The 72,089-nt window shown below is 32.7% G+C and overlaps 4 protein-coding genes, 1 long non-coding RNA gene and 3 pseudogenes across 7 annotated transcripts; 6 read left to right on the top strand and 2 right to left on the bottom strand.

Moving 5' to 3' along the window:
• Positions 1 to 2,620: 2,620 nt before the first annotated feature.
• LOC102661003 (uncharacterized protein K02A2.6-like) lies at positions 2,621 to 6,024 on the top strand (annotated as a pseudogene).
• A 197-nt stretch (positions 6,025 to 6,221) lies between these two features.
• LOC100791109 (kiwellin) lies at positions 6,222 to 10,662 on the top strand. Its single transcript, XM_026124686.2, has 2 exons — positions 6,222 to 6,240; positions 9,869 to 10,662. The coding sequence occupies exons 1-2, from the start codon at positions 6,222 to 6,224 to the stop codon at positions 10,384 to 10,386; spliced, it is 537 nt and encodes a 178-aa protein (XP_025980471.1). The 3' UTR covers positions 10,387 to 10,662.
• A 17,524-nt stretch (positions 10,663 to 28,186) lies between these two features.
• On the top strand, positions 28,187 to 35,837 carry LOC100790583 (BEL1-like homeodomain protein 4). 3 transcript variants are annotated; one of them, XM_006592646.4, is made up of 5 exons: positions 28,187 to 28,505; positions 29,556 to 31,071; positions 33,691 to 34,103; positions 34,231 to 34,291; positions 35,043 to 35,837. In XM_006592646.4, exons 2-5 carry the CDS (start codon positions 29,674 to 29,676, stop codon positions 35,553 to 35,555), a joined length of 2,385 nt encoding a protein of 794 aa, XP_006592709.1. In that variant the 5' UTR covers positions 28,187 to 28,505; positions 29,556 to 29,673; the 3' UTR covers positions 35,556 to 35,837. The 3 variants fall into 3 exon arrangements, with proteins under 3 accessions (XP_006592709.1, XP_014620473.1, XP_025980490.1); XM_014764987.3 differs by lacking the exon at positions 28,187 to 28,505 and adding an exon at positions 28,516 to 29,328; XM_026124705.2 differs by lacking the exon at positions 28,187 to 28,505 and having other exon boundaries at positions 28,516 to 31,071.
• Positions 35,838 to 39,272: 3,435 nt separating this feature from the next.
• On the top strand, positions 39,273 to 43,242 carry LOC112998569 (uncharacterized). Its single transcript, XM_041007179.1, has 2 exons — positions 39,273 to 40,028; positions 43,140 to 43,242. Exons 1-2 carry the CDS (start codon positions 39,320 to 39,322, stop codon positions 43,157 to 43,159), a joined length of 729 nt encoding a protein of 242 aa, XP_040863113.1. The 5' UTR covers positions 39,273 to 39,319; the 3' UTR covers positions 43,160 to 43,242.
• On the top strand, positions 41,360 to 42,589 carry LOC100790056 (uncharacterized). The gene is made up of 3 exons (XM_026124704.2): positions 41,360 to 41,683; positions 41,774 to 41,875; positions 41,974 to 42,589. Exons 1-3 carry the CDS (start codon positions 41,375 to 41,377, stop codon positions 42,481 to 42,483), a joined length of 921 nt encoding a protein of 306 aa, XP_025980489.1. The 5' UTR covers positions 41,360 to 41,374; the 3' UTR covers positions 42,484 to 42,589.
• A 2,096-nt stretch (positions 43,243 to 45,338) lies between the features above and the next one.
• On the bottom strand, positions 45,339 to 47,138 carry LOC121173129 (uncharacterized). The gene is made up of 2 exons (XR_005887427.1): positions 47,019 to 47,138; positions 45,339 to 46,117 (listed from the first exon to the last, which is right to left on the bottom strand). It is a non-coding gene; the product is annotated as an uncharacterized lncRNA (long non-coding RNA).
• Positions 47,139 to 58,966: 11,828 nt separating this feature from the next.
• LOC100789528 (probable WRKY transcription factor 53) lies at positions 58,967 to 59,705 on the top strand (annotated as a pseudogene).
• A 10,680-nt stretch (positions 59,706 to 70,385) lies between these two features.
• On the bottom strand, positions 70,386 to 71,965 carry LOC100789001 (alpha carbonic anhydrase 7-like; annotated as a pseudogene).
• Positions 71,966 to 72,089: the final 124 nt, after the last annotated feature.

Here is a 72,089-nt window from a genome sequence, read left to right as displayed (position 1 = left end):
AAATGAAAAAAATATAGTTATAAAATTTATTTATTTTCTGTTTTAAATGAAATTGTAATTTTATTTAATAAATATGTATAATGTGTTAGTTTGAGATTATTTTTTGGAAAAAAAAGTATTCTCTATTTATATATAGTTTGCAAAAAGCATTTTAAGTTAAATTAAATGATTTTCTAATAAATAATTATTTTTACTTTCAATCATTTATTTAGAAATTGAAGATTTATCTGTTTATCTACACATTATTTTTAGTTGAATGGAAAATCTATATTTACTGTTTCCAGTTCTTGATTAGTATGCTTATTTTATTTTTTTATTTAGTTTATACGTAAATTTAAAAAGAAGAGCACAATTATAAAAAGTATAAATGAAAAAAATAAAGTTAAAAGAACTTATGTATTTTTTTAATTAAAACTATAGTTTTATTGTTTTGTCTGGTTTGGCCAATAGGTATCCAATGGAGCACAATTTTCATTATTTATCAGTCAAAAAAATCTAAACTCTGATACTATATCAGAATTATATACCATTGTATGTTGTACTATTGGATCACATCAAATACTCTTATGTACAACAAATGAAGTTTACCGAATAAAAAAATTAAATAATTAATAATAAGAAAAATAATCTTATACTAAACTATTATAATTAAAACATATCAAATCATGTATCATATATTTCACTATAATCAATAAGTTACATTAAATAAATTTACCCAGGCATTTTGATCAAGAATGTGCCCTTATATCTCATCATCTTTTTTATGCAAATTAGTTTAATTAAATATATCTCTTCTTCTAGAGTTAAAGATAAAATACAAAAAATATGATGAAACCAGACAAAACAATACTTCGTAGCAATAGACATAAAAAGCAATACCTCCAAAAATTAGGATATATAGATAAAAGCAAACCTTCCAAGGCAACCCCATCTAAACAATAACTACACAACCAAAAGAGTATATCTTATAACATGTTATCTATTAAATGATAACAAATACCCAGGCATCGGCAGGTGTAAACACTAGTGTAGCCCATTCGCATAAGGCAAACTCGTTATACACGGTACGAGAATTTTATATACCCGATAGATAAAGTCGTTGTAAATAACAAAAACAAAATCTTTTGAATATTATGCCACTACATTTTTAGAAGTTATTATCAATTAGATCAATAGTAGAATAAATAAAAATTTATTAAAATATACATTAAGGACAACAATAGAAAAATAATGATGAATTAAATAGAAATTTAAAAGACACACTATAAACTCATATATAAGATTCAAAGGAAGAGTGTTAGAAAGATACTTTTTCTAACATATTTTTCAATTTTTTAATTTGAATAAAAAATTTAAAATTATAAAAAAGATTCATTGAATGAAAAATTAGACTTACATAATTTTTTATTTTTTAATAATTTTTATAAAAATAACAAAAATATATTAGAGAATATGTGTTTAATTAACAAAATTTATTACTACCATTCTATTAGATAAACTTATTTGTTAACTGTTGGAACAATAGTTTATGGCAAACCGAAAAAATTACTGGCTGAGTCACGGACAATGTCGCTTTCTTTAAGACGTTTCGTGGCACTCCCAAAAATTGTGCAAGCAGACTATCAACCACGACGTCCCCAGGATAAAACAGTCCAGATCACTGTATAAGATTCCCACTGCACTGAGGGAACCTTTTCTAGAATTACACCCTCTTGTATGACTTGAAAAGTCACTCTAAAGCCACCCGAAAATATGACTTGAAAAGTCACTCTAACAGCCAACCGAAAAATATGACTTGAAAAGTCACTATTATAGCCAACCGAAAAATATGACTTGAAAAGTCACTATTATAGCCAACCGAAAATATGACTAGAAAAGTCACTCTTATAGCCAACCGAAATTTTTAGAGCGACAGAAAGAAAGAGGGAGAATTTTGCCGGAAATGCATCGGTTGAAATATGAGAGGGAGAAAGAAAAGTTGAGGAAATGCTTCTCAAATGGGGCAAAGAAAAATGAAGAAATGAGATCTATATATATAGGGAGTGAAACACTATTCAAGTGTTTATCCTGAGCGACGTGGGACTTGAAGCATTTTTTTCTTTTCTTTTTTTCAAACTTTCATCCACATTCTCCTTTGTTCTAACAATCCCCCACTTGAAATTTGAAAAGAAGATTTTTGAGGATTTCATAAAATTATGCATAAACAAAGGTGTCATACAACTTGAACCTTTGCATAGTGAGTAAGATTCAGATTTTACTAGAGTGACTCGAAGTCTTGAACTCTATCTCCGACATCAAACCACACACAACCTTTTCATAGGTGTATTCTATAAAGCCCGTGCGTTAAAGGCCATGCACGTCTATCCCGGTATAGTAAACGCTCTAGAAATTTTTGCCCAAAATTTCATATGAAGCGGCCCCCACTTCAACATTCACATAGGTGAGTCTATCAAGAGTACTCCTGTAGCCTAGGTACTCCACTCAACGTAGAGTATAGATCTCATGTTCCATAGGAGTTGTGTCAGTGGGAAAGGCACTAATTGACTTAGGAGCCAACATTAATTTAATGCCACTTTCAATGTGCAGGTGAATAGGGAATTTAAGGATTTCACCCACAAGAATGACACTTCAACTTGCAGATCGCTCTATCACAAGACCCTATGATGTGGTTGAAGATGTGCTAGTCAAAGTTCACCAATTCAGATTCCATGTGGATTTTGTTATAATGGATATTGAGGAGGATTCAGACATTCCATTGATTTTAGGCCACCTATTCATGTTGACAACCAAATGTGTAGTTGACATGGGCAACAGTAACTTAGAGATAAGTGTTGATGATCAGAAAGTTACCTTCAATTTATTTGAAGTAATCAAGCATCCTAATGATCACAAGGCATGTTTCAAGGTGGAAACAGTTGAACAAGAAGTTGATATGGTGGTGCAATACATGGCTCCTCACTCGCCGCTGGAAAAGGCATTGATTAATGTTGTTGATTATCTAATAAAAGAGGAAGAGAAAAATCTAAGGACCTGTTTGGAGGACTTGGACAAATTGAAGACAATTCCTTCGAAGGAATGTGCCTTTGAAGAGTTGAAGAAGGATTCTACAATAGAGAAACCAAAAGTAGATTTAAAGATCTTGCCAGCACACTTAAAGTATGTTTTCCTGGAAAACGATGAGGCAAAGCCAGTAGTAATTAACAACACCTTATCTCCTGATGAAGAGTTTCAACTGGTAGAAGTTCTCAAGAAACATAGGGCTGCTATTGGATGGCATATATCATACCTCAAAGGAATTAGCCCTTCATATTGTATGCACAAGATCATGATGGAAGCAGGGTATAAGCCAGTAAGACAGCCCCAGCAAAGGCTTAATCCATCGATGAAAGAAGAGGCGCGAAAAGAGGTTCTCAAACTATTGGAGGCAAGGCTCATTTACCCAATCTCCGACAATGCTTGGGTAAGTCATGTACAAGTGGTTCCTAAGAAAGGTGGGATGACTATGGTGAGAAATGAGAAGAATGATCTTATTCCAACACGAGCAGTCACGGGTTGGCGAATGTGCATTGATTATCGAAAGTTAAACGATGCCACAAGAAATTACCATTTCCCTCTTCCATTCATGAATCAAATGCTTAAGCGGTTAGCTGAAAAATTATTTTATTGCTTTTTGGATGGTTATTCAGGGTACAATCAGATTGTTGTTGACCCTAATGACCAAGAAAAGACTGTGTTCACTTGTCCATTCGGTGTATTTGCGTATAAAAGGATGCCATTTGGGCTATGTAACGCCTCAACCAAATTTCAGAGGTGTATGATGGCAATATTCACTAATATGGTGGAGAAATGCATCGAGGTGTTTATGGATGATTTTTTAGTGTTTGGATCAAAATTCGATTGTTGTCTAACCAATTTGGAGTTGGTGTTGCAACATTGTGAAGAAACAAACTTGGTGCTAAATTGGGAGAAATGTCATTTTATGGTCCAAGAAGGAATAGTATTGAGACATAAGATTTCTGTCAAAGGCATTGAAGTGGACAAAGCCAAGATTGATGTCATAGAAAAATTGCCTCCACCGGTCAATGTAAAAGGAGTCAGGAGTTTCCTACGACATGCGGGTTTCTATTAATGTTTCATTAAGGACTTCTCAAAAATTGCAAAACCATTGAGTAATGTCCTCAACAAAGATGTTGTGTTTCAATTTGACAAAGAATGCTTGACGACATTTAACACTCTAAAGACCAGATTGGTGTCCGCCCTAGTGATTACAGCGCCCGACTGGAGCAAGGAATTTGAATTGATGTGCAACGCAAACGATTATACAGTCAGTGCAGTTTTGGGGCAACGGAAGGAAAAAGTATTTCACTCCATCTACTACGCAAGCAAGGTCCTGAATGATGCACAGTTAAATTATGCTACCACTGAAAAGGAAATGCTTGCCATTGTGTATGCATTGGAAAAGTTTAGATTGTATTCGATTGGATCAAGGGTGATTGTGTTTACATATCATGCATCCATAAAGTACCTTCTCACAAAAGCAGACTCCAAACCAAGATTGATTAAATGGATTCTTTTGCTTCAAGAGTTTGACCTGGTCATCAAAAATAAAAAGGGGTCAGAGAATTTTGTAGCTGATCACCTATCAAGATTGATTAATGAAGAAGTCATGCACAAGGAACTAGAAATTTGTGATTAGTTCTCGATGAATCACTGCTAGTTGTGGATGAGAGACCATGGTTTGCTGACTTTGCTAACTATAAGGCTGTAGGAATTATACCCAAGGATTTGAATTGGCACCAGAGAAAGAAGTTCTTACATGATGCTCGTTTCTATGTCTAGGATGACCCTCATTTGTTTAAAATTGGAGCTAACAATTTGCTGAGAAGATGTGTGACCAAGGAGAAGTCCATAAGTATATTGTGGCACTGTCATAACTCCCCTTGTGGAGGTCACTATAGTTGTGATAAGACAGCAACAAAAATCTTGCAATCTGGCTTCTTTTAGCCTTTAATTTTCAAAGATGCACACAAGCATGTGTTGCATTGTGACCAATGTCAGAGGATCGGGAGTATATCACGAAGGAATGAAATGCCCCTTCAAAATATCATTGAGGTGGAAGTCTTTGATTGCTGGGGTACTGACTTTGTTGGTCCTCTTCTATCATCTTATGGGAATGAATACATACTGGTGGTTGTAGATTATGTGTCCAAATAGGTAGAGACTATTGCTACTCCGAAGAATGATGCAAAGACTGTTGTTAGGTTCCTGAAGAAGAACATATTTTCTCGCTTTGGGGTGCCAAGAGTCTTGATTAGTGATGGAGGTTCACATTTCTACAATGTTCAACTGCAAAAAGTATTGGGGCACTACAATGTTACACATAAGGTAGCATCGCCTTATCATCCTCAAACAAATGGTCAAGATGAGGTGTCTAATAGAGAATTAAAGAAGATCTTGTAGAAGACTATGGCGTCTACAGGGAAGGACTATGCCATCAAATTAGATGATGCCTTGTGGGCCTACTAGACCGCTTTTAAAACTCCCATAGGACTATTCCCCTTTCAAATGGTCTATGGGAAAACATGTCACTTACTAGTAGAGATGGAACACAAGGCATATTGGGCTCTAAAATTTCTTGATTTTGATGAAGTCCTATCTGGGGAGAAGAGGAATCTACAACTTTTAGAGCTAGAAGAGATGAGGCTCAATGCTTATGAATCCTCCAAGTTGTACAAGCAGAAGTTGAAAGCCTACCATGACAAGAAGCTGTTGAAGAAGAATTTCCAACCAGGCCAAAGAGTTTTTCTCTTTAATTCAAGACTCAAGCTATTTCCAGGTAAATTGAAGTACAAATGGTTTGTACCTTTCACTATCAAGGAGGTGAAGCCCCATGGAGCAATGGAATTGATGGATCCAAATTCAGATACTCCTGAGAGAAGTTGGGTGGTGAATGGTCAAAGATTAAAATTGTATCATGGCAACGTTGAGAGGCTAACCACCATCCTGCACTTACAAGACCCTTAGAGGGTGCTAACTGTCAAGCTAGTGATGTTAAAGAAGCGCTTACTAGGAAGCAACCCAACTTTCTAAACTCTTTCAATCTTTGTTTTTTGTGTGTGTTTTATTATGTTAGTGTAACTTCTTTAAGTAGTTTAATGAATCTAGTGTAATAGAGTTGGGTAGTAATTAATTGTAGAAATTAGTGTTCGTACATTGCATGCATGGAGTCTGGAATTTGGGGTAGGATAAGAATATGTTAAGATCAGTATACCCCATCTCGCTAGGCGCGCAACCACGCACTAAGCGCAGACAATTAATGTGCTAAGCGAGACATATTCTCGCTAAGCGCCCACATACTCCCGCTAAGCATGCAAGACCCCACATAACACCAGATCCCCCATAGCTTAGTGAGACACACCTCGCTAAGCAGCCAAAGTCTCCTTACTCAGCGTGCCAATGCATTGAGTGCAAAAACGTCTCTTTGTGTGAACCTTCACTCTGATTGGGATGAGCACCTCTAGCTCGTTAAGCCTAAAAGCTTCTTTGTGATGGAAATTGCACTGAGCGTGCTCATGTGCTAAGCACCCCCCTCCATTGCACTCATTCCCACTCAATTCATTGAACGCGCCATGATTCGCTTAGCGAAAGTTGCAGACCAATCACACATGCTGATCTCGCTAAGCGTGTCAATTTTGCACTAAGCCCAAAAACCTTTCAGGTAGGGAACTTTTGATAATTGCGTTGAGCAAGTCCGTCGCGCTAAGCGCAAGTATATATCTAAAACAATTTGAATTTTGAATTACCTCTGAGGACCCGCTGAGCGAGTAACTCGTAACTGCAAGCAAAAACATAACTGCCCTAGGGCAGTTACTTTTGTGCTTTGATTTATATTACTGCACCTTTCCATCCTCCTATTCACTTTCATTCTCTGCATTGTCTCTTCTCATTCTCTACACACAGTCCAGGTATGTTTTCTATCATTTTAATTTCTGCACAACCTTAGGGTAGAAGGCAAAATCTTTGAGTTGGTATGCTTGTTTTAAGTTTGTGTTCATATGCTTTGATTGTTGTATCTAGTGCTTTGATTTATTCATTTTGTGTAATTAGTTAGGGCTTGTAGTGTGTTTTGCATGTTTAAAGTTGTAGGAAATTGGCTTGGTTTTAAATTTCTAAGCCTGTATTGTGGCTTAAAGAGTTGAGCCTTTTGAGCCCCACTTTCTGGATTTTTTTATGTACTCGCTTAGCGAGGCTTTTGCGCTGAGCGAGTTCATGATTTTCTTTGAATTTCTAGGTTTTCTAATGAACTCGCTAAGCGCACCTATCGCGCTAAGCGAGTTCATGAAGTTCTTCATTTTCTGCATTTTAGGGATGAACTCACTAAGCCAGTGTCTTTAAAATTATTTTATATCTCAATTCCAACTTAAATACTCTTATATTTAGATTGAAAATAATATGTTGAGTGTTTTGAGTAGAAAAAACACAACCAGCCGCGTGATCAAATTTATTCATTTATTTATTTTTTAAAAATAATATAGTCAACTATTTTTTTTTTTAAAAAAAAAAGTCTCTCAAAATTTAAACTAGATAGAACTAAAGTGGAATTATAAATCTTTTTTCTTAATCAAAAAAATGTATATATATTATACATAATATGAATGAAATGCAAAATAGTTACTAATAAATAAAGAACCCAAATAAATTTAAATAAAAAATACAATAATGCTCAAACTAATACAAATGTTAACTTCAAAACAAACAAAAAAAACTAGTACAGAGGTTTATTACTTGCCTTTGGGACGTAGAGTTGTATATCTCGTTGATTTAGAGGTTGCAGCGACCTTGTATTCCATTTGACATATTGTGGAAGAATATGTAATAAAGATTAATAATTAATTGAAGAAACAAAAAATTTCAAGAAATAAAATACTTTCATTTTTTTTAAATGGTAACTCAATTGATTAAATTTTGTGAGACTTGTTTTAAAAATTTCACTTTAGCTTTATCTAGTTTAAATTTTTTGAAACTTTTTTTTTAAAAAAATAGTTGATTAAATTCTTTTTCTAAAATAAATAAATTTGATCTTGCAGCTGGTTATGTTTTTTCTACTCAAAACTCTCGACATATTATTTCCAATCTAAATATAAGGGTACTTAAATTAGAATTGGGATATGGAATAATCTTAAAGATTAAAATGAGAAATTTAATAGAAATTTCATAAAATTATAAGATATAAGATAAAATTTTTTTAACAGCAAAGATTAAGGTTTGACAAGAAAATTAAAATATATATATATATATATATATATTAAAAGGCAATTTATAAAATATATTGCATAAGTACTAAACGAATAGGAGTACTAAATTATAAATACATAATAATAATAATAATCATTAGTCACAATCTATTATTAACATTTGGATATATTTGTCGTACTTTTTATATTTTTGGGGATTAAATTTTATATTTTCATTTTTGAGCAATGCATCTGTCAGCGGAGTAGAAGAACGAAAAGTCAAAAAATATTATGATAAATATGTCTCTATGCTGGCAATCTATATTGACAATCATTTCAGTGACAAATTTGTTCATCTGTGTCATATAGGCTATTAACGATAACAAATGAAAATTAACGATAGAATATATTTGTCGCACCTTTTATACTTTCAAGAACTAAATTTTATATTTTTATATTTTAGGAACACATTTATAAGCAAATTATACATTGATAAAATTCTTCTTAAAATCACCAAAAGAAGTTTGAGTCCCTAGTTAGGGTTGCAATCTTTTAATATTTTGGGTATAATAGAAAGAGACTTCATCGGTAATATTTAAATTTTTGATAGAATTAAATCAATAAATAAAAATTTAGTGGTAATGTTTACGTTTTGATGGAAAATTTACCTGTGAATAAATTTCGTCATTAATTCATGTATTTTCTCATGAAATTCATTCCGTCGTTAATTTAGACATTCGAAATATGTTCCATAGTCCGTGGGTGATAACTTTTCTTGTAGTCAATCAAATGAGTTATAAGCTTGTAAATTAACAAACTAACGAAATAATTAGTTCCGGATGTCGCTAACGACAACGTAAAACTGAATCCATACTTGGAACAAGACAAATACTAGCGTGCATGACTTAAAAGACTTTATGAAGCCTTGCAGGTGTATCCATACTTGGAACAAGACAAATACTAGCGTACTTGACGTAAAGACTTTATGAAGTCTTGCACGTGTAAGACTTTTCTTTTTGTTTGAATCTAGCGAGAACGAATTTTGCAAAGAGATATTTATTTATTTTAAACACATTACAAATATTTTTCATTTTTTTATTTTTCTTTTTTTATCATATCATAAATTTTGCATAGGGATATTCTTTTTTCTCTCAATCCAGGTGTGATATAGAATTATGGTGTTTATGAAATATTTTTCTTTTCCAAAATGGAGACTATTTTATTTTACGGTTAAGTTATATTTTTTTATCTTTATAAATATAAAAATGTTTAAAATATTTTACTACAAAATGTCTAATATTTTTTGTCCTTATAAATTTAAAACCTGTTATTGTTTGACCCAAAGTAAGATCGAGATATCTAAACTATATTATTTTTTACATCAATTATATATATAATTTTAAAAAAAAAGTTACATTTATATGAATTAGATGTAAAACTAATGTAAAAAAAATTATCATTGGGTTTAAATTGATCTGAAACTAGGTTCGAATAATAAAGTAACATGTTTTAATCTTCAGGAAAAAAAAAAGTATTTAAAATTTTATAAAACAAATTCTGAATTTTATATTTAAGGGAACGAAATACATGGGGTTTTCACCATATTCACAAAACAAAAACTTCTCTATTCTAAGTATTTCCATTGGCCTACACTGCAAGTCTTGTGTTTCTAGCTTTCACTTTCCTTCTCAAGATTGCGTTATGCAACACCCTCAACGACGATGGAAGCTGTCAGAAATCCGGCACCCTGACCTGTGCAACCGGAGAGTACGATCAGTACCAGTGCTCTCCGCCGGTATCTTCCTCGACGGACGCCATCCTGACGCGGAACGATTTCACCGAAGGCGGCGACGGAGGGGACCGGTCGCAGTGCGACGAGCAATTCCACGACAACTCGGAGCTCGTGGTGGCACTCTCCACGGGGTGGTTCGACAACGGGTCACGGTGTTTGAAGTTGATAACAATCACCGCCGGGAACGGGAGGAGCGTGACGGCGAAGGTGGTAGACCAGTGCGACTCCGTCCACGGGTGCGACAAGGAACACGCGGATCAACCTCCGTGCCGTAACAACATCGTGGATGGTTCACAGGCCGTGTGGGACGCGCTGGGGCTTGACTCTGGCGAAGAGCGCGTTACTTGGTCCATGGCTTGACTTGAATCATGCACGTACGCAACAACAACAACAACAACAACAACATGAGTTAATAACTACTAATAATGATTAAGGACAAGCATTAATATAGCATAAGTGTTTGTTTTCTTCTTAATTTAATCGCCCTTTTATTTTGGTTTTTTTGGGATCATGTGGGTTACCGAAAGGATGGAAATATTGCTCACTTGGATGAACATTCCATTCTTTGCTATGATATTTAACAAATAAATTTAAAACTGATCACTGCAATTATGCACTGATATGATATATTTGCTGCCTCTACACATATATGTCGAACACTATTTGCTGATCCTGCTTTCTATATTTCTCTTCTTATTATTGCATCGTTTTCCATTTACGTATCATTTTAACTACTTTCTCTGAAGCCTTATGCACTTATCTTAAGTAATCATTTCCCTTTTACAAATAAATACAAATAAAAATATTGTAAATTATATTTCTTACAATATCTTACAAAATTATATTTGTAGAATTCTTACCAAATTGTATTGGATAATACCTATTTCATTCGGAATTCCATCAATCATTCTTTTATAAAAAAAATAATTGAATTTAACTAATTTTCTTATACTCCTAATTAAAGATATATCATAAAAATATCTATATAATCACGATTATACAACCAATCATTTATCAGCTTTTTTATTAAAAACACTTTTTTCAAATAAATTTATTAAATTCAAATTTTGTAAATATGAATAAACCGGTTTCTAATTACAAATTTGATTAATCGTGAGCAAGGAGTTTAATTTGATTGTTATTAAATAATTTGCATGTAATTTTTTTTTTATTTTCCAGGCTTTATCATTTTATCCTTTTAACTTTATCATGAGAAATATATTAACATTTAAATGTTAATATATTCTTGTGGACAAAGGCTATTTTGATATTTATTTGGGCCGTAAACATTGGTTCAAACTTCTCTGAACTTAGTGCGTTGTCACCGAAGAGGAATTTGTATCTTGCACCTCCCAATATGAATTTTACACCCCTCAAAAAGTTTTAATGGTAAAAAATATCCTTAGTTCTAACACCTCTCCCTCTTCCCTTTGCCACCCAAGCACCCTATGTTCTGGAATATGAATGTGGTATTGCCCAAGGTTCAGGTATCCAATTCTTGTGTCGTCATCCTCTTGGCAATGACGTTGCGGTTGTTGATGGTGGTGGTTGGACTTGTTGACAATAAAGTTAGAAGAGGAACAATAATGAAGGAAAGAGGGATCTTGGAAACTATGTTAGAACAGTGATGGTGGTGGTTGGGCTTGTAGAGAAGGTGGTGCATGGTGGTACAGACACAGCACACATTGGCATGACAACTTCGTGGTACAGCTTCCCGTTTGAAGAAGGGAAGGAGATCTTGCTGCCTATTCCATAATAGCTATTTCGGAATATAATTTTTCATATCGTATAATAACTATTCCAAAATAGAATAAGCACTTTGAAAACCTACTTCGAATTAGGTATTCTCAAATACAAAAAACTACATTCTGGAATAGTTATTCCAAAATACTATCCTATTCTGAAATGGTGTCTATCAAAGGGGTATTTTTGTTCGCTAGAGTCTTTTGGGTGGTGCAAAATGAAAATGGAAGGTGCAAGATATAAATGCCCAGCAAAGAGAGTTTGTTTCGGAACCTAACTTGGGCTACTAACGGGTTTGTTAGCCTATCCCTATTAATTTGGTTTTCTTCAAGAAAATGCTATAAACTAGCTATAGTATATTTTTTTCTTGAATATTATGCAACATAAATATTTTTAAATATATAAATTAAATCTTAAATTTACAATAATCAATTTAAATTATAGGAATTGTTATATTTTATCCCTAAACTCTTTTAGATTTCTACTTTTAGTTCTTAAATCTAAATTTTGACATAATAGTAATGTTGACAATCTAATAACTTGTCAAGTCATAAAAAGTTTAACAGAATAATTATATGTAATTTTAAAATAAATAAAAATAGTGTATATGCTCACAATGTAAAATATATTCAAGTAAAATGTAAATTTTACACAAGATGAGAAATTAAATCTATATCACTATATTCAAGAAATGTAGGTGTCAACAATGATTGACACTAGTGGTAATAGCTTATGTCCTATAATCAAGTGGTTCATAATTTAAATATTAATCTTAAGGATAAAATAAATTATATTAAAATAAAAATATTTATCTCATGTATGTTTAAAGATTAATCACAGCTTTTAGCAAAAGTTATTCATATCAATACAATATATAGGAAAAACAAATACTCAGGAAATATAATTGTATATATAATTACATTGGTTTTATTAGTAATTAGGGAAAGAGAGATACTTTGTGTCTTTCTAAATTTTTTAAATAATAAAAGAAATAGAAATTAAATACAGTTAATAAAAAAATAACAGAATAAAAAAAACATAATATAAAAATAGTGAAAAATTAATGGAAGTTAAAAGAAAATTTAAAATTTTAAAAATTGATTTGAAGTTAAAATTGTTTAATAAAATTTGTATAATTTTCATTATTAATAGTTTATTGATAAAACGTTTTATCTTTTCGTTGATTGGAAAGTGGCAGCCCTCCCGTGGCAATTATCCTTCCAGCCTTGATCTATGATATTCTCAATAATCTTGTGTGAATTATATCAATTAATTGAATCGCCCCTGTTGCTTGTAACTCGAGAAAAACAAGAGCATCTTCCATCTCAATTTGACCCCTCCGTCCCACGTCTTTAGACACTTTCATGTCAGGAAGCAAATGAATGGTCAAGGTGACTGAAGGATCGTCCAATGTTCCTTTCTGTGAAATTTCTTCTTTAATATTCTTTCTTCGAGCTAGAACACATTCCGACCCTATTTGTCAGCTACACATGAGAATCTTCTCCGTGGAGTGATATGACAAATAGAAACTTTAAGATTAACATAAACACCTTTTGTTTTTGTTCAAATGTACGTGTGGGCAGCTGGACTTTAATTTTCATTTGAAGCTTAATGCCTCTTATTAGGAATTTAGAAGAAAAAAAAAAAAAGGAACCAAATTTCAGAATGACTTTCATGGGGATTTCATTAATTGCTTTTGAATTCAAAATCTTTTGTCCGTTTTTTTTTTTCTTTCCATTCAAGTACTATATTGGAAAATTACTACCTTCATGCACGTACATAAGTGTGAATGGATACCAACAAGTGATTTATATATGAGTGGTGAGAAGCAGCGGATCCTACCAAAAGGCCAAAATATCACATACTTAAAAATTATTTATGATATCATACATAAAATTTTTATATACTTTATAAAAATTGGAGGGACCATGCATGGATGCCTCCTCTCCTTCCTAGTAAGCTCTGCCACTCGAATCAAATTCCATAAATAAGTGGATGAGAAGAGATTATCTATCTTTAAACGTACAAAAAAAAAAACAGTCTTAATGAACTACTTAAGATATTCATTACAATCACATCACATGCTTATAAAAGGAAATGTGAGTGGAACAGATGACAGCTTGTAAAAGAGGATACACAAAGTTAACTCTTTTTTTATTAGCAAAAGGAAATTTATTGATAATAATGAGTACAAGGATACTCAATCTAGCATTCATCAAAGAACACCACTCAAACCCACAGGTTAACTCAGTTTGTTATACCCTAATTTGGATTAACCCGCCAAATATAACAGCCTTCGTCATCTTCTGTAATAAAGAAAATGAGTCTCATTTTCTTTACTTTGAACAATACTTGAACCAGGGGGGTGTTTTAATGGGAACAATCCAATCGTGTTGGTTTTCATTTATCTTTTTTCTTTTCAGCTTTACCCTTCCCCGAAATGAATGTGTGGACAGACCTACTTATGGAGCCTTACATGTTACATAGCAAGAATAGTACGGGTGATAAATGTTAGGTCTTCACGAATGGACAGGCTTTCACGTCCGGGGCATTTGAGGTCGGAGGAACAAGAAATAGAATAGTGGTAGTGCCGTGAATACCGGGCAACCCTAGTGGCAAAAGAAAAGAAAAGAAAAGTGACAAAGGAAGAAAAGACGAGATAAATGACTATTTTGGTTTTTTAGGCCTCAATACCAGATTACCAGAGTATGTTTGGAAAATAGGAATTTTTTTTTACCAAAAGTATTTTCTTAAAAAAAAATCATCATCTTCGTTTTTTTTTATTGGATGAGTATTATGATGTGTATGATAATAATTTTAACTTTTAATTGTAAATTAAAAATGCATTAAAATGGTGATAATTTAATATATAAAAGAATAAAAATTTTGATTTAATTATTACATATGTAAAAGTACGCAATTTTATCTTTTAATTTTATAAAACTATTTTATTATTAAGATTCAATAATCATGATTTGATATTTAATTATATTTGTTTAGAACTAATTTAAAATTACGTTCTAAAAATTAATTATCACATTTTTTATCTTTCGAAAATTAAATTAAAATTTTTGTTGGTTAAAGGATTATGTTATCATCCATTTACACATTAAAACTCCGTTCATTTATAGAAAAAGAAGATAAAAAAAATATTATGACACTTAATTCCTATATTTTTACATCTTATTTTAATCCAAAAATTTTATCTTAATTTCACTTATTTTTCACTTTTTCTCTTTATCCATCGTACCTAAAGGATAAAAATGTTATTTGCCCGAAAAGAAAAGAAAGATTGATAGTGACATGCGCACTGAGAACTGTACTGTTACACTAACCCGCGCAAGGGAGGGCCTGGAACCGAAATGGTTTGGATGCTGCTCCAGGCTCCAGCACCTGCAACTGTATAGGTACCTATAGTATAGATACAAACCGTCTAGGGTTTCTGTTGTGACGTGATTGTATGACCTTACTGCAATTAAGACCTATACTAGTGCACTTTATTAGGGATTGTTCCTTTTGTTGTCTTTTCTTTTTTGGTTAATTTTACCTTTTATTGCATTTACTATTTAAATTAAAACTTTTCTGTCGTTTTTTAAAAAATATTCTTTAATTCAAATTTTTATTATGGTTGAATATATCAATAATTTAATTGTAAAAAATGATAAATAACTAAATTTAAAGTACCGAAATAATTTAACTTTAATTTATCAAAAGAAATTATTTCTGGAAAAGAGTTAAAAATCTTTCTGTATATATAAATTAAAGTAATTAATTTTTTTTAAAAAAATCATTTTTTTGTTATTCCTCTTTGACAAAAAGGTTTTTGGATATTTTTCTTAACCTGTCATCTCATCTCTTTTAATATTTTTGTGTTCAATTGAAACAAATATTACAGTGGGATCGCCTAATCACCTTAATAGTAGTCAGCAATAAACCGTAAATAATGACTCTTATATTTACATTGATAAGTGTTCTTTATTTGGTATTTTTTTTAAATACTCAGTAAGATATTCCTTTTGTTCCATAACTTTATCTATTAATTTACTTCTACTTCTTAAAACTTATTAGTAAAAAGAACTCTTTACTTTTTGAAAACACTAACAGACTTTCTATACCAAATATGCTGCCCAAGTTATATTAGTCAAAGAAAAAAAATTAAAGAGAAGTTTTTAGGATATTATCTTTATCAATTCTTTTAACAATAAATACTTTAAATATAACAGTTAAAAATTATTTATTAAACTTTGTTAATGATTTATAGATATTTTAAATATATACTTTAAATCATTTTATAATTTCAATAAAATAAATAGTTTTTCATTAAATATTTTATATATGCTGATTTTTAATGCAATAAATATGGCTGTCAGAGCATTTAATAAGTTTTAAAAGGTAAAAGAAAAACACAAAAATTAAAAGCTTTTAATGAGTACCACTAATTGTTTTATGAGATTAAGTACTATATATTAAAAAGAAAAAAATGTTAAAAATACTTTTTATATTAGAATATGAAAATAAGTTAATATACATTTTTAATCTGATTAAAAATATTGCGTACGGCATATGCAATATACTTTAATGAATATCTTTAGAATACCTTTTATTTAAGTTGTTTTGTTAATTTTATCAATCAACATTTTAAGAATATTTACTATTTTTATAAATAAATAGGTAATATTTAGTATAAGAAAATATAAATATCATTTAATACATTGAAAATTTTTAAGGTATTGTATACGTACTTGTTAATGATAAAAAAAAATAGTTATGCATGTTAAGTATATTAAAGTACTTTTAAAGTTATTTGTTTACTCATCCGTTTCAAAATGATTATAATTTTAGTCTTAAAAAAATTACTCATATTCTTATTTTTCAATGAGATATTAAAATATTTATTTCAATTTTTTTCTTAAAAACTTAATAATTTATTTATTAAAACTAAGAGAAATAACAAATATAGTTTATAAAAAAAATTCTTAATAAATATTTACTTTGATATTTTAAAAGTCATTTTAGGATAAAGAGAGTATGTTATTGAAAATAATGCTAAACAAAATAAAAATCTATTTCTTTATATAATAGTTTTCTTGTTTATAAACATTACTTTTATTCGTTCTCTTAAAAAAAATGTATATAGTATAGCATTAAAATGAATAAAAACATAAGAAAAAATATTTTGCTTTAAATGGTGAATAAAAATGACTGTTGCAGAGGAGGAAGTGGAGATTACGTCACCTGAGTATTTAGAATGGGCAGAAATGTAGATAGAGTGAGAGTTATGGGGTTTCGAAGCAAACAGGTTGCAGTCGCAACAGATCTTTTGCTTAACGGCAGTGATAATTCGCCATTTACCGATAAATTGAAAAGCTGATCACAATTCACACTAAATTCCTAGCACACAGAAAGAAAGCCTGTGTATGTCATTATTCTCTTCTCTTTCTTTCTCCTCCGAAATACTCACTCTCTACTCTCTTTGTCCTGAGCATGCGATTAAGTGATTAGCCCTGTCTTTGGTTTAATTGGAAGTGGTAAGTGGATAGTGGTAAAATTCAATGAAAGTGAAAATATAGGAGAGTTTGTTGCGATGCATGTATCACATATGAAAGTGATAAAAAAAATGATTCTCAGGTTATTTCATTTTTATCTTAAATTAAGAGGATAAATACTAAAATAAAATATGTTTATTTTAATTTTTGTACTTGTGTTAGAAAAAATTTAATCTTCAGTTAAAAATAAAGTTAATTTAAAATATATAAATAAAAAATAATTCTCACTCATTCGATTAATTTTTTAGATTAAATTAGACTTAAATTTACAGATTCTAAGAGCTTCAATATAATTTACAAATCATTTATTTATTCTCTCTTTTTTAACTTACCTAATTACTTTAATTCAATCTTTTCTTTCTTTTTTTACCCATCTTTCATCTCTACTAAATAGCTTTGTTTCTCACCCTCTTTCATTCTTTTTTATTTTTTACACTTTCATTAATTTCTTTACATTTCTCTGTACCAAACATAAGCTTATGGTTCATTTGAAAGAGAAGAAAGTAAAACAAAAAATTGAATAAAAAAATGCAAATAATGATGCCATTTTCTTTATTTGATTGAATATAAAGAATAATTCACCTCAAAAAACAAAAATATAAACTTTTCCTTCCTATCCAACGTACCCTTATTGTTAATATCGTTCTAAAAACGGTTCAAAATGTATTCATATCATTTTAGCCAATTTTTTCATCCTGTATTTTTTTTTTCTACTTCTTATTAAATAGGATAAAAAATTTACCATGCAAAATACGGTTGAATATTCTAACTTTTTTTATTAGTGAGAATAGACTATAGAGAATATGTACTATGTTTGTGGTTGGTTATGAGGAATAAAAGTGTGAAATAGATATAAATAAAACTGATTCAATAATAAATGAACAAAACTAAAATATTTGAATCAGATAATTTGTTTTTCTTCAAAATCAATCCAATTCAATCCATAATTATTCCTATTTATTAGGATTCGTTTGGTATTGTTGAAATTGTGATAAAATTTGGTAGATTGAAAACAAATGGGTAAGAAATAGAAAATGGAAGAAAAGATAAATGAAAAATATCAAAGAATGATAGTCAAGATACACGAAATGGAATTTTTTGAGGAATGATAATCGACTATATGCACCAAAATGGTGTTTTTGAAAAAATGACAATCGATTGAGAGAATGTAATCAATTTTTAAATTATTTATATTTATTTTCTTCTTTTTTTACCTAACACTTTTATATATTTCTTTTCTATTTTTAGTTACTCTATTTCTTTATTTTCTATTTTTATTCATCTCATTTTTCATTTAATTCTCTATTTATTCATTTTATTTTTCTAAATGTAATATTTATTTCTCCTCTATTTTTTCTATCTTCTTCTTTCTATTTTTTTTGTTACCTAACAATTTTCTATTCTATTTCTTATTAATTTTCAGTTACGCCATTTTTTATCCTCTAACACTTCTCTATTCTATTTTTTTTAATCTATTTCTTTTTTCTCTATTTCATCTTACAGTATTTCTAATTTTTTATAAATATTTTTTCTTTAATTTTTTAGTGTACTAAGGACATTCTGATTAGTGTGACTTTTTTTTTTTATTTTCTTACTAACTCAATTGTTTCACAAATTTTCTAATTAATGAGGTGGCCAGGCCGGGAAGTCTTGTTTTTAATATTGGATTGATAACTGCTATTTATCAAAGTTGTCCCTAATCGTACTACTTCATTTAAGCATTTAGTAAATGCAACAAATATTTTTCAGGTACTTTTCATACACGAAAAATTAATCATAGTATATGTTAGTCTCTTCACTTTAAATAATTCGACATTTATTTTTTTATAAAGATTTAAAAAATAAATAAATATATTAATAAGTAAAATAATTTCACTATATTATTTTTCTTGATTATTCTTTAACTTAAAAATGATCTAACCACATTAATTTATTAAAAAAATGGTATTAAAACGTCACATAATTTAAAACGATGGGAATACTGATTAATATATATATATATATATTAGATTCAATAGTCATGGTAAATCCCTAAATTACTAAAAATTAATTATTTTCATTTAGAAAACATTGATAATATTTTAATACCTTTATTAACGAAGTCGAATAAAAATATCGATGGAATGAGAAATAATTTAATCAAATATTTTTCGTATTTTTATCATAAATATATTCAGTGTCCTTTAAATTATAATACCAAATCATAAATAACTTTTATTTTGAAAAAAAATATTATTACATTTAATATTTTTGAAGACACCGTATGATTAAATATTGACTGTGGGTTTCTTTTTATAAGAAATCACAAACATATTTTTTAGGTAATAATTATATTTGAATCAAGTTAGCAAAAGGAAAATGTTATTTAGTATGATTGAATATTTGTACTAAACACACGTATGATGTGGCTTGTTTGGATATTTCTTTCTGCAGTTTTAATTTCAAACGAAAACCCGTTCAATGTCTTATCGCTTAAGATCTGCAGTCCTCTATTTTAATATTAGAACCTTTTTATTTTGCTGCATTTAATATTATAAACTTCACTTCGAAAATCCCCTCCTTGTTGGTTAATCTTAAAAATTAGAAAGTGCCAATAGCAAGTAGCAACCTGAAAGGTAGCTCCTTCTTTTTTATGCTAGCAACATGCTCAAACCAGAATGTTATGGATTCTCTTACGTGTCCCCTTCATGTGGTTCTGTTCTTATTTTATGCTTTCTCCTTCGGTGGTTATAATTTCAATTGATATGTGTTTTCCCGTTGTAAAGTTCACCTAACGTCTAGTTTGGGGTTATTTTTTTTAGTTTTGAAATTATTAAAAGTCAAAATCACTTTTACTTTTAAGTTTTGAATTTTGGTTTATTTTTTATTTATAGTTTTAAAAAAATGTTATAAATTAAAGTTAAATAAAAAACCAATTGTTTTATCTTATCTTACTCTACTATAAAATAATAGCAGTTGTAGAGATAATAAGGTGGGAGGGACGGCGATTATGATGGTGACAATAGTGGTAGTGTCAGTGTCGATGACGACAATGGCGAAGGTAAAATAGTGGTAGCGACGATGGTGGAATGGTGATGGTGACAGTAGTAGCGGTGAAAATTTGATGTTGGGTTCTAAAACCTAGACTGACTCGGTTGGTTGGACTGGTTTGACCGCAACTCGAACGTCTAGTCGGATCGAGTTGTCTATCGAATTGATCATACATTGAACCTGGTTCCACCAATACGACCTTGTTAGGTTTGTAGTTAAATCAATGAATCACTAACCCGGGTCGAGTCACGCCCAAGGGAAAAAACATGTTGGGTCATGCAGGTCAATTAGTGATCCTCTGGTTCGACCATTGACCCAATGATCTAATGTCTTGACTGGGACAATCACCAATTGGTTTTTAAAATTATGGGTAACGGTGGGGTGGAATAATGATAACGGTGGCGACAACAATAATGAAGACAATAAAATGGTGGCAATGGTTGTAGTGGTGGTGGTGGAATGGTGGTGGCAACGGCCACATCGATGGTAGGATGGAATAGTGGTAGTGACAAAGACGACAATGGTGGTGGTGGTTGAGGTGGCAACGATGGGTGTGATTGTGGTGGAATGATCACGGTGGAGGCAGTAACAATGGTTGTAGCAGTGGTGGGGACAATGACAGTGGCATGAATGGTGGTGGTGGTGGTGGTATGATGATGGTGGTTAGAATGTGATTTTTAAAACTAAAAACCAAATTTACAAAATCTTTTTTCTTGGTTTTGATAATGAATGTAAAATTGTTTTGAAACTAAGTTAAAAACCAACTTAGCTCCATTTTTTTCCGAATGCATTTTGTTTTAAAAAATGCATTTGAAAACCGAAAATTAGAAACTCGCAACCACCCCAAATGAGTTCTAAGGTTTGCTTTGCATTTCAATGGAGAAGTTATTGTGTGGTGGGATAGCTTCCATAATTAGTGGGATAAATGATAGAATCAAAAATTTGTTTTTTTATTTTTCTTTTAATATCTTAATTTATTATATTTTAAACAAAAGTAGGTTAGAAAAATTAAATGTTACATTATTTCATGTTTTTCATATTTGAAGTTCGTGTCATATAGTACTGATAATTGCTAAGTATGTTTTGATTTCACACATGACTTGATGTGATTATCGAGTCTTTTTGAAACATTGAGTCTTGTTTTAACTCAAAGTTAGGATAAATTAGGAATTGACACTTAGGATCTTTTGATTGCTAGCTTTTAGGACTTTTTGATGTTTTTGTGGAGTTTTAGAGGGAATTAGGTCAAGAAATGAAGTTGGGATTGCATCACTTAAGCATGACTTGTTGTGCGCTTAAGCGAAGGGAGGAAGTAATTGTTGAAGGAGTCGACATGCCTTGCTCAAACACATCACTTGAGCAAGGGGAACCTTGAAGATTAATGATGAAGCGAAGGTCGCTTAAGCGTAACATGCTAAGCGATTAAGCAAGCCAAGTTAGTGAGCAGTCTTAGAGTTATTGCAGGGCCTCGCTTAAGCTTAAGCTAGGCAATCAAAGCAAGGAGAAATCACAAAGATCTTGCTTAAGCGCAATATTTTGTGCACTTAAGTGAGGAGGGGCAAAAGCTGCAATTTCGATTTAAAAGGCCTTGCTCAAGCGAGATGTTACTCACGCTTAAGCGAGGAAGTTGTGACAGGCCTAAGCCCATATCATAGTATAAAAGACTTGAGGCCTAATTGAAGAGGTATTCTAGTGAGATTCAGATAACAACTTTGTGAGATAGAGAGTACTATTCCTAGGGCTTTTAGTTTGGATTCATTACAAATTAGTATGTTTGTTCTTGGAATCGTAATCAAGCTATGAGTAGCTAATCTCCTCATTTGTTGGGTTGGAAATACTAAACCTAATTTCATGTAATACTATTTCTTAATGTAGTTTTTCAGATTTATTATTCTTCTTCATCTCTTAATATTTGCTTTAGAATGATCTCTTATTATTTCATCTAAGGAATCGATAGTTTAGTCGATAAACATTCATTTGATTTTCGAACTAAGAAGAGTACCTAATTGGGATTGATTCTAGACATACCAATTAGGCTTCATTAATTCTTAAACGTCAATGTTGGTTACTTAGGTTGATCTGCCAAGATATTGAAAATTAATTTAAATAACTTAGACTCTTTCGCCTAAGACACTAGGTTTATAATATAACAGTGAAATAGGGATAAAATGCATGAATAACAAGATTGATTAAGATTATTGCATTGAAAAATAGGAAACCAAGTCCAACCATAGTTGTTCAAACCATCAATTGTCACAACAAGATTGTGATTGTTCTTCAACTAGTTTCTTTTATTCGTTTTTAACTCTTACATTATTCTTTTATGCATTAAACTATAATTGATTGAGAAATACTTCCACAAAACCTTAGTTTCTTAATCTTAATTGCTCAAATATCCACTAGTTTGTTGGGAGACGATTTGGACACAAGTCCTATTATTGTTTCGAAACTTGATTACACTTGACCACACAAAAAATCCCTAAAAAGCACTGTTGTTAATAAAAATCACTATCAGTAAAAAAATAATAATTAATGTATTGTCCAGTGCCTACAAAATACATGTGGAACCCTACGTGGCACTCTAAGACACGTGTCAACCCTTCATGTCAGTCTTGCAATAGGAGCACAAACACTCAGCCCTTAACAATCAGGCTCCTTAATTGACATGTTATCTCTAACATATTAATATTTGAATACTTTTATCTGCTGGCATATAATTAATTATCTACAAAATAAGATACAATTATCTTCTAGTTTTTTTTTTATCTATAAGCTATTATTTATCTCTAACATTATCTACAAGCTCTTGACTATTATCCGAAGATTATCTGCAAAGGTTATAACAACTCCTACAAATAAGGACCCGTAGCTACGCTTAACTCTTATAAATACTAAGTTCCATCGAACCCTCGGCACGAATAATCCCACACACCAACACACGAGTGACAAGCCTGCCTCTCTCTCTCTCTCTCACCTGAGCCTATGTTTAAGCATATACTTGCTTTATGTCTTAATTCATATACTTACTTGAGCGTCAGAGTCCTTTATTTTGTAGGTTCACCCTCCTGTCCAAAAGTGTCTCTCCAAGCCGGCATGTGAAATCCAAAAACTCACTTTGACCACGTCCACCCTCATAAGATATATTCACTTAAAATTTGCATTTTTGTTAAACATTGTAATTAAGACTTTTGACTCTTCAGTGAAATCTCGAAATATCCTTACGAGTTTTAATTTTTTAGACTAACTATTAGATAAATATTTAATCCAAAACTTAATTATACTTAAAATTTATTATTCATCCCAATGATACTATATTCTATGGGAATTGAACCTAAATTTTGAAAACTACTATTTCATATAAAACAACTTGTTTGATGTTTTAATATAAAATTAATTTAAATTGTGGGGAAGATTTTAGTTGAAATTTTTAAATATTAAGGTTTGATAAAATTATATTCAATATCTATTTCTTTCTTAACAATATGTTTTTTCTAAATCTATATATATAATCTGCATAATTTTTTTTAGAAATATATGTATTAACGATAAAGATAGTAGTTTTGAGTAAAGATAAAAAATATGGCACAGAAAGATAACCACTGTGACGTAATTTGCAAGCTTTTATTAGACTGATTGTGTGTCATGAGATATTGGCGATATCCATCAAATCGCAATTAATACTAAGAGATATTATATATTGGTTCTATGATTCAGATATTATACAAAGACTGACCGATCCACGTGGTCCAACAATGTGTTGACTGCTTATCAGATTTCTCTGATTTGGGGCATTTCATCAGCAAATTCGTACGCATTAAATATGCCAAAATTGATCTAACGTTAGCTGTCACCATCTTTAGCTACGGGCCACGGCACGGTCACGGTTCATCCCATGTTCTTGCTAGTTAGTTTTTCTTTTTGGTTGAATTGTACTTGCTAGTTGCTAGGTCCTTGCTTCATAATAATTTATCAACTTAATTATAAGAAAAAAATACTTCTTATTAACATATTTCTTTCATAAATGATCAATCAATTTTTAATTAATTGAAAATACACAATTAATAAGTAAGTTTACAGTGTTCGTGGAACAAGTTAACGGATGTTTTTACTTAATTAAACTAAATTTTGATATAATATATTTTATAAACTTAAATCTGATTCGATTAAGCTTCGACGATTCTAATAGTTAAATTGTATTATTAAAGAAGTATAAAATTATATTGAAAATATAATTTATAATGTATATTTTAAAATAAATAATATCCATATAAACATATTATGTTAAAACCATCAATTCGCTTTTGTTTCTTTACTCCTGTAATAAAAAAAACTATTAAGTCATTGAATCAAGTCAGACGGAGGTTAGTCGTGTCAAAGCAAATTTTTTAATTTGAATTTTGTAAATAAAAAATATGATTAAAAAAATATTTTATTAAAAATGATTAATTTATGAATATTTCATATCAATATTATAATTATTAAAAAATATCATATATGTTAGATAAAACATTTTTTGATTAATTTATAATATTAATACATAATTGTTTAGAAATATAATTTTTAATAACATATTGACTTAAATACAAGATTCATCTCTCTACTTTTGTTCCCTTATTTTAAATTAACATAGAAACATTTAATTTTTTTATTTTAGAAAATTCATTAATTTAGTTTAATCTTTAATTTTGCCTATATTTTTTTATTTTATATTTTAATTAATTAAATAATTTTTTGATGATATCTTAATAAATATGTTACATTGCCTAAGGTTAAGTTAGACTAAAATAAATAAAAAAATGTAGGTAAAATTAATGAAATTGAACTAAAATTATGAATTGAACAAAATAAATAAACTAAAATTATATTTAAGTCTAAAATATTTAATAATAGACTTTGGTCAAGATGACTTGAGTTATAACTTGAATTTGTCCTCAACAAAATATATTGAGTCTAATTTCTTAAACTCAAACTCATCAAAAATCCATTCTAACCATATTGAATTGGTAATTTAGGGATAAATCATGATTAGTTGAACACCCTTACAAGTACCATTTATATTCATTAGGTGGAAATGGATTATAATTTATTCGAGTATAAGTGTGAGATGAATGAGTGAGAAGAAAACCTATAATTAAACTTTAGTTTTAAGGTTTTGAGTTAAAATATGATATTAATTTCACTTATGTAGTTGTTCATGACTCATTGTAAATTTTTTTTAATATTTTCTCATATGCACAACAATTGATATCAGAGTCAAGTTCAACTTGATGATTGATTCAAACAAATATAATAAAATTGACAATAAATTAACCATGTAAGATAATAAAGTATGTTGACATAACTGTTAAAATATTTATATATTAAGTATATATAATGTAATATTCATAATTTATATTTTATTTTATACAATATAATTATAATAATGTGAATCATATTAAGTTAATTAATATTGAGAAGGGTATTATAAATCAGAATACAAGTTTGATTTTTCTTATCCGAATCATAATAATTATTATAGAGAATCCGTAGAACCATCCATGATTGGAAACCCGTGGATCTATTTGCAACTCATTTGCAAATATTAGTCGAATGACATTTCTTTCCCGTATTTCAAATATTTTATAGTACTCAATAAGTTACCCTCCATACAAAAGATAAGAATAATTTAAAGAAACAATATTAAATTTTTAAAATTAATTTATACTCTCATCAAATTTTATTGAGTTTGGTTACAACTCACGTTAATATATATATATATATATATATATATATATATATATATTTTTTTTTTTTTTAAAAAAAAATATTAATTATATTTATGATTTCATATATTTCTTATATTTAATCTTATAAAAAATTATGTAATTTTATCATTATCATTGATAAAATATCATTTTATATATTTTATTTTTTATTTTTTTATGAAAATATTAATTTTAGTTTTATTTTCTTTGTAATTTTAATATTTTGTGTTTTTTTAATATGTTGATATATCAAAGAATTAAAAGTTCAATCAATACGAATCCATGACCGTAAAATATTAGAAAAATTAATTAAAAAGTAATATTTTTAATAGCATGTCATATTTTAATTAGAATAAAAAACACATAAAATAAATAAAATCTTTAATTTATTTATAAAAAAATAATAATATTAAAAAATTATAACTAATTTTTAAAATTTTGAACTCTTTTTAATCATGAATCCAGTCTCATGGCAACTCCATAGCACCCTGAGGCGGCCCTGCTCCAAGAGATTCATGAGGTGAGCAACATAGGTTCTTGTGTTTAGGGTAACCTGAATTAATTGGCCAAATGCTCTTTTGTTCTCTAGTTATAGACTTATGGTATTTTGGAGTAACGAGAAAATCAATTCCTCTCCAACAATTTCTCAAATTTAACTATTGTTAAAGAAAACAAGGTACGCACCTCAAAGATAGATAATTAGACATGATAAAAAGAGAAATAAATATGATATATGACAAAAATAAGATGAAAGAAAAAGTAAATGTATATATATCTTTTAAAAAAATTATTGCTTGTGATCAGTCCATGGAATTTGATATAGAATATATATTTTCTTATAACAGTTGATTTTTTTTCCTGGATCACATGTAATTTTTTCTGGAGATAATTTCTGTTTAATTTGAATAAAATAATTTTGAGTAAAAAATCTCTTTCCCTATAGACTTGAAAATCCAAGATATCTAATTAAAGTAGAATAAACTCAAGCTAGTTGATATACGTGCTTTGTAATTTTTTTACTGAGTTTATCTACCGTCTTTAAACTCAAAATAACCTGTATATACAAATGGTCTTACAAAAGAGTAGTTTTATGAAATAAGGTATGAGATTAATTAGGTTAATAAATATGGAGGTCTTTAAACTATTTCACATTTTTTATTTAAATTTTTAAACTTTTTTTTCTAGGTCTATGAATTTTATTTTATTTTTTAATTAGGTTTATGTTGTTAATGCAAGGATCTAATTAAAAAATAAGTCAAAGCTTAGGGATTCAATTGAAAAAAATTGTTGAAAAACATAAATAAATTTTTTCAAATAGTTCGGACCTATAGAATAATATATAAATGTATTTAAAATATAAAAAAAATTCACTTAATTGAATAGTGTGTACACAATGAGTGCATTATATTAAATCTATCAAGACATAACCTGTAAGGAGAAACTAAAAGGACAATCAGCCAATTGGTGCTTCTAGGGTTTAAGAATACTAGTTGAAGAACAAAGATTGAAAATCCTAAGTTTAGAACCTACATAAGTGAATATACTTACCAAGATAAGTGAGAATAATAACTTGAAGAACTAAAAATACCCTGCACATATATGCAGAGGTGACAATGTTAGATTCAAAAGCGCCCTACAAATGCTTATAAAATATGTACACACTAGGTGAAAGAAGAATTTGAGAATTGCACACTAGGTGATTGAAATATATTTGAATTTTTTAATTAAATCTTAAACAATTTTTATTTATTAGATCATTGAACTTCTATTTAGTCTTTGAATGGGCATTTGTGGTTTCAAAAAATATAATTTTTTATTCCTACTTTATCTTGAGAATTTGCTTTCAAGAAATAGTACTTGAATTTACTTTTTTCTCGATATAAAATTGACATAAACAAAAATGTCCATAAATTTCTGTATGCATCCCATCACATCACACAATTAAGAGTTGTTCAGAAATAGTTGAAAATGTTTTATTGTTGATGCCATACAATTATACAAAACCAAGCACTTACAGGAAAAAAAGAATTGGAGCAAGCAATTAGTCTGTGAACCAACTGCAAGACTCGGTTGCATTCAAGTTCCAACAAACACAGACATAGTTTCAAACGCAGAATATAAAAAAAAACCACCCATATGGAAAAAGGAAGGAGCTGAAGATACAAGTGTAGGGGCCCAACCACACTGGTCGATTAGTATTGAGGAAAGAGCAAAAGTTTTCCAATGCTTGCGTAGTGTTTTTTTAACTTTTAACTGCGACTTTACGTTAATTTAAACGTCAAAAGTAAAGGGCCATCATGATAATGATTGTGGTGCTGCCTAGGCTGGTAGTAGTAGTAGTAGTGAAAGCTTCTTTCATTCTCATCTGAATTCGAACCGGTTCGGTCTCCATCAACGCCAAGTTTCCATGGCACAGGTGAAAGTACCCTTAAACTTAACTCCTCAGTCCTTTCACTCACTACACATTTCAACTGTGTCCACACCTACGACACCAATAATAAAGAACTTCACGTTTTTCTTTCTTTTCCTGGCTCCTCCTCTCGAAACACAAGATTTTTTTATGTGTCGTTTCTCATCTCTTATGTCTCTGCGTCGTTTTCCCCCTACACACAACGTAGTCCTTGTTTCTTACCTCCTTGTTTCTGCATATTTAATAATGCTTTCAAGGTTCCTTCTCCGCTGTAGCTCAACGCAATTTTATCTTGTTTTAAAAACGAGGAGGCTGCTGCTATGGATGTGTGAGGGCATAGATCTATTTCAATTAAGGGAGTCCTACAACTAGGGTTTCGCAAGCTATTCATGCCTGCCACTAAGAGGTGTCTAACGTTGTTGTTGTGGTTTACGTATCTCTTTGGGTTGTTTTTGTTTTTGTAGTGCTAAATTGTGTGGTTCTCGTTCAATGTTTTTTGTTACCGACAGAGAAATTTAGATATTGCGTTGTTTGGTGGGTGGAAAAGCATCACGTTGGAGCTGGTTTTTTTAGAGAACTTTTGATTGATATACTTTTTGTGTTTGGTAAGGGAGGAGCTACCTCTCAAGCTTTTTTATTTATTTATTTTTTATTTGACAGCAAAGAGATAAAGTTAGTGAGAAATGAGAAGGGAAACTAGAACAAGGTGCTTTATTTGAGACGTGTACAAGGTGGGAATATTATAGAAAACACCGAAGTTAGATCGGTTTCTTCACTCACAGTCTTGTCTTGCCTTCTGCAATGCATTCTTTTATTATTATATTTTGTGGTAGTCTGCTTCTGCCTCTCTCTCTCTCTCTCTCTCTTGTTTATCCCCTTCTTTCTTTGCGAGTCTGCAGTGCAATGTTTTCTTGATATTAAATTAAAAATTGTCAGAATTGTATATTTCTTAGACAACACAAAGGGGCGTGTTAACTGTTATTTTCCTATTAATTCGTAGTTTTTTTTTTCTTTTTCAAAACCTAACATATAAGTTGATGTTGAATTTCTGTGCAGGAGAGCAATATGGGCTGGGTTAATGCAGTGGTTGTTCTCTTCTGAAAGGTTTTCACCGAACGGTGAGAAGTTAATATAAGAGGTTTTGTCATCGGTGTGTTAAACTTGGTGGGTTGGAATGAGCAATTTAAGGCCTGAATCTCATGTAGCACAGCAAATTCGGCGTGAAAAATTGCGAATCCAGAACAGTTCTCAGCCTTCACACGAATTCCCTAACAATCTTGAACAGTTATCTTTACACCCGGCGGGGGGGTTTAATAACTTGGACCTTCTTCAAGTTAGGAGTGTTAGAAATGCTAACATCCTTGATGGGCTAGCTGTTTATTCATCAGAAATGCCAAACTTTTCTACCTCTTCGTCGAATCCTAATTTGTCTGATGCAAGGAACGCGTTGGAGTATCACCAAGAACAAGGTGCAGCAGCTGAACCGAGTAATAGGCTGATGATGAATCAATATGGTTCATTTCCCCATTCCATGTCTGCAATTCATTCTTCCCATAAAGAACACTGTGAGCTTCGTAATTTGGGAAATTGGAGGAACAGTGCCCCCCATCAGGGGTCTGATTGGTTTGTGAATTATGCAAGCAATGCCAATTCTTTTTTGTCTGCTGACCTCAACAACAACGTGTCTGCTTACAACGAACTTATGGATGTACACTGTAGCAATGCATCTGGTGAAATCAGTGGTAGAGAAATTCAGAAGCAATTAGGTGTACTGCATAATAATCCTCCTCCTTCTCCGCTTTATCAGAATGCTTTGCAAGATATTGTGAAGTCTGCTTCTTTCAGTTCTCACACTAGGCAAGACATGTCTTCACTGATGCAACAAAATGACCACAGTATTTGGGTGGGGAATGCTGGTGAAGCTGAGCCTCAACAACCAAGTTATGAAAACCAGCCAAATCAGTTGCATTTTGGGTGGACAAATCGAACAATTGCTAATACCCTGAGTGATTCAACTCCTCAGAGCTTATCCTTGTCACTTTCATCAAATGCACAACCCAAACCTTCTGTTTCTCACCTTGAACAAGGGTCTGCATCAGATGATCCTCAATGTTTGACGAATATGAAATCTATTGTAAAACCATCTATTGTTTCTAGAGATATTGGGAAATCAGTTCAAGAAACGGTGGGAATGCCTTCAAAGAGTACTATTACTTATCGAAGTGTGGGTCCCCTTGGCCCTTTCACTGGGTATGCTACTATCCTTAAGAGTTCAAGGTTCTTAAAGTCTGCCCAACAATTGTTAGATGAAATTTGCTGTCTATCTGGTGCAAAATTTGCGAAATCATATGATGTTTCCAAGAGGGTTTCTCCAGAAGTTAGTGCCTCTACTTCTGCTGATACTGTTACTGGGGTTGCTGCAAAAGGTAGTAACTCAGGTTCTTCATCATCTATTTTGTATAGTGTTTCAAAGGAAAATAGGGCTGATCCAGGAGTTAGAAGTAGCTTTGGTCTTTCCTCGAGGCCAGATTATCAACATAAGAAAGCAAAGCTACTGTACATGCAAGAGGAGGTTCGTTTTCACTCTTTCCATCCATAAACTGTTTCATAATTTACTTTCCAATGTAGTATTTCTTTTGGCACATTAGTGTTTGTCTGAAACAACTTACTACTGTTATATGAAAAAAAGGTCAAATGCTTTTACACTATTTACTGTGCGCTGCAACCAACGAGTCTTGATTTCCAAAGTATGTTAGCTTGAGAACATAAAACCCGGCCGGTTTAACGTCTCATGAGAGAGAAAAATGCGACCATGTACACATTTGAACTTGTCAATTTCTTTCTTGGTACTTCGATTTTTGCAGCTTCTAGCTTTCTGGACTTACTTGCTATGGTACCTATGAAGTTACCATAGAGTGATTTGTGCTAATTCAAACATAAATGTTTAAATGGTATCCTAGAAAGGGTACCGGAGTATTTTTTGCTCATCCCTTGTGAAAAACAAAGGGAAAAGAATCCTATAAAGTTCTCATCTCATCACATTAATTATCATATTTTATATATTAATATAATATCACCTGGGTTGTTGGTAATGCTATCATTAACTCTCTTTTGTTTTGGTAACCTCCTCATGGTCAAATAGACCTTTTTAATCACTTTCTTGTTCATTTGTGTGGTCTCTTTAATTGCTACTCTTATCCTGTTCCCTTCTTTCCTATTGTCGGCGATTGCTAGACTTTTGTCTCCTTTGAACTTGGTTTGCTTAATGGCATTGATTCTTCATATCAGTCGTACATCCAAGTTGTAGGTTTCTCCACACACTTAGAAAATTCACAAAATAAGAAAGAAAGAGAAATGTTATTTATACAATAAATTATACAATTAAGAGAAAAGAAAGAGAAGTATAAGATATAAAATGAGTAATGTGATGAGAGAGACAGACGCAGAATGATGGTTGTAGACATGATAGTATTGTATGAATATATCACGTCGCAAAATGAAATTGATAAGGTCCAATACTCCTCTATATATAAATACTAATAGTTTTTTAAAAAAGTATCATGCTAGTGCTATGTAGTCAGAAGTCCTTCAAGTGAGGTGACACATTGTCGTGGAATGACGTGGAAGAAACAAGTTGCATATTGTCATATTGAACTTAAGAAGTTCTATATATATTGAAGTTAGTTTATATTAAAATTATAGTTCTTGCCGTTGCTTGTAGATCTCGGGTGTCTACTAATTTCTATCATCCATAATGTATTTATGTTTATTATTGTACTGTTCTGTGGTGTTCACTGTTTATTATATTTTTCTTTCTCGTACTTTATTTCTTTGGTAAAATACGCCCGGAATGGATTCTCTTGGGTGTACCATGGACGAGATTGACACAAGATTTAAATAATTGTCATATTAGAGTTTGACATGAGAGGATCAATCTTGTAAATTCTAAATGTGAAATTTTGAATAATTTAATTGAATCAACCTCTGCCTATTGAAAAAATAATATGGGAAAACTATGAAATAGGAATTTTTGTTTAAATATTTTTCAACTTGCAATGGAAAACTTTATCAAGTTATTCAATAAGAATGATTAATTATTGATGTAATGGAAAAATTTATCTAGTGTTTTTCTTGTTTATTTAATTATCCCAAGTATCAATATCATTAGCTTCTTATTTGGCATCATCATGGAACTAGCTATATATGCAATTTTTAAAGACATCTCTAATCTTGTCAACATTGTGATTGTGGTCATAGATTAATAGCTTTATGTCTTCTGTACTTCTATGACAAATAAATGTGTCATCTTAATGCTAATTTGGTAATCCTGCCATCCTCTACAAATGAGTAACATTTCCGATATGACTGGAGAATTTAAAGATGCATTATTTGTGAATTCATGTTCAAACGTATTTACCCCCACAAATCCTTTTGTGCATCCACTTTTAGTACTTGAAACAAGATTCTGAACAATAGGTTTTGAAGGATGACTGTTGTTTACTCGTGGTTTAGTTGGAGTTACTGTAGTTTCAGGCCTAGGCAGAGCAAAAGTGTGGACAGTGTACCCAATCAGTCCCATTCATGGTACACACTAAGTTAGCTATGTTGCTAATATTATTAGGCATTGGCTTCCTGTTCATGGTAATTTTTAAATCTATCTAGGAGTCCAAATGTGTGCAAGAATATATATATATATATATATATATATATAGTGTTAGTCAAACGGTCAACCGTGTACACTTCACTTTCCAAAATCTAGTAATATGTTCCAACATCATCAGAAAAGATTTAGTACGTGGAAGCAATATTGCCATGCCTGGTTGCTGTCAACTCGGTCAAACTGACGGGCATTTGTGCATATTTTCTGTAATGTACTTCAACATGCATGCTTGTAATAATTTTACCAAAAGAAATTGTGATTGTTATATAAATTCATAAATATAACAAAGATCATGTTATTTTGCTTCGTAATAACTTTTTATATGGCATGCTACAGTACAACAGTATTCCTTAATAATTCTAAAATTTGGTTATGATATGATTGCAATTACGAAGGTAGAGTGATTTTATCATTGTCAACTATGATTTTGTGATATTTGCTTCTAATTAGTGCTAGGCATAATTGTTGTGAATATTTTCTTTTGAAAAGTTGCATTTCACACTGTTGCGATGGGTCATTTATATATAATAGGTTACCCGGCAGTGCAAACAGTACCATCTACAAATGCAAATGGTTGTTTCATCGTTCGAGTCAGTGGCGGGTCTTGGTTCTGCTACTCCTTACATCCCCATGGCTCTCAAATCAGTATCAAAACACTTCAGGTGCTTTAAAAATTCTATCTCAGAACAGCTCAAGCTTATAAGTGAGGCCTTGGGAGAGGATTTGTCCAAACCCTCCAACACCAGTACTTGTAGTAATAAAGCTGACACTACTACTACTAAGGCAAGGATAAGATGCAGCATCGACCAAAGCTTTCTGAAGAACAAATCTGTAAAGGGTACCACGGAACTTCTTGAACAGCATGTGTGGAGGCCCCAGAGAGGGTTGCCAGAGCGTGCAGTGGCAATTCTTAAAGCCTGGTTATTTGAGCATTTTCTTCATCCGTATGTTTGTCTCTATCTATGTCTCTTATTAATAATTTTCTTGCTCCGTGACTCTCTTTTCTGCATTCTAAAGAGACATTTGGATTGAATTGTGGCCTTTTTTTGCTGTTGTTGAATTTCTTTTCAGTTACCCTACAGACACTGATAAACACATGCTGGCTAGTCAAACAGGTCTTTCACGAAACCAGGTGGGGGGCCTTTTCCCTTCAATTTCATTATTATGTCTCGGTTTTTAATTCGGTTGATTGAAGTGGTATAATAGGCATATATTCATGTTGGCAGCTTTTAAGGGTGTGTGTTCATAGCCTTGGTCAAATCTTTCAATATAATTCTTGACTTTCCATAAATGAGTATTCTAATGTGGTTCCTTCCAAGTAATTTTCTTGGGACCTTTATAGTTGCTAAACAAAAATATCATGCTATGCTATATATTAACAGTTTGACCTCCATTAATATATTCTATATATTTAATGGAAATTAAACTGTTATTGTAGACATGTTGATCTACACTAATGCTATAAAACTCATATCTATAGAGATTTCTATTGGTGTAGTTAATTAATGTATATTTATATCTTAATATATCATATTGTTAGTATGAGCTCACCATAACAATTTAATTTCTGTATGATAAAATTTCTAGTTTTGTACTGAGTTATTCTTAACACATGGAATTTGTTTAATTATTAGAAAAAATGACTTTTTTTTTTCTATTGTTAATTTAATGTTGAACAGTGCCATAAAGTTACCACTATGATTTTCTTAAATGTTTCATGCCACAATGGGTTGGAATTTGTCTTTCTTGCTTTTGGCTTCTCATTCGGTTTACGATTATACTAACTATACTCTTTTTTAGAGAACAAATACTAATTGCCATGCTTACTTTTTTTAGAGAACAAATACTAGTTACTCAAACAATGGTGTAACTGATTAATGCAGGTATCAAATTGGTTCATAAATGCTCGAGTCCGAGTGTGGAAGCCAATGGTTGAGGAAATACACACGCTTGAAACAAAAGCAACAAGCTCCAAGGGCAATTGTGGTAAAAACGAGGGAACTTCTTCTGGCACTGAAGGTGATACCAGCAACCCTAGAGCTTTGAGCAATATTGGTATGAATTCAATACCTGAAAACCAATTTCAGGGTATGGATATGGGATCATCCATTATTGCTGCAAATGCTGAGGAAAGTGGGTTAAATTCAGAACAATGGAGTCAAGAGAAGAGGTCTAAGTTGGAATGCCAAATGACTACTTCAAACATGGATGGAACACTGATGGGTTTTGTGCCATACCGACGCGGCGGTGGCATAGAGGTTGGTGGGCTAGGGTCTGTGTCACTAACATTGGGTCTTAGGCATGGTGTTGAAGGTGTACAGCACCAACAACAATTGCAAGAGGAGCAACTTAGACATCACCTTGGAGGGCACATGATCCATGACTTTGTGGGCTGATTGTAGTAACATGTGGTGCTGTGTCACATGTCAACTTTGCTTCAGCCTGTGAAAACCTGAACTGAAACTGTATGGCCAACGTTGAAACTTTTGTAGAGCGAGGGCATCACAACCAAGTGAAAAAGCTAGGGTGTAAGGTGGAGTTACTTTTGGGTTATAAACGTCCTTTCTCTATTCTTAATTAACCTGATGTGGTCACGTGCATGGTAAAGGAAGGTTGAGGTTGTAAAGATTTAAGAAAATGTATTTATAATATGATATGGAAAATTTCGTCCCCTCCCACAAAATGGTGAATAAAGAAGCAATGAAGTGCAGCATTGTTTCATGATCTCGGTATTACGAGCAGTGCACGAGGGTTTTGTTAAAGCAGTGGCAGGATTTCTTTTTCACAAATTAATGAATTATATATTAGTTTTTTAAGAATGTTAATTGTTAAAATAAATTAATAACTATTCTTCCTTTTTGGACTTTTTAAATAAGTGTCATTAGACATTATCTATATCTATTTATTATAATATAGGTAACTTTCAAATGCATCTCTAAAACTCTTAAATGAATTTCACTTTCTTATTACATATATATTATAGTTTGTTTTTATTATTACGAAAGCCTGCCCTATTTTTGTGATTTCTAAATGTGATATTTTGAAATTGAATCACTCTCTTCATGTTGACAAAAATAATAATTTTTTCAACTTGCAATGGAAAACTTTATATATCAAGTTATCCAATAAGGATGAGGATGATGAAATATTTTTTGTCTATTCCTGTAAAGGTAATGGTAAAATGAGGGTGGTTTGAGATGATTGAAAGATTTTTTTTAGCTAGTTGTGGAAATTGAGTGTAAAATACACATAACAAGAGGGAAAATTAGATATTGAGAATGCCTGATTAAGAGAGTGGGGGAAATTGTATGTTTATCTATATGGTAAGGATTTAAAACTCTACTTGACAAATGGTGTACTGCGTTAAAAGTGATTGAGGTAGGTTTCCCCTATAGAGTAGCTAATTTGTAGTGGCCGTTGGGTCTCTCTTTAAAAAAAAATGAAAAGAAAAGGGTTTAGAACTATTCGGCCCGAGAGCAGGAACAAAAATGAAAGGATGTTGAAAAGTGCAAACTATTTCACTGAGGAATGATTTATTTACTTTAAGAGTAACTTTTTTAAAATTATTTTTCATTATCATCATTCATTTTGTTAAGATTTAATAGTTAAAATTAGTTGCAAGAATAACTCTTTTAGAGTTATTTCTCATATAAATCTTGATTAAATGAATGGTGAAGATAAATAATAATTTTAAATGAATTACTTTTGAAGTAACGAGATCTTTTCCTATTTTATATAATTATTTAGATATGCTTGTGTTGTGCATAAACATGAATTAATATAAAAATATGAAGGAAAGTTTGGGTCGGGACTCTATTATTATGTATATGCAAACTATATGTTAGGTTACATGCTATGCTAACAGTATATAGAGTGCAATATTATATATATAGTTGAACAAATTACACTCGTTTTTCCTAAGTTTAGGACTTATTACACTCATACACTACAAGAAATATGCCCATTTGCCAGGGATTTTTGACAGGGACATTAACCCCTGGCAAATTTCCCAGGGACTAAGCCAAGGAAACCCCTGGCAAAATGACATTTGAGAAGGCTGGGACCACTTACATTTACACAGGGGTTTGTCCCTCGCAAAAATACAAAAGCCTTGGCAAAAAAAAGAGCGGGAAATGAATTTTAAAACAGCATGTTGTTTTCACACGGCCAAACACACGGGTATACCCTCGTTTTCTGTAAAGCTGACGGAATCTTCCCATAAGTCAACACGACATGACCATGCACTGCAAAAAGCTGTGCGGCCCAGACGTGACAGGGGTGTTACCCCTCGGAAATGGCTTGCAGCCCCTGGCAAAAAGGAATCCCTGCTTTCCTAGCTGCACCGTTCTGCTCATATAGCTGAAGCTAGGAGGTTAGCCTTTGACTCTGTTGTTTTGCGAGGGGCATTCCGTGAGTTATTCCCTGGGTTTTTTTACACTATATAGCCAAACCGCGTGTTTATCCTCATGCTCAGTGTTGTGTTTTTGAAACTTAGAAAAATTTTCGGTTTCCATTTCCATCCTCACCAGTTCATTTTCAGTCCATTATCATTCAGTTCATACACTTGTTCTATAATTTGGTAACACTCTTTTCACTTATTATATTTTTCTGTTTTTATTTGTTACTACTTATTAACATAAATATTTTTTATTGTATCAGTGTCCAAATTTGCCTCCTCCTGCTGCTCCTTGCTCTCTGAATTTGTTCTCTCAAGCTTCAACAAGTTAGTAATTTTTCTACTTATAATTTTAGATATATGATGTTTATATATATGATGTTATAATTTTGCATGATCTGTCAAAGAAAATATGATGTTTCTACTTGCATGATGTGTTATAATATATGATGTTTATATATATTTCGAATTTTGTTGTTAATAAAACTGTTTAATTAGAAACTGTATAATTTTTTTGTTTAATAAAACTGTTTAATTTTGCATGATCTGTTTAATAAAACTGTTTATATAAAACTGTTTATATATAATATATGATGTTAACATTTTTAAAACTGTTTATAAAACAGTTTAGTTAGAAAAAATGTTAAAACTAGAGAAAAAAAATGTATAATAAAACTGTTATTTTTAAAACTGTTTAATTAGAGTAAAACATTTTTTCTTTGTTTTTATTCGAAATTTTAATAAATATGTTATATAGAATGATATATGTTGATGATGATGTTGGATGTTATTGAATATATGCATGTTGTTGAATATTCAAATTATTTATGGAATATATATGCATGTTTTTTTATTTTTTAACAAAATAGAATATATGCATGTTGTTGAATATATGCTTTTTAGGTAGATTTGTGGATTATGTGTAGTTATTGTTATACTAGAATGCACAAAAATACATAGCATTTTGTTAATTATTATGGAAAACTGGTTATTTACTAAAACTGTTTTTTTAAAACTTTTTTTTTAATTTAGAGGAAAATCGGTTTTTAAATTTGTGTAGTCAAAAGTCTGATATTTTTTAAAAGTTAAACTGTTTGTTAAATTAAATCGGTTTTTTTATAAATTTAATTTTTTTAAAATTTAAAACTGTTTTTTAAATAAAAATACCACAAAAAAAGGTTTATTGTTGGAAAACAGTTTTTGAAAATAGTGTATTCAAAATCAGTTATTTTTTTAATTAAAACTATGTTAAATTTATTTTGTATAAAAAAATAAAGGTGTTTTTTTAATAAATTGAAAACTATTTTTAAATTAAAACAATTTATAAAAAAAAACAATATACTATAATAATTCTTATTGTTGGAAAAGAAGGGACTTAAAAATAGTGTAGTACAAAATCAGTTTATTTTATAAAATTAAAACTATGTTATAATTAATTTTTGTTAAAATTAAATATGTTTTTTAAAAAATTAAAAACAGTTTTATAATTAAAAAAATTCATAAAAAACCAATATACTAATAAGGCAGTTTATTGGAAATAATAATTATATGTTTGCGCGTAAAATTGTTATATGCGTGTAAAATTGTTATCTGTTGTTTGCGCGTAAAATTTTTTGTTTGCACATAAAGTCATTATTTGCGCGTAAATTTGTTTTTTATTGTTTGCGCGTAAAATTATGTTTGCGCGTAAAATTAGTCTTCTCGATTGAGTAACCCATTTTTTTGACGTGGAATATGTCAATGAAGTTGGTGAAGGTGTAGAAGATGGAGTATTATCAATATTTTCGTAGTTGGATGTATGATAGAACGTTTCCGGGAAGAACAGGACTAAAACCGCATTTTGTGCAAGGAGTTGAAGGATTTATTTCATGGGCATGGGCACAAGAAATTTGTACAACAGAGGGAGGAATTAGATGTCCGTGTCTGAAATGTAAGTGCAGATATATAATTGCCGACCCTGGACATGTGAACCAACACTTAAAGAGAGTTGGTTTTATGCCTGATTATTGGATTTGGATTTATAACGGCGAAAAGTTTCAAAATTTTGGGGTAGAGGTCAATGCACAAGCTTCTACTAGCCATGGTGGAACAAATGTGGAATATAACGAAGAAGAAGGCAACAGAGAACAATTCAACATGATGGATGATATGGTTGCAGATGCTTTAGGGGTTGAATTGTCTTACGGTGATGATGTTGAAGATGATCAAGAGGAACAACTCCCGAATGAGAAGGCGCAAAGATTTTACCAATTGTTGAGTGAATGTAATACACCATTGTATGAAGGGTCTTCGCACTCTAAGCTATCTATGTGTGTGTGGCTTTTAGCTCATAAGTCGAATTATGGTAGTCCTGATGCTGGTGTGGATGATGTTACGAAGATGTTGAAGGCCGCGACTCTGTTTAAAGATAATCTGCCAGCTAGTTATTATGATGCCCAGAGGTTGGTGATGAAGTTGGGATTAGCAGTTAAAAAGATTGATTGTTGCAGAAATGGATGCATGCTGTTTTATGACAATGAGTTTGGGATTAATGATGGAGCATTGGAGGAATGTAAATTTTGTCAAAGTCCGAGGTACAGTGTTCGCAAGCAGAAACGAGTAGCGGTTAAGTCCATGTTTTACTTGCCAATAATACCAAGATTGCAAAGAATGTTTGCCTCGATGAAAACTGCTAGTCAAATGACATGGCATCATTCGAATGGAATTCTCGGAGTGATGCGACACCCTTCTGATGGTGAAGCGTGGAAACACTTTGATCGAGTACATCCTGATTTTGCAGCAGATCCACGGAATGTAAGACTTGGATTATGCTCTGACGGTTTCACTCCATATATACAAGCTTCAGCAAAACCATATTCTTGTTGGCCAGTCGTTGTAACCCCGTACAATCTCCCTCCTGAGATGTGCATGACAAAACCCTACATGTTTTTGAGTTGCATTGTACCAGGACCAGATAACCCCAAAGCAGGCATAGACGTGTTTCTACAACCTTTAATTGATGATTTGAAGAGGTTGTGGGTTGGAGAATGGACATATGATATTTCAAGAAAACAAAATTTTCGAATGAGAGCAGCTTTGATGTGGACCATTAACGACTTTCCCGCATATGGCATGTTGTCTGGTTGGAGTACTCATGGTAGATTTGCATGTCCACATTGTATGGAACATACAAAGGCATTTACTTTGGATAATGGAGGGAAGAGTTCGTGGTTTGACTCTCATCGTAGGTTTTTGCCTCATAATCACCCGTTTAGAAGAAGTAGGAATGGCTTCAAGAAGGATGAGAGAGTATTAGATGGGCCGCCCCCTAAGATTACATCAGAAGAAGTGTGGTTAAGAGTTTGTGATTATCCAAAAGTCACTGATTTTGGCCAAACTGTCCCAATACCCGGATACGGAGTTGACCACAACTGGACTAAAAAGAGTGTATTTTGGGACCTCCCCTATTGGAAAGATAACTTGCTCAGACATAATCTTGATGTAATGCACATTGAGAAGAATGTTTTTGACAATATATTTAACACAGTGATGGATGTCAAAGGCAAAACAAAAGACAATGAAAAGGCAAGAAAAGACTTAGAATTGTATTGTAAAAGAAGGGACTTGGAGTTGAAACCTCAACCGAACGGGAAGTTGTTGAAACCGAAGGCCATATATAGCCTAACTGCCCAAGAAGCCAAATTAGTGTGTAAATGGTTGAAAGATTTGAGAATGCCTGACGGATATTCTTCCAACTTAGCTAGGTGTGCTGATGTCAACACGGGAAGTTTGCACTTTAAATTATAAGCACATTTGTTATATTTATTAGTTTTCTAAAATATGTTAACAAATATGCAGACAAAGTGTACCTGGAACCCAAGGTACTATGACATGATCAGGCGTAATTTTCACATCAGAGCTGCTGCCCGTCTCTCCGACATGCTTAGAAATGCTCGGGTTCGTTATGAGAGGAAGAGAACGAGGCCGCATTGGATTGGGGAGCCGTTGATGGCGCAGTTGGTGGATTACTGGGCCAGTGCCGACTTTAAGGAGAAGTCTGAGAAGGCGAAGAAGAATCGGGCATCGGAGAAGGGAGGCTGCATTCATACTGGAGGTTGTATAAGCAATGCAGAGCATGCCCGCAGATTGGTAAAAATAATAATTCTTTTACTTTTTGTGTGTGGCTATATAATTTAATGTTTTACCAATTAATTAATAATTGTGTTTCTTATCAATTAGGCCAAGAAGCTTGGAAGGGAGCCATATATAAATGAGCTCCATAAGCAAACACATACATACAGTTCTGGTCAGTTTGTCGACGATCGCTCCAGGATATGCCAGGTAGTTGTTACATAAATATATTTTAATTAATTTAAATTGTTTTATAATTTTAGTTAATTTTTATTTGTCTTTAACTATTTTGTTATTATTTATTTTAGGAGGAATATGATAGACAGCTTGCAGAGGCGCTCTCCCGTGGTTGCTCGGTTGATGAGGCGTTGTCACTTCGCACTTGGACTAAAGTTGCCGGTGACAAGTCAAAGGGCAGGTTATATGGTGCCGGCAACTTAGCAGGCAACTACCGCAAGGGCATTGCTGCAACTCTGAAGTTTACCCTGAATGCTGGAGAAGGGTCTTCGAGGCAACCCGAGCTCACTCCTGAAATGAGGGAAATGATACAGAAGTTGACTCAGGAGCAGCTTGCGGTTCAAATGGCAAGCCAAGAGCAGCTTGTGCAGCAACTGCTTCAAAAACAACAAGATTACTTTCAGGAGCAGTTGTCACAATTTAGGCAAGCTCAAGGCTGGCCTACAAGAGAGCAGCAGGGTACAGGGACCTCCCAGCGTAATGCCCAAAATGTGAGAGCGCCGATCTTAGATGATAATCATGACCCGTATGAGGTGTATGGTGAAAACGAGGAGGATGTCGAGACCGAGGAGGAGGATTGATGATGGTGATGCATGTTACTGTTTTAATTATTATGTTTTCGATGTGGTTGTACTATTTGGGAGGCTTTCTACGCTTCCCGGCACAATTTTTATTTGCTTCTTTTATGATACAATGTTTGTAATATTATTAAGTACATTTAATATTTTAGTGTCACGCTTTTATTAATTAAAACGATTTTTGAAACAATTAATTATATTTAAAAAAGCATTTTGAAAAAAAAAACGAATTTTTTATTATTTTAAATGATTTTTATTAATTAAAATGATTTTAAAAACAATTAATTATATTTAAAAAACAATTTTGCAAAAAAAAAGATTTTTTTATTATTTTAAATAATTTTTAAACAATTAATTATATTTCAAAAACAATTTTGAAAAAATAAAACGATTTTTTTAATTATTTTATATAATTTTTATTAATTAAAATGATTTTTAAAACAATTAATTATATTTCAAAAACAATTTTTTAAAAAAAAAACGATTTTTTTAATTATTTTAAATAATTTTTTTTAATTAAAATGATTTTTATTACAATAAATTATTTATTAAATTTTTTTTTTAAAAAAAATATATCCCGTTTCACAGGGGTTTGCCCCTGGCAAAACCCCTGGCACTGTATGATTTGACTTGTGTCAGTACAGCAGCGCGTCAGAAAAGTGTGCAGATGCGTCAGTGAGAAGACAGGGGCTAAGACAGGGATTTTGACAGGGATTTTGCCAGGGATTTTGCCAGGACCAGCCCCTCGTTTTTTTGCCAGGGATGAAATCCCTGGCAAACTGATTTGCGATGGGCGTTTTTCCCAGGGATTCAGCCCCTGGCAAAATCCCTGGCAAACGTCCATTTCCCAGGGCTTTTTGTTCTTTTCCCAGGGAATCCGCCCCTGGCAAACGAGCTTGTTTCTTGTAGAGATACTTCTTCCATTAAAATGCATTACTTTGGCACCCCTAAGCTAACACAATTAAGTGACAATGTTAACTTTACGTGAAATGTCAAAAATAACCCTTTTCATCCTTTTACACTTCTTACCCCAATTTGAATCCCTAATCCCACCCCCTCACCACAAATGCACCACCCCTCCGACCTATTCCTCAATCACAAACCTATTGTTGTTGAGAACAAGCATGAGAGGCCTTCCATCATTGACTTTTGCCACGTCGACAGCGACACTATCGACCTGCTCCAGTGCTCGTTGCTCTGCCAGTCGACGTCGTCATTCTTCAAGCAATGATCGTGGTCGCCTCCTCCTCCTCCTCATTTGGGTTGTGGAAGATGGGAGAGATCCGCAAACCCAAAATTGACGATCTTTCTTCCAACCCCAAAATTGCAGATCTACCAACCTTAAAATCCCAAATCTTCCTTCCTTCCAAGCCCAAAATTGTAGACCTTTCGACCCTTCCTCAATGGAACTTCCCAGGTTGACCCATTTCATCATTTTGCCTCAAATTCACAAGAACATTAGCCTTTTCTAATTACCCTAACTAAATTTTATTGCGAATGGTAGGTGTTGGATCTTGAAATAAAATTGTTAATGCTTCCTACTTTGGCTGTTGTGCGATTTTTGGAAGAAAAAAAAGAAATTGTGATTTTGGTTTCGCAAATTGAAGCTTGAACTATTGTGCGATTTTTGAAGAAAAAAAATTGAAGTTTTGTTGTTGCATATTATATCACTTAATTTACTTGATTAATGCTTGCTGAAATTTTTTGTTTAGGGAACTGAATTGTGTTTTTGATGTAGAATTTTGAGATATGGTTGTGTGTTTAGTTTTTGCAAATTTCATGATTTTTTTTTTCATCTTCTAAGTTGGGAACGGATGAAGGAAGGGGATGGGGTAATATGGGAAGGAAAAAATATAAAACTGTCACATGTCAATCATGTGCCAAATTTTAGTGACAAATCAAACAGCGTTACAGTTGCAAGAGTGGTCCGTGTAAACAGTATGAAATAATTAGAAGGGCTTGTGTAGGATCAAAATAAAAAATGTGGTGATGTAATAAACAAAAAACCTCAAGGAAACAAGTATAATTTACTCTATATAGTTCGATCGATTTAAGTACGCAGCAAACAATACAAATTTTAGTGGGTAATTCTTTTATTGTTCTTTAATAAAATAAAATAAAAATTATGAAATGAAATTAGAGATTACGCATGCACCATCGTGGCAAAGCTTTCGTCTAACATATCTTCCTACCATCCAGCATTTGTCTTACTGCAGCAGTTCTCTTAATTAGTACTATCTTCGTTCCAACATTTATGATTACACATATGTTTTTCTTTTTTCTAGTAATTTTTTAAAATATCTCTTTATCAGTTGTTTTTTTTATTAAATTTTTAAAATTATTTTATAATTTTTAAGTCAATAAATAATAAATTTATAAAATTAATAAGATTACATTCCTTTCTTTCTTGTAATTAAAGATTAGAGAAAATTATTAACAAATTAATTATTTAAGTAAAAAGAGTTAGATGGTGAATCTCAATCATTTTAAGGGTAATATTACTCACTACATTAACTTTCTTAACTCTTGTTAATTAGTTCAAATGTTCTTATAAATAAAGACATAATTAGTATAAGTACTCTAACACGTTTTCTAACATATTGTTTACTATTTATTATTAATTGGAATTTATTAAAAACATTAAAATTGTAATTAAGACTCGTTAAATAATAAAAGTAAAATTGAAATTTTTTTAGAATTTTAAATTAATTTCAGTCAATAACAAAATGTTAATTAAGAAATATATTATTTGACATATATTTCTCTAAATATACTACTATTATTTTGCTTAATGTTATTCAAAGACATAGTAAATATTTAGTTTTGAAGAAATAATGCTAGGGGAACTGCCAAGCAAATTAAACTATATCAGATCGATCTTTATTTATTAACAAGTGGTGATTATAATTACTACAAGCACTCCTTTATTGGTATATACACTGATCAAAGGCGACACATACAGATACTGAGATACACTCAGTTCTATGATTATATGGGTACTGAGAAATTCTTGCATCCTTGGAAGGAACACAGTTAAGAATTTCTCGTAACTTACCTACGCACACGTACATATATATGTATACAAATCACCGATTTAATTATCAAACATTAATCACAAATATATATATATATATATATATATATATATTCAATTCGTCGCCAGGATGCTTGGCATGATTCTTGTGAGTAAATTATCAATGCCCGGGCCCGGGATTAACTTTAATTCCTCCGCCAGGTTGGCCATAACAAGTACGATCTTCCTTATAATTACTATTATGGACGCAATGGTACCTATTATGATCATCAGTGACATGAAATTGGGCAGAGCCATGTTTACCAAAATCCTTGCGAGGGATGTAATGATGATCATTGTTATCATCTGCTGCAGTAACGTCATGGTGGCCTGAGCCAGGTTTACCATAGTCTTTAAGAGGGATTGAATGATGATCATTATTCTCGCTGCTAACTTGTTTGTTTTTTCCATGCATTTTGACCTCTATGTTTCTCCATCTATCTGAACCCGTACAACAGCAAAATGCTAGCATCAAAACGAATGCAATTGCCCCAAACCTCATTCTGACACTGGTGATCGATACCACCTTCACGTACCTTCCTCTGACTCTTCTTTATATAGGAACTGGATTTAGTTTATTAGCCAGAAATGCAAAATGTCATCAGAGAGGAGAAGAACTCATAGTATGCATGCCTTTCTATTTTCTAACAACAACCATATTATTATAAGTAATGGAATGCAATATCCATCTGAGGGATCAAGGAATTATATGTAAGGGAAAAAAGTGAACAAAGTTTGAATTTAATACTAAAATATAATCAAAGTGTAAGAATTTTTAACTTATCTTTCATCATTAAAAATCATATATATATATATATATATATATGATTTTTATTAGATAATTTTAAATCATCACACCTTTCATAGTTTTAACCAATCTCGGTGTGACATGTATTTAAATTTTTAAATCCAAGATAAAAGAATTAATAACACGATTGTATTATATAAAGATGGATTGAAATCATAAATAATGTAGTAATTTAAAATCACCTAATAATTTTTATATATAAGGATAGATTTATTAACTTACACAAGTATATACAAGACGGCATCAATCGAAGGTGGTACGCGAAGGTGATATCTATATTCTTATTGTTGTATAAAGAATAACACATTCCACCTTCACGTGAGTAATCGTATGTTATAAGATGTATTATGATATTGCAACAAATTTTTACACTATGAAAGCTTTTTATTTAAATTCGTTAAAATTATTGAATGACAAATAAAAATAAGTGCGATTCATATCAATATTATGTGTTCGGTGTTCCATCTAAGTATACATACTGAGAGAAAGAAAAAAAAATTATATACTAATAGAATAAAATATTTTTACACAGTTATTTAATAACAAATAATCATATATATATATATAGTTAGTGATTAAATAGCAGTTCAAATCTACTTTACGTTTATCCATTAAACTCTATATACATATATTAGAATAATTATTAAAGTATCTTACCCCACTCCATTCGTTCCAGAAGTTATTGATCTATATAGGATTATTAAAAGGAGAGGGAAGAGGGTGTGTAGTGTGTAACTCACCAGATGTAACTTGGATGCTATAGATTCCAGTATGGAGAAGAAAGAAGAGGCTCTAGCTGCTTTTATAGGGGCACGAGAAGGCTATACATATATGGCTAATGAAATGGGGATTTGGGAAGTCAACTTGCAATACTAAAATGGTGGGGTTGTGAGTTGTCACCAAATAAGGCAAGCTTAAGTGCGATGCCCATTATATATAAATGATGAACGTTCTGTCCGAATTTAAATGTGGACAAAATAGGATAATTCCACCTGATTCAGAGGTATTGGTTATGTTGATTTATGTCAAAATTAATGATTCGGCATCGTTAATTCCTTCTTATTTTTAAAATTAGTACCAGCGGTTGCAACTTGGCTGTGTGTTTGGAAAAGACTACATAGAAATCATTTTGAGGATTGCCTCCTGATTTGAAAATTAAAGTTCGAATTTCAACCCAAATCTTCTTTTTTATTCACTTCAATTAATTCCTTTATACAGATTCCGTGTTTGCCGGTTCTTGTATATCTTTGTGTTTCTAGTAATTTACAAAGAAAAGTTAATGTTTTCATCATTGATTCAATTGAAAAAAATGATAGTGCATAAAACCTATTTCATAACTGGAAAGATATGTAAAGATCAATGGATGGTGGTAGTAGTGGCACCAAAAGAATTATATCACATCATATACATTTCCAAATTTGTGAAGTATATATCTTTTATTACATAGGTGGATCAAACAGCAACCAAACTTGCACCGTTGAGCTAGGTGTTGCAATGTTATGGGAGTTTAAGCATGCAATGTTTTCTCTTTGAAAATTCTTATTTATTGCGAATATTTTCATACGAAAAGAGATGTCTAGTTTTCAAGCATCAACAATCAGTGTTAATGAACTAGAGCCATATGCTCGATCCATTTATGTATCTGAACTAGTTAGGCAATTGATTTGGTCAGAACAAGCCAACTAACCCGACAATTGGCGTATAGGTGGGTGTCCCTAAAAAAATTGTCTTCGTCTAGAATTAAAACTAGGTTCCAAAGGTGATAAACTCTTGAATTATTTGATTTTTCCTATTATTTTGTAAGGCGATTTAAGCTATTTATCTTGAATTTTAATTTAGTCTGTCCATAAGAAAATGAAATGTAAAATAATAGAGGAGAAGAAGTTATCTATTTTTTTCTTTTAAATTTGATTAAGATTTTCGTTTAATTAGTTTCTTATATTTTGACATTTTTTACTTTTGATAATAAAGAAGAGAAACAGAAGTTCTAATGGATAAAAAACAGACCAAAAGAGAAATACAAAACAAATAAAAATTAAGCCTTTGACAATCCAACCTTGAATTAGACATCCAACCCATACATGAAAAGATGAAAAAAGGTGAATTAGGAATCTTTGACAATCACTTTGGTGGACAGTTGTCATCTGACTCATCTCTTTCTAGGAGCTCTACAAGCATGAGAATTCACATTTCTTCAAGAATCCATATTGCATTTCTTTCTCACTTCTCCTGCTTTCAAATCTTTTTGTCTATTTTAAATTCACATTTTAACTTGGTATAGCCACTCACTCTTTATATAAAAAATTACATATTATTTAAATAAACAAATTTAAATGAATAGTTAAAATATTTTTTTAATCATAATAAAATAAATAAATAAATAATGATTATCATTTGAACTATATATAAAACAGCATTATATAATAAAGCGTATCAATTGTAACGATAAACAAGTGCTAAAAGTTAAAATAAAACTTAATATGCACATTAATAACATTTAATATTAAATTTATCATTTATGATTATATTAATTTAAAATAGTAAAAACAAATAAATTGACCTACAAGATAGCCTAGTCCATCACTGATCAAGCAGGGTTAGGCCAAAATGACTTTAAGCTTGAATTTTACAGTTCAATCCAATTTATTTATCTGATTAACCAGGTTAACTCATCGGTTTAGGTTCATTTTGATACCTTTACCAATAGTAACAAATCTAGAGCATTTGAAGCTTTCAAAAGTTACAAATCACTAATCTTGAAAGAAGTATTAAGTCTAATTAAAGTTCTTGATAAAGACTGTAGCAGAAAATATATCTCACAAAAATTTGCAAAACGGTGAGACGACCCATAGTATCAAGAGATAAAAACTTACTATATATTTGGATTTTTGTTTGAAATCCTCTAAAGGAAAGTTTGCACGTTCCAAAGCAATAAACGAAGAAGTAATTCCTTTGTTACTTCGGTGAAACTTAGGTTACCTTGAATGTAACTCTTTCTCAAACACATCCTTAACACTTCAACAAAATGGAGTTTGGCAAGGAGTGATAATATTTCAATAACATTCTACCCTGAAGTAGCTAGTTCATTAGAACGTTCACATATGTTTTGAATATATGTCCTACACCTTTTGTTCAAAATATTCCACGAGTGTGGACAAAAGCTAAATGCAGATAATTTCATAATTTTTGGGTGTATTGCTTATGTCCACATTTCACAATCCACGAGTGTGTGTACAATTTATACATATTTCACTATATACACATCATAGGCCTGTAGCTGCACAGGCTCTGAGTACCTTTTATTTAATTTATAGACCTGAATGAACCATATCGGGTCTTCTGCCTCAAACAAGAACATACTCTATAACAACATAAAATTTTATCAATATCCACTTCCATTCCCAATTTTATCAGCACCATCATTGTTGTTGAAGTCCTGCCTGGGGATGTAATGATGATTATTCACACTGCGTCCACCATACGCAAAACCCGGGTTGTGGTTTTCATTTTCATGGTTTGGAAACTTCTCGTTCCTTACATTCATTTGATCCTTGAAGGTCTTCTTGTCTCTGCCCATGCACATTGATACGCTCAACATCAAAAGGAGTATCACCCCAAAGGTTGCAGGCCTCATTATCTTCTTGCTTTGCCTACAAAATCAAGATATGAAAACATTATATAAATCATCTTGTAGAGAAAAAAAATCTCGATAATAAAATTCTAGGTATATTCTTACCTTTCTAGCTAGGGTGATACACTAAAAATTGTTTGAAAAGATTAACGAGGAAGCTAGAAGAAATTAAGCTACTTATATACAGGAACAACCTAGAGTTTGAGTTATGCGGTTAATATTAAATACGTATATATATTTAGAATCCCCACTTAACGAGGCAAGATTAAGTGGGATGCCCAAACTATGATCAAAGAATTATTTTTCTATGACAAATAAAACCATGGAGGTGTCATAATTATATTGGAAGGGCCATTAATAGGAAACCTGCAAATTAGATGATGGAATCACATAAACCAGCATCCAAAGTCAACCGAGCACAATGTGGTGCAATTAACATCTATCAGTTGGTTAGTGGTGTGATTAATATTAATAGGAAAATACTACCCAATATTCTAAGAACATTACTTTCATTTTTTATGTTTTCTTATGATTTACATAATAATTTTTTCTTTTAGTTGTTTAACTAATTTCCTTACAAATAACCATTAATATATATAACATATTAATTGTATATAAGTTTAAAACACTTATATCCATCTTCAAAGTTAATTACAAACTCCTAGATCTTTTAATTCATAACTAGTTAGTCTAATAATATGTGGCTTGCACATGTATTAATGTTATGATTTACATTTTTTAAAATATATAAAATTTTAGGAAAAAGAGTGATATACTTTTCTACCGCCATATTGTTCATGTTTTGTTGATAAAATTTGTAATCTTTGGAAATTTCAAATACTATAATGTCGTCTATTTAATTAAACCAATCGATATATATATATATATATATATATATATATATATATCAGAAGTAAAACTGATAGAATTATAACCAATCCGTCCACCAAATTTAATCAATCAATTAATTTAACTTTTTATATATTGTGCTATCTCAACCTTATCACCAAGGAAAAGTCCTATAGTCACACTTTTTTTTTTTTGTATCACAATGCAATATTATTGGCACAGAACGGTTATATTGCGCGTGAAAAAGTGAATATAGAAGAGATTAAGACAGAAATAGAATTAGTTAAAACATTAATTTGAAAAATAAAAGACCTTATCAAACAATATTTTAAGCTTTTTTTACAGCATATTTTAAGCCATTTAATGTATATAAAGATAGGTACTTTCAAGTATATAGTATAAAAACTAATTAATTATATACTAAGATTTAGCATATCTTTGAAGGTATTACTTTAAAAACTCGATCTCGTCAATTTGTAGAAATTTACATACTTTTATATTTATAGTCAAAATGATAACAGTGAAGAGGGAATATAATAGTAACGAAATGTCTATCAATGAGTTATATTACTTGATCTCACACCATGATCCGATACATTTATCAATTAAAGTTTAACTTATAAATATACACGCACATATGAACAGCGTATCAAGTGAGGGAATTGTATATATAAAAATTAAAGGTGAGAAAAATAAATCTTATAAACATTACAAACACAAATGAATAATAATTATTAAAATTTATTTAATGATTATAAAACTACATTATTCTTTAATTTTAACCCCTTGTGATCATGATTTAAATTTTCTCACGCTGTAAAAAAAAAAATTCTTTTCTCACTTCCCTTTTACTTGATATAATAACAAAATGAATGTATTTGATATGTATCTAGGGATTTGTTAATACGCACAAATCCTTTTTTTAATTAATGTGAAATTACATATTTTTTCTTGTTCTACTTTTTTTTAATTAAAGATCACAAGTATTTTTTTAACTTATTGAATCAAAGATTAATCTGTTTGTGATCACGAGTATTTTTCTCTCGTTCTCCATGCCTTTCTTTCTTGCCAATCAGTTGATAAGGAGAGATATTGACTTGGAAAATACTTTCTTGTTGAATTTCTACTCTTGAGCATTTCTCCCATTGTTGTTGTGTTCTCTCCTCACCCTTTTCTTCTTTTTATTCTGAATCATACTCTTTTATAAGACTTTCCTCATGAGCTTTAACTTGTACAAAGTTTTCTTCCCTTATGACTAAAAAGGGTTATTCAACCATTTCTTTTGCTAGCTTACCAACTTGAATCTCCAAATTTTGAATTGTGTGTTGATTGACTTTGAAGTTAGCTTCAGATGTTTCCATGAATTGCATCAATACATTCTCAAGATTAGAAAGTTTTTCTTCTTCATATTGATTGTAAGGATGTAACTCTTACTCCCACCAAGAATTTTCCATGGAGTAAAGATGACAACTATCATTGAAATGCTCTCCTCCACAAAAATCATAATTTACCAGTTGTGGGTGACTGACCTCAAATTGAATGATTTCAACATACTCAGACAACCTCTTTAATTGGTTACTAAGAAACCTTCAATGTCTGAGCATACCACTCAAAATATCTTCCATAGATCAAGTTTTTCCAAGGTTCCACCCTGTAAGCATAAACTCACAAGAAAAAGATACTCTTTTTTTTTATCATTTAAATTTGAAAAATTAAGGAAATATAACAATTAAAAATAGAATATCTCAAATACTAAGTGTAAAGCACAAAGTTTCCGACAACAGCGCCAAAAACTTGTTGATGGATTGACAAGTGCACCAATTCGTCCCAAGTAGTAAAGTTAAAACAGAAGTTCGAGTATCGAATCCACATAGACTTTGTTTGTACTTAGGTAGATGAATATTTTATTAATAAAAGAGGTTAAATAAAATTTATTTAAATATTTTATTAATAAAAGAGGTTAAATAAAATTGATTTAAAAAGGTTATGAGAAAATAATTTAAATTGGAAGAAAATTAAATCAAACAAAAGGAAAAATTAAACAAGAATTTAAATTAGTTAATTAAAAATAAAAAAGATGAGAAAATCCAATGCTATTGTAGAAGGAAATTCAAAGATGAGAATGTTGAAAACTTAGCCTACTAGAACTACTCTTTGATGTAATGTTACTGATTTTTCCCTATTTATAATTATTCCAATTTACAATTGCATCTATTAGTATACTTTAACTTTGGTCCCCCGCATGAAAGAGTCAAATTTATCTATTTTCTCTCTCAAATCTCTTTGCAGAGATAAAATAGTAAATTGCATTAAGAATAAAGATGTATAACAGGCTAAACAAATATCAACTTATCCCTAGTGATGACTTTATTTATATACCATTTCCCAGTTCTATTAGAAAATAATGTTTCCCAATATTACCCCAAAAACTTACCATGCAAATGAAAGTTTAGCCTCGTATTGTCATGAAGGTTTTACAATTGCAAGAGGAAAATATTTAGTGAAAGAGGAAAAGATAAGAAAGGGAATCAGGGGAAGGAATGACTCCCAATGTTTGCTTCTCCTTCTTCTAACCTTTGTCTTCTATAAGAAATTGTATTTCCTTATAATTTCTATGTGTCTTTTCCTTCTTCTCTTTTCTTCTTTTATAAGTGCAGATTAGCAGACTTTTTGCACTAAGCCCGCTTTTACTTTCCTGAATTAGCTTGTTTATCTTAATTAGTCATGTTTTCCTTAATTAGTTTTGCTTTTCTTAATTATTCCTGCTTTCCTGAATTATCATGTTTTTTTGGGCTTTATTTTACTCAGTAAGTATCACAAATTCATCACTTTTAATATTCTCTACACAAAAACTTAAATGATGTTAAGTTAACAATTATTTTCTCAAAACGAAAAAATTAAAAATTCCTATATGATTTAACCCTAAAATATACTTATAATTATTAAGGATATTAAAGTGAATTGATGTTTAATTTCAAAAATTAAAAAAAATAGATTCTCTTTTGTCCCACTCATTTCTCTCTCCCTTTTCATCACTTTCCCTTCTTCCATTGTTGAATGTCCAAACCAAATAACCCACCACCTCGCACTCAACTTGAGCCAGGGGCGTACAACCTTCAACCCAGAAGCGCATTCAAACCCCAACAACAACTCAGATTCCGACAAGAACTTCCTTGGTGTAGGACTTTAATTTGCATATTGAACTATGAACTTGTATTGTCTAGGACCCGCAAAATACACGTGGCATCCTACATGGCTCTATGAGACACGTGTCAACCCTCCACATCAGCCCTGCTACAGGAGCACGGACGGTCGACCCTTAGTAGCCGGAGTCCCCAACAAACAGGTTATGTCTAACCTATTAATATTCAAATGTATTTGAATATCTCATCTATTGGCAGGTAATTAATTATCTATAACGCCACACATTATCTACAAGGTATGATTATCGTCTACCTTTTATCTATAAGCAAATGTTTATCTCTAACATTATCTATAAGCTCTCGACTATTACCTATAAGCCGAGAATTATCAGCAAATGCTACAACAACCCCTACAAACAAAGACCAACAATCACACTCAACTATTATAAATACAAGTTCCATCGAATCCTTCTACAAGATCCCATCACACACTCAGCACACGAGCAACAAGCTTGTGCCCCTCCTCTCTCTCTCTCTCGCTTACTTGAGCTTTACTTAGGCATATACTTGCTTTATTCTCCTAACTCATATTCTTACTTGAGCATCAGAGTCCTTTGTTTTGCAGGTCCCCCCTCCTGTCAAAGGTACCTTTCCAAGCCGATGTGTGGAGTTCGGGACCCCACTCAACCACGTCAACCCTGACATGTCACGGTTCTAGATTTTGGTAAGAACATTTGGCGCCCACCATGGGGCAATGCTAAAACCTACCCCACGACCTCTCGTCAACCATCTTTCATTCATCTATGGTTAGCACTCGGTCTGACCTCTAACGCGAGACCCCCCTTGCAGACTCCCATCCTCATTCGGTAGCTATGACAAACACAGATTCTATGTCATGTCTTCCCTACGTCCCTCAAGGGGGCAATGTTAACCTGGTATGGTGGACTCCCACTTAGGTCCATAGACAGCTTCAACACCCTCGTCGAATGATTCAATGCACAGTACGCCACCAGCATGTCTCACTGCATGACCTCGGTCGCCTTGGCCAGTCTGTAACAAGCAGACGACGAGTCCCTCAGAAAATTCATGGACAGATTTGGGCATACAGTCGTCTAGATCTGATATCTTAACCCCAAGGTAGCATTGCATTCCAAGCTCCCGCACTATGCCCCGGCAAGTTCGTAGACAGTCTGCGCAAAAAACCACCAGATAGCATGGACGAGCTGAGTGAGGGAGCCAAGGGCTACATCCAGTTGGAAGAAATGTCCAAATTCAAGAATAAAGTTCGACAAACCGGACATAAGCTCGAAAAGCACAAAGCAAACATCAAGGCCGACTTGCACAAGTCGGACAAGAGGCATATGCCAGACAAGCACCAGCCTCTCTCCAAAGGGCCCAGGTACGAGCATTACACACCCCTAACAAAAAATTGCACCACAATTTTGGAGGAAGCTTTCAACCTAGAGGTACCCATCTGGCTACCCCAGACAAAACCTCCCAGGCCGGGGTCAGACACAACCAAATACTATAGATATCATCGGGGTATTGGTCATAATACCAAAGACTGTTGGGCTCTGAAGGACAAGATAGAAAAACTTATACAGGTTGGGTACTTAGCTCAATTTGTTAACAGACCAGACAGTCACCAAGCAAGAGCAAGACCCAGAGGACATAAAAAAAAGTAGCACAGGAACCAAGAAGCAGACAAAAGAAGAGCCGAAGATCAAGGCAGATAAAGACACTAATAACAACGGCGTGAGCGACAACCTCCACAAGAATGAGAACCCGCCCAACAAATCAGAGGTGTAATCAACACCATTGCAGGAGGATTTTCATTTGGGGAACAATCCAACTAGTCTCGAAAACGTTATCTGCACGCCATCTGGGACATCGACATTAACTTTGTCGACACACCCCTACACCGAAGTCTCCCTCCTATCACTTTCACGGATAGGGACTTCAAGGGGATCAACCCCATCAAGGAAGATGACCCTTTGGTTGTCTCCATCATCATAACGAACTTCATGGTGTCCAGGGTCCTAATCGACTAGGACAGTTCCACTGATATCCTCTACTGGAAAACCTTCAAGAGAGTCGAGGTCTACCCCGACACTGTCCACCCTCATGTCGGTCTACTCTTCGTGTGCGAGAGAGTTGACACTAGAGGCTATGTGGACTTGATGACCACCTTCGGTCAGGGAAAGCTCTCCAAGAGCTTTAACATTAGATATCTACTAGTTAATGCAGACACATTATACTTTGTCTTAGTCGGCAAAAGGACACTTAACGAGCTTGGAACCATAGTCTCCATGCCACATTTGAAAATGAAATTCCCTACACTGACAATGGAGATTGTAACCGTTAAGGCTGACCAAAAGTAAGCATAAGAGTGTTGTGTAGAGAGCCTGAAAGTAGCACCATATCCTGCCATCTAGGAGTCTGCCATGCCTCACCCCACAATGGTTGAAGGCACTCAAGTAATGATCGTGAACGAATGGTCTCAAATTTGAGCCCTGACCGTCTACCAACCCAACTTGGACAGTGAGTTTGACATAGATCCGCAAGACGACACCTCCGACAGAGGCCCAAAACCCATTAAAAAACTTGTCAGCTACAACTCAAACCTAAACCCGGGCAGTGCACGTAGCTCAGTAAGGACCTCACCAGTCACGAGCACTGGTGCATCATCGACATGTTACGCAGAAATGTGGATTTATTTGCCTTACATCCATCTGACATGCCAGGAATCCATCCCGACATAATCTGCCACAAACTTGCTATATACCCCAAGGCCAAACCAATATCACAAAAGAAAAGGAAGATGGGAGAAGAATGGTGTAAAAGTTTCATAGAAGAAGTCGACAAGTTCCTTCAGGCAAACTTTATCAGAGAAGTCAGGTTTTCTACCTAGCTCACCAATGTTGTCATGGTTAAAAAGGCCAATGGAAAATGGCGAATGTGCACCGACTACACTAATCTAAATAGATAATGCGCCAAAGACGCATACCCTCTGCCCAACATCGATAGGCTAGTCGATGGAACGTCTGGGTTCCAAGTGCTAAGCTTCCTGGAAGCCTATTTTGGATATAACTAGACCAGGATTCATCCTCCGGACGAGGAGAATACGAAATTTATCACTGAAGATGCCAAATTTTGCTACAGGGTCATGCTTTTCGGCCTTAAAAATGCAGGCGCGACATACCAATGACTGATGGAATGAGTCTTTAAACATTAGATCGGACGAAACGTTAAGGTATATGTGGATGACGTGGTCGTCAACTCTCAAAGCATACCCCAACATGTGGCGGACCTGAAAGAAGTCTTCGGGGAACTTCGCAAATATGACATGCTCCTCAACCTTAAAAAATGTACTTTTGGGGTAGGCGAAGGAAAGTTCTCCGTTGCGAGTGAAGGAAAATTGTGCGGCACTGGTGTCGGGACATTAACAACTCAGAAGAGAAGACATATATCCACCCAATGATTATGAGTAAGAGAAGAAATATAAAAATGAGAAGACTATTTTTTCAAAAAGAATTTACAAAACCTTTTATGCTATTGCAAAAGCGGAAGCAGAATCGGCACGGTGGGCGAAAGCGAAAGCTGTGGAAACCCTAATTGACAGGAGGTGGGGGAAAATAGAAGCCCCCGTGACAGCAAAGGGTATGATGCCAACAACAAATTCAAACACCCCAACAGCACATGCAAAGACGGTATCTAAAATGACGATGACGCCTGTGACGGAACCATCCCTTGCTATGTCTGCTATTATGGTTGTTGTTCTTGCTGAGGCTATGGTTGAGGTTGAACATGAGGCAGTGACGGTGGCGGTGGTGATGGTGATGGCAATGGCGCTGGCGATGGGGAGTGAGTAGAGAGGGAGACACTCAGAAAAAATAAAAGAGGAGACAACCGGCGTAGTTGTGTGTGTGTGTGTGAGACAACCGGCATAGTTGTGTAGTTGTGTGTGTGTGTGTGTGTGTGTGTGTGTGTGTGTGTGTTTTCATAATCAAAATAATAACCAATAAACAAATTAAACAAACTTGTGTGTGTGTGTGTGTGTGTGTGTGTGTGTTTTCATAATCAAAATAATAACCAATAAACAAATTAAACAAACTTGTGTGTGTGTGTGTGTGTGTGTGTGTGTGTGTGTGTTTTCATAATCAAAATGTGTGTTTTCATAATCAAAATAATAATTAAACCAATAAACAAATTAAACAAACTAGGAACTCAACCACATTTGGGGAACTTGAGTTTTTATCAATTTAAAGTTATTTTCCATAATATTATTTATAACATTGACCTTCTAAATAAGCCTTTTTTATAGCAATAATGAAAAGGGTGTTAGCTGAACTTGAGTTTATTATATCTTTCCCACATGCTAATACACAAAGTAAAAACCAGAATATAATGAAAAGTCAGAATTGAAAAAAAAAAATTAAAGTCAATAACCAAAAGATAACACTTGTTCTAGAAGACGATATAAAGAGAGAAAGATGGGTGAAAAAACAAAACAGTAACGGGATCAAAGTGACAACGCACAATGACTAATGGAGATTCAAAATTCTTTGGTCTGTGCTCTGACCTTCAAATATCAATATCCTGTTACATCCATTACCAGATTAGGACCAATCATTTATCACTGTCACACACACTTACGTGGGCTGGTCTTGGTCAGCATTCCATTCTAGCTTACTTACAAAATACTAGTCTTAGTCTCAGTCAAAATTTGACTTATTTGCAACTTAAAATTAATCTCCAAATATAGATAGATGCATTAAGCATTAAATAGAAATCCATCATTTATTGCATTCAACCCAAACATTGCTCTCACTAGCCTTTTGCCCAAATCAACTTAAACTTAAAACCTTGTTTTGCCTCCTTCCACTATATTATACCATTTATATCCTTCTACCTAGTAAGAAGCAGCTAGTTTTAGAAAGAAAAAAAGTGTGATTGCTCTTTGGCACAATAAGATAGCACGAATGGAAAGTGATAGGAGTTTGGAGCAGAATACACTCATGAGTGAACTAATTTAGGGGTTAGAGATAGCAAGAAAGTTGAAGGAAGACTTGAGTTCAGCCTCCTTTGTTGACACTAGGGACTCACTACTGCAGAGGATATTATCCTGTTATGGCAATGCTTTACTTCTTCTAAGATGGAATGAATCAATGTCCACGCAACAACCAACTAGAACTTCCTCACCATTGAGGGAAGGCGCTCAAGATCATCAGCAACTTAAACATAATTCAAAGAAAAGGTAAACTTTACTAAGAGGCTTTTAGTAGCACGCAGAAGTCAACTTATTATCAAGCAATAACTACATGAGTATTCAGTTATATGTATTTATACTAACACTGGTGGCAATTTAATTTTGTTTCAGAAAGATGATGCCAAAATGGACGAAACATATTAGAGTGAAGATCGAGAACGACGTTGAAGGGCCCCTCGAAGATGGTTACAACTGGAGAAAATATGGACAAAAAGACATCCTTAGTGCAAAATATCCCAGGTGACGGAATATGTAATTTTTAAAAATTTGTCACTAAAGAGAAGAATTAGTTAATAATGGATTGAATTGTTACATGTTGCAGAAGCTATTATAGGTGCACCTTCCAGAAAAATAAGGGGTGACTGGCCACGAAGAAAGTGCAGAGATCAGAAGAAGAGCACAATTTTGCTAAGAAAGTTTTATTGCACAAACACACCGCTAAGGGTAGCTGAAGTGTGAAGCAGTGAATTCATAGTGAGAAGCAGTGAATCCATCAGCATTTTCAGTTTGTTTTAACTCAAAACAAAAACATAAAAATAGAAATTCTAGAACAATGGATACCTGTGTGAGGGCTTGATAGAGGACGCACGAATAAGGCGAAGAGGACATGGGAATGAGAGGGTCTGAGGCTGCAACAGCGACATCAGCGCCACGAAGTCAGTGAGTGACTGAAACAGAGGAAATACGAACAACAATTACGGTGAGGATGCAAAATTTCTCCCCTAGCCTACGTGTGTCGTCTAAATTGGAGTGAAAATTCAAACGATGTTGGTGGTGTGGACATGACGGTGTGGGCTCACAGCGGGGGCGCAACAACATCAGAGAGAAGACGACAGCAAGCAACGGCAGCGTGGGAGGTGCACATAGTGACTGCGAAACATGAGTGAGAAAGTGCTAGTATTCCTTTGGTAAAATCCAACGGGAAGATATTAAATTTTTGACACACCTAAATCCATGGATAAATTCTGTTGGTAATTTATACTTTCCGACGGAAAATTTATCCATTGATAAATTATGTCAAAAATTCAAATATTTGCGGCGAAATATAATCTTTCGAAAAATTTTGATGAAATAAATTTCGTGGGAAATATTCTATCTAATAATGATTTTTCTTATAGTGGATCACCTTACCCCAAAAATGCTAAAGATACTACAGGCCATACCAAATTCTGGAACGAGTTGGCAAGGTTGAATACAGACTTCAATTGCCTGAAGGAGCACACATGCACCCTATTTTCCACTGCTCATAGCTCAAACCATTTCATCACTTAGAAGCTAGCTCTACATTACTTCTACCTGCCACAACAATTGAAAATCAACCTGTCATCACCCCTTAACTATACTTAGTACCCGTTGGGACTCTACCTCTACTGATCCCAAACTGGAAGGTCTTAGTTCAGTGGGAAGGCCTATCAACTGATGACACTTCGTGGGAAGAGTGGGATAAGTTTAAAGCCACTTATCACCTTGAGGATAAGGTGTTTTTGGATGGCATTGGGAATGTTAAGAAGAAAAAGATGCAGCAAAATCTCACCACAGGTCCGAATGAGAGACCAAAGAGGAAGATCATCCCACCAAGACACCTCAGAGATTTTGTCTAACAAAATCAGTTGGTACGTGTTGAGCTGGCGTAATAAGAGTGGATGCTGCCTGGCCATTGTCTGCCATCATCCTTTTGTTATATTTTGTCTATTATTATAACTTTGTTATTGTAGACTTACATTTCTGTTATGATAGAATATCAACATCTTATATGCTGCTTATAAACAGCTACGAATGATGTAATATGCCAGACAAGATAATACAAACCCATTTTCTTCCTCTCGTGCTTTGAAGGTTGCCTAGGCCTTCAATGCTAGGTCCCCTTCTTTTTGTGCTTCTAACAGAATGGGTGGAACTAGTGAATGTATTAAGCAGGGGGGGTGAGGTTTCTTTGTTGGTGGGTTTCGTGCATTTCATGTCGTGTGGAATAAGTGTCAACAATGTCCAAGAGGGCGAAATAGGTAGTGGTAATGGCTTTGGATTTAAATTGGCACTGTATGAAGTCAGTGTACCTATGTCACCATTGAAAAGCTTGAGGAGACATTCCTGAAAAATTTATTCGGGATGAGAAGATGAAAGGTCCTCTATGAAGTGAAAGACAAAGGTTATGAATAGGTAGACAAAGGTTACGTGCAAGATTAAAAGTAACATTTAGTTGTTTAATGTCATCCGTTAATTTAAAATAAAATTAAAGGTTTATATTGAGACTAACATTTTCAATTTATTCTTAGAGTAAGTGGATTTTCTCCCATCTTAATATATATAAATCCACTTACATCTTAGATATTTCTTTCTTCCTAAACCTCATATGAATTCTAGCTTACCATATTAAAATTATAACTGCTTATTCTCCTAAACCTATATATTAATTCTAGCCTATCATATTAAAATTGTAACTCCTAACCTTTTATTAGCCTATCATTCCTTACACCTTAAGTCCTAACCTTTTAATTCTCAATCCACTTAGCATTTCTTTCTTTCTAAACCTCCATACTAATTCTAGTCTATCATATTAAAGTTATAACTCATCATATTCCTAAACCTCCATATTAATTTTAGCCTACCATTCCTTACACGTTAAGTTTCACTCTCAGCCTACGTTTTGACAAAAGTTATTAATAATACCACTCAATCTGTTCATTCCCTTTCTTCTTCTTTCTATCTATATACAAGAGTTCATGGTTCTGATTATTTTATTATTATTCATGCCTTTGCTTTTGACAATCAAGTATTTAGCTACATCCTTCCATGCCAGTAAACATGAGAATTAGAATAATGGGTGTTGGTCCAAGTGACTTATCAACTGCTTATGCATTGGTCGGACTTGGTTATAATAATATCATTGTCTTAGACAAACATCATACAGTTGGTGACCTGTGAGTCAACAGAAATTGAAGGTATCTTATATCTTAATAGCACTTTATAGTTGATCAAACTCACTATGAATTTCAATTATATATGTTCTATACAGGAAAAGTTTATGATCTAGGTGGGCAAGTTCTGGCTGCAAGTAGTTCTCCATTTATCTTTCACTTGGCAAAAGAGACAGGCTCTCTCCACTACAAGAAAAGAACTCCCATAAGTTTACTATTATTAACAGTTGCTCTAGACAATACGAAGATGTTAAAGTTGGTGATGATTATGTATCTGTTATGTCAACAAAATGGAAGCTATTCAAACTTCTACTTGGTAATGTCATACCTTTCATTTGCTATTAAATATGTTACATAGTTGCACTTTCATTAATGAACAAGAAATATTACATCCAATTTTGTTTTTTAATTTGGCAAATGTCGCACCTCCTTGGTAGTGCAAAAAAATTTACAAATCTTTCTATAAAATTATTAATGAAGTAACGTATACTAAAATGTAGCATGTGCTTTTCAGGTACTCTGTTAGCACTTGGAATTCGAGGACCAAGTTAACCTCCTAGAGCAAGAAAAAAGGAAGGTTCTGATGTTTTTCCATATATCCCAAAAGCACTTTCTTACAAATATATATAATAGATACCAGGGGACAAGAGCCCGACAACAAAAATAGAAAGATAAGCAAAATCCAAGAATATCCTAACAGAATGATATTCCCCTTATTCTCCACTACCTAAGGCACTATCTAGAAGATACGAGCCTAGCCTACTCCCTACTACGCGCTTCCTTCACGTACGGTGCATGCTGCATGAGCCTCTGCTATCCCTGTTGCACTTAGTCTTTTAAGTAAGCTGGAGTTGTGGCTTTTCTTTTGGTCCGCATATAACTTGCTTCCTGCAGACCCTTGGTGCTCTTCGTAACATTCCCGAGCCCATCTAAAACACCTTGTCCTTAAGGTGTTGGGCTTCAAATAATGGCTTCCAAAATCAATACCAGAATCCCAAGGTCTATTCCGGCGGGACTCCTCTGGGTCAGCAGCCGTCCATAATGCAAACATAGTTGGTTGGTGCTTGCATGCAACCATGGTATGTCCATGGTATTTAGTTCCTATCTCAAACAACGTCATATTTCTCCCTTCGAGAGCTTTGTCATTAGGAGTTGTTGCACGACCATACGAAGCAACAGTACCGAAGAGCTTGTTGCATGAAACAGTGGCGCGAGTGTGTTGGAGATCGGGGAGGTAGGCAGCAGGCATGGGAAGTGGAGTCGGCAAGGGTGCAGTAAATGGTTGCACGGGTGTAGGACATGGAGGCGCAATCGACATGGACGTTGGAGGCGGCATGGGCGGCGGAGTTGGCGTGGGTGGCGGAGACAGCATGAGTCGCGGAGTTGATATGATGATGGCTGATATCGGTGCCTTCGCAGGGATGGAAGATGAAAAATGTGGAATGGGATTGCGAGGGCCTAGTCGCTGAAGAAGGTTGTCGATGGTGGTGGCCAAGGTGTCGACGTCAGTGGCGAGGTTGAGTTGGTAAGTTTGGCCAAGGCGATCTTGAGATGGCCCACGCTAGCGAGAGAAAGTTCAAGGTGGTTTGGTGGGTGCTGTGGATTGTGGTGGTTTGGACTGGGATGGAAATCATGGAAGGCAGACATTTGAGCTCCGTTTGGCGAGTGGTGTGGGTTGCAGTAGTTGAAGCAGGTATGGCAGTCATGGAAGACAGCCATGGGCTCTCAACGAAAGCACCAAATGTTACTAGTCTGCAACTTAGAAACTGGTTTCGAGGACCAGGGTCCAGGGCCTCCATGAGGAAGAAGAAGAAGAGTAAAGGAAGAGCTTCTATATTTCTCATTCATAGTTGCCTTATTACATTGCTTCTCTATTTATACTGTTAATTAAAATAACAGAATTTGTGATTTTGCTCTATCCTATCCTAACAGAATTGGATTTGCACAAGCAAAATGGCAGACAAGCATGGTGCAGTAGTGGTGGGCCCTTCTATAGGATGCGCCAGCTCAGCAAAATCAGTTAACAAAAGCAGGAGGGGTGATCCTCTTTTGGGGCCTTGTTGCAGGTGGTGGTGGTGCCTATGTGTTACTATTATCATTCCCTGGCCCATCAAAAACACCTTGTCCTCAAGGTGTTGGGGCTGCAACGCATGGCTTCCAAACGTAATACCGGGATCCCAAGGTTTGTCCTGGAGAAACGCACTAGTTTTAGCACCTGTCCATAGTGCAAAGACAGCGGGTAGGCACTTGCGTGAGACCATGATAGTCCCAAAGAATCCAGGTCCCCGCTTAAATAGCGTGATGTCCCTATTTTCTCCATGCTTGTCATGCGGAGCTATTGCATGGCCATAACTAAGGACAACACTGAAGAGGTGGTCGGAAATGGGAATAGCGGCACTAACGTGACCGAGATTGGAAAGATGAAAAGCCGGCAAGGGTGTGGGGCGCGACTGTATGAGTGTGGGAAGTAGAGGTGGAGTCGGCATGGGTGACGGAGGTGGCAGTGGTGACTGCACGGAGGAAGAAGGGTAGTGGTGGTTGGTTCTTAGAGGCAGTTTTAGAAGAAGGGCATCCAGTGTGGATTCGAGGCGGCGTTGAGCTGCAACATGTTTGGCCAAGGCGGCCTTGAGGCGGTCCTCGCGAGCGGCAGAAAGTTCAGCGTACGCCATTCGAGGTGTGTGTTGAAATGAAAGGGAAGGTGGTTGCTGATGGAGGGTAGTGTGGAGAGGAAGCAATGAGGAAAGGTGGTTTGGCGAGTGTGTGGGTTGCGATAGTCGAAGCTGGTATGGCAGCCATGAGAGCTTTGTTTGGCGGGTGGTGTGGGTTGCGGTAGTTAAAGTTGGTCTGACAACCATAGAAGACAGTCATGGGCTCTCAATGAAAGCACCAAATGTTAGGTGCTGGGGTTAACCATTGACTTCTAGGGTCAGCACCTCCAGAAAATCAAGAAGGAAGAAGAGCAATTCAAGGTAAAGGGCAATATTATTTTCCATGTCTTGCTTGTTTATTTACATAGGTATATATAGGAATTCTGATAACAAAATTGTGCAATTCTATCCAAAGGAATATTACACTAATAACAGAATTTGTATGCTTGTCTGCCTTTGAGGGAGCAAACAACAACCAAGCAAGATTGTGCTGATTCTTCTCTTCCTATTTTGCCCTTAACATAATCTCCAAGGTATGTTGGCCTGATCACTCTCCTTATGGGCTTTTCTGCTTTTTGCACCCTTGTTTCTCTTATATCTGCTGGTATTGCCTCTATTTCTGGTGTTGTGAGCTTTCTCGTATCATACTCCAAAAAACCTTTTGACCAAACCAACAGACTTGAGACTGAAATTGCAATTATTGAGGCATTGGCTTTCATGCATCAAGAGTTAGGTAATGTTCATGGTAATCTGAAATCATGAACATTTTTCTAAACAAGAATATCGAGCCATGTGGATAAGTCAATTTGGTACTAATGTCACAATTTATATTCTTGGTAAAATTATTTTTTTATGTAATTAATTTTGAATCATTAGCATAATATGAAATTGCACAGAAATATGATTTGTTTCACACATGTTTGAGAAAATGAACAATTATATTGTCATACTATATTATGAATTATTTTGTTATACATCTAAGTTTCTACATTTGGATCTTAAATGATTTAGTAATAGCAATGTGAAACAGTTGAGAGAAGCGTAGCTAACCTTGGTAAATTTAGGTCTTTCAAAAATTTGTAAAGCTATGTGACTTCCAATAATCTGTACTTTGAATTGCTGAAGTGAAATGCATAAGCCTTAGTAGGAAATTTGAAAGTATCATAACTGCTCCCTGGACAACGCCCTCACACTCCTCAATTACTGATCAAACCGCATAACCCCCACTTCATGCGACTTATCCAACGCATATGCATAAAAGCGTATCCTCAATGGCAAAATCAATAGCAGTACACTCAAGCATTTGCTTGGAGAGCACATCCACACACTCTAACGCATCCTCGGGAGGATTCTCCAAAACCTCTCATCTTCCCCTGATTATCCTTGCTTGGAGAGCCATTTAAAAAGATATTATATGGTTTGCTATTGACAATGATTATTCTTAAAATAAATGTCAATATTTTATGCATATAATTTTTTACTTATATAAGGAAAAAGAAAAAAGCTCAATCATTTCTAGCTATTATATATTGTGTCTTCTGCAACTCTAAAGGTGTTAAACTAATAAAATGTGTTCTTTTAAATTTCATTTTCTTATTTTTCATCTTATTTTTATTATGTAATTTAATTACGATTAAAAAATTGGAAACTCTATATCAAAATATTGTAATATTTAAGTTACAATGATGAAAAATAACTTCACAAGAATATTTTTTTTATAAAATTAATTATATATTAATGAGAAAATTCACTATAATAAATATGTATAAAAATTAAAAAATTATTTTGAAGGATATGAAATAATTAGAATTACTAATTTTGTAAATTTGGGTATCCTGGACTTATTAATGTTGTATCGTAGCTAATTTAATTTTACAGATAATGTAAATATCGTCAAATCGGAATGGTAGAGCAGAAGGAATCACAAGAATTTTGGAAGAGGAAAATTGCAACAGACCTGGATTCAATGCCTTTGGTAAATGCCACGAGTCATCTCATGGTAATATTACGTATAGAAACACCACGTAGGCAAAAGTAAGTACACATACTTCATATTAATTTAATTTGAAACTCAAGTTGACAGCAATTAAATTATGATCACAATCACCAATTTAATTATAATATATATCTTTACTTATTCACTTGAACTACCAGAGCATGACAGGTGCTAATGTAGCATCAAAATAATTCTGATATGAAGATATCAGGATTAAACATGTTGTGAACTCTGGAGGACGTAAGTTTGTATTCCTATCTCATGAGCAAGTGGCGTTTGAGTTGAGTTTAGAAGGAACCAACAAATTTTAGAAAGTGATTAGTTTTTATTGGATATAGGAGGTGGGCACAGGGCCATATATTTGTTCTCGGACAATTAATTTAAATCAAGGCATAGTATTCATAAAGGCAGCAAATCACATTTTTAGTTTGTGCAAGTTGATATTTATGCGGGTTCAATTGTTATTCAATTAATTAATATCAGTTTGACAAGTGCGGAGTGCCTCAAATTAGAGTCTATCTTTGGAGGCAACATGGCAGAGCATAGAGCTTAAGAGTGCATGTAATTTCCTTTATGTTTGTGTGCTATTGTATATGAATTTGAATTTGTACTAAAATCTATATTATGCAATGTGTTTATTAAAATTCTACTGTCTAAATCTCATTTTTTGGAATTAAGGTTCTTAATGGTCAATGTATCAATTTGATCTTATTTTGAATGGGTTATTCTGATTATAACTAAGTTCATCATTGTGTTGGTTATAAAAAATATTATTTATATATGTGAAAACAAAATCCACAAGTTTGTTTTAAAAAAAATTGTTGCTTCGACGTGTACTGTCCTACGATCCTATTTGCTATATATTCACATTATTTGTTTATCTCATATTACTGAAGAGGAGAAAAATAATCTATATCTTTGAAGGTGTGAATAGTAGTTAAATAATAAAATATAAATAATTATTAATTTAAAATGATGATTAAAATTATAGTGAACACATGTGTATAAATAGATGATAAAACTATTTCAATTTAAGTCGATACTTTTTACATATATAATTATTGTATAAAATAAATATTTAAAAATGAAAAAAAAATAGTTAAAAACATTTTCACTTCCAGAAATGAAGTTGAGATATAAAATATTTATACAAGATAATGTTATAAGAATATATTTTTTAGCAGTAATTAAGTTTAATTATGATAAAGAAGACACAATGAAATTTTAATATTGTTTCTTTTTAAAAAAGATGTCAATGTTGTTGTGTTTTAAATTTATTCTAAAAATTTTAGATTGATGTATTTTAAAATTAATTTGTAATTTGTGATCGTTCTGATTAATTATTTATAATTATATGTTTAAAAGAGGCTTTTGAAGTTAATTTACCCATTCTTTTGAACTTTTGATTATCTTATATACAACCATGTGCATCTTCCGAGTCCAGATTTAGTATATATATATGTGAGATAGTATGTAGTAGCTTATTAATACTTTTTTGACACATCGATATACAAGTATCTATCTCATTTTTAAATATAATCTTATTTCTCACCACTCATGCACAGACATATATGACCCTACACCATAATCAAATATTTAAAAGGGTTAATTAATTTGTTACTCCTCAAATTATGGGGATTTTGGTTCCTAAATTATTTTTAAAAAAAATTAATTCCTGAAGAATTTGTCATTATTAAAAATAGGTTATATCGTTAATATTCTTTGTTAAGTGATAAAGTATCATAAAATAAGACAGATAAAGTGTTATGTGTATGCTACATATATGTTATGTAAATTTTATTATATTTAGATAAATAATTAAAATATTATGTTATTAAAATGTAAAAGGAAAAGAGAAAAATCATTCTTAAATCTTAACGCTTCAAACACCCACAAATATATCATAACCACCCATGAGAAGATGTGCGACCACGCATAATAATAATTGAGTCTCTTCATCTATTTATAGTAATATTCATAGTCTCTTAAGTACACAGTTCAAGACTTAAGAAATATTCGGTGGAATTATTTATAATAACAAAAAATTCTTTAAAGATCAAATATTTTAAAAAAATATTTCAGGATAAAAAATTTAAAATCTCATTTAAGAAGTAAAAACTTAATTAATCCTATTTATAAATTCAACTTTAACTCAATGAACACATACGACAGTGATATCATACATATATTAAATCATAAAATTATACAGAGCCTTCCACAAAAAATTATTAAATCATTTATTAAACTCGTCTTTTATAAAGCTAAATCTGCCGATGAATATTCAAGTTAAAAAAAAATAAGAATAGCAATACCACATTGTGTATAAGAAAATATATTACTATTGTAAATTTGACGGTACATAATGGGAATAGCTTAAAATAATGTTATTGGATAAAAAGTTCAATATACAGATATATGTATATATATATAGTACCGATTAACAGTTCAATCCCCGTCAAATTAGAAAAATATAATAAAAGGATTAACAATCTCATGGTCCGTGTGGAAACCCATTCACTCTCCGACCAATTACAAGTGAACCTTTTGGTCGGATTTGCACCGGCAAATGTCCTGAATTTCAATGTTTATCTTTAATATATTTTCGCCCATAGAGTTGCACCAATTAACGGTTATTTATTAGTTGCAGTGGCCTTGCGTTAGTATCTGATTCCTGCAAAGATGTCAAGTTTAAAACGCAAGAAACAATTAGCTAGTCTTTCATTTCATCATCATGCAATGAAGAACGTTTCAAAAACTCGAGCAAATAATTAACGAAATAACAAACAACGAATGAGATATATAATTTATAACAATAACAAAGGTGATACAGTATACTGTCTTTTTTTGTTGGTACAAACAGTATAGTGTCTTTTAGTTTACATAACTTTTTTACCTGTTTTTTTTCCTAAATATTAGTAAATAACAATAACAAAAAGAGACACGGAGTGTCTCTCTTTCCGCTAATAAATTATATATATTTATGAGCATTTTTTATAAAAGAAAAATTAGCTAAACAATTGAAATTAAAAATAATTATGTAAGGAGAATCGTTAATCAAACTGAGATATGATGATTATTGATCTTTGATACAGAGACTATTTACCTACCTAACTTCCTAATATTCAACTGCTGATTATATTGACCCTGATTATAATTAATTAAGCTAATATTCTCTCTAATAACTGTGGAGTATAATTATTCTTAGCTTAATTATGATCCTATAGCAGCTCACAAAGAGGTTTCAAGTTTATATGGTTTTACTTTTGTCTCCCGATTACGTGAGATAATGAACTTGATATTCACTTACATCATGAACAGCGACTCGAAGCAATCTAACTTGTTCCTTTGAAACGGATTGTATCTAATCAAATATTAAACAAGGTTCAAACACAGTAAGATTATGACAATATTTTAAACGAAGTTAAAAAAAAAGAGGTTATATATATATATATATATATATATATATATATATATATATATATATATATATATATATATATATCATTAAACAACTTAAAGTATTAAAATAATCATGGCACAAATTAAAGAGACTTAGCTTGCAAATGTACCTCTCTAACGTACGATGGTCCAAGAAACATTCTCGGTGCAAGGAGGAATTGTCAGTGAACCAATATATCTGTAATACTGCTTGTAGAATATTTTGATTTGCCTAGGGTCAACTACACCCACCACTCTTTCTGCTCCCGTGGTATCAGAAAATGGCTCTTAAATGATCCGTTAACTAGAATATACAAGGGTTCATCAGTTCATGTCCAAGTCCAATTTTATATATATATATATATATATATATATATATATATATATATATTAGTCCTTACAGACTTTGTCATTTATGCAGAGAGAGACGTACACAAACACATAAATTTTTAATTTAATTACCGATGACAAGAAAGAATCTGGTCTTCCAATTTTGTACAGTATTCCAATCACAGCAGATTGTCCAGATGAAGTTTCGTGCAGCATGTGTAACTCTAGATCAAGCCTGCATGTGCAATTCAATCTTTAACTATTTTTTATGCGAACATGTATAATACCAGTGTAAATTAGGTTAGTATTCCAGTTATATATTGTGGTTGCTTTGTGTTGTATATATAGAAGAAAAAATCATGTTCTTATGTAAAGATGGATCTGAAATTTTGAGTAGATATTATATATCAATTTAATTCTTTGTAAATTCAAAAATATATGTTTACCTTTTGCCATATCTATTGTGTGCTCAGAGGGAGAATGCCAATGACATTGTTTGAGTACGTACTTAGTTTCATTAGTTTGAAGATAGCCTGAGCCAGCAACCCATTCTAGCTGCATTCACAAATAACAATAGTTGGTTAGTTGGATGGAAGTTAATTTATAATAATGAACACATGTATCATCTTTTTATAGACCACAGCTATATCAGACTTAAGTCAGATAAGATCTCTGATTGAGTTAAAATTATTCTAGGTCAATTGATCGATGCACTAAATAGTATAAGAACATTTTGTTGGAAGGTTCTTTGCTATACCTTGCCGATTTTAATAAATATATTAAGTTCTAACTAAATTTATTAAGTTGTTCAATAATTAGTTCATTTATTTGTTCACCTTAATATCATGGCCCCTATTCTTGATAGTGGCATTAGAGGGTTGGTAGTTCATCTGAAGCCTCCCTAGATGGGATCCTATTTGAACCCTCTCATTCAATAGATCAATAGGCGACTGCATGGATCCATTGTTGCACAAACTCCATTTGGGGTGTATGTCTCCCCAACGAGATGGTCCATTCTCGCTCTTTTCGTCGTGACTAAAATCGCTCTCATCTTCTGTAATTGCAATAAAAGAGAATTCATTAATATGCATGCGGGCCATGTAAATAAATTAAGCAAAGAAAAAATCATGGCTAGCTAGTCAAAAATGGCTTTGAGAGAATAAATTGAAAGCCATTCCCATAAAGAAAGTGTATATAATTTTAAAACCACAAATAACAAGCTTATGATAATAATTGATGAACCATTATATTTTCTGATAATGCATGCAAATTAAAAACCGAGCAAATCGATTCTAACCAACTTCTTGAGACATCACTGGTAAAGAGAGGAATAGAAGTGCCGTAAATAAACAGCAAATCAAAACCAAGGTAGCAAGCTTCTCCATTTTAATATATTTCGGGTTCCAATTAATTTGCTAGATGTTTGGTGGTACTGGCTACTCTGATACCTATATTTATAAGCGTTCACAGCTGGTAGGTTAGCCAAATATGAAACAGAGAATTGGATGT

This window comes from Glycine max, chromosome 12 (genome assembly GCF_000004515.6).
Source record: "Glycine max cultivar Williams 82 chromosome 12, Glycine_max_v4.0, whole genome shotgun sequence".
Lineage (NCBI taxonomy): Eukaryota > Viridiplantae > Streptophyta > Magnoliopsida > Fabales > Fabaceae > Glycine > Glycine max.
Note: the sequence above shows the minus strand (reverse complement) of the source record. Positions and strands in the feature narration are given on the sequence as shown.

Bases quoted from the DNA above. Each gene is read 5' to 3' on its own strand.
- LOC100790056 (XM_026124704.2), top strand. From the start codon at position 41,375: ATGTTAACAAATATGCAGACAAAGTGTACCTGGAACCCAAGGTACTAT. The intron at 41,684-41,773 runs GTAAAAATAATA...CTTATCAATTAG, and splicing joins CAGAGCATGCCCGCAGATTG to GCCAAGAAGCTTGGAAGGGA. The intron at 41,876-41,973 runs GTAGTTGTTACA...TATTTATTTTAG, and splicing joins ATCGCTCCAGGATATGCCAG to GAGGAATATGATAGACAGCT.
- LOC100790583 (XM_006592646.4), top strand. From the start codon at position 29,674: ATGAGCAATTTAAGGCCTGAATCTCATGTAGCACAGCAAATTCGGCGT. The intron at 31,072-33,690 runs GTTCGTTTTCAC...TATATATAATAG, and splicing joins TACTGTACATGCAAGAGGAG to GTTACCCGGCAGTGCAAACA. The intron at 34,104-34,230 runs GTATGTTTGTCT...ATTTCTTTTCAG, and splicing joins TTTGAGCATTTTCTTCATCC to TTACCCTACAGACACTGATA.
- LOC112998569 (XM_041007179.1), top strand. From the start codon at position 39,320: ATGGAGTATTATCAATATTTTCGTAGTTGGATGTATGATAGAACGTTT. The intron at 40,029-43,139 runs AGATTGATTGTT...CGCGTCAGAAAA, and splicing joins GTTGGGATTAGCAGTTAAAA to GTGTGCAGATGCGTCAGTGA.